General features: G+C 36.0%; 1 protein-coding gene and 1 pseudogene across 1 annotated transcript; one reads left to right on the top strand and one right to left on the bottom strand.

The window, feature by feature from the left end:
- Positions 1 to 16,317: 16,317 nt before the first annotated feature.
- On the bottom strand, positions 16,318 to 16,734 carry LOC111147860 (annotated as a pseudogene).
- Positions 16,735 to 22,158: 5,424 nt separating this feature from the next.
- LOC111147847 (neuromedin B receptor) lies at positions 22,159 to 40,309 on the top strand. Its single transcript, XM_022504097.1, has 3 exons — positions 22,159 to 22,580; positions 36,716 to 37,064; positions 39,908 to 40,309. Exons 1-3 carry the CDS (start codon positions 22,159 to 22,161, stop codon positions 40,307 to 40,309), a joined length of 1,173 nt encoding a protein of 390 aa, XP_022359805.1.
- The last annotated feature ends 31,780 nt before the right edge of the window (positions 40,310 to 72,089 follow it).

Here is a 72,089-nt window from a genome sequence, read left to right as displayed (position 1 = left end):
TGATTAATGGATTGATTTTATTTATTTGAGAAAGAGTGAGAGAGAGCACAAACAGGGGGAGGGGAAGAGGGAAAAGCAGACCCCACTGAGCAGAGTCTGGGCTGGGGCTCCATCTCAGGACCCCAACATCATGACATGAGTAGAAAGCAGCTGCTTAACTGATTCAGCCACCCAGGCACCCCTTACCCCCCACCCTTTTTAAGATTTGGGTCTTTTTTTAATCTTCCATTTCTCAAATAATCATGTTAATATTTTTCTGTACCATTTTAAAGGTAGATGGGATATATTTTAATAGCTGTTTTGTGTCCTTGTTTGTCTATTCTAATGATCAGTTTTTTTCCTCATTACGGTTTATAAGTTCCTGTTTTTTGTATGCCTCTCAATTTTTAACTGAATTGCTGACATTTTGTTGGTTGCTGTATTTTGTTGATTTCCTTTCAATGGTGTTAGAATTTGTCCTGGCATGCAGGTAGGTTACTCAAATCAGCTGGATACCTTTCAGGCTTGATTTTAGCATGTTAAGATGGGTTGGGGTTAGCTTGCAGTCAGGCATATCTAGACTCACAACTAAAGAAGTATGTATGTATCCTACATACATGTGTATTCTACAAGATACACATTGCATTAAAAGTCTTTCCATGCTGGGTGTGGAAACACAAACTATTCTCAACTCAGTTTGCACTTCAGCTGTTTATGGGTGGTTTTCTCTGACCTTGGGAAGTTTCATCTATGCATGAGCACATTTGTACTCAGTCAAAGCCTCAAATGGAACCCCCTCTAGAGTTCTCTGTTTAGCTCCTGGCTCTACAGTACTCTGCCCTCCAAATTGTCTCTTCAAACACTGATTTTTGATTCCTCCATCAGTGAGGCCACTGAGCAATGTTAGGGTTTCCATTTTCTGAATGTGGGGGAGAGGGGTCACTGAGTGACCTCTAGAGTATAAGCTGGGCTTGCAAGTTTTATCTCTCTCCTCTCGGTACTTCAATCTGTGCTGATTGTTTTCCAATGGCTGCCCTAAATTTTAACAATGATTGGTACTTTTTTTGGGTCCAGTTTTCTTGTTGTTTAAAGCAGAAAACAGAAAAAAAGTCCAATTTGTATCACTTTATTTCTACCATAAAACAAAAGCACTTAAACCTAGTTTCATCGTTCTCAATAATGTTCTAAAGAGTAAAGATCATGGGATCTCTGAGTAAATATAATTTCAATTTTGCAGTATTTGTAATATAGTAGATCTTATTTACACTTAAAATTAAGAAGTCAACAGAATTCTATCCAAGTGTCAAGTAGTATAGGGTCAGCAATAAGTCAGGCTGTGTTGATAGTTTAGTACAGTTGCTTAGAATGAAGGAGTCTGAAATGCCTCATTTCAAGTTCTGTGACTGACCAGTTCTGTCCTATTAGATACGTTTCTGTTTTTTATCCTGGGTTTCAAATTCCCATCTATAACAAAAAATAATAATACACACCACATAGGGTTGCTGTTAGGACTGAATGTGATAGATTATTTATTTAACATGATATCTAGCACTGTAAGTTCCAAATTAACATAAACATTATTGTGTCGTTGTTGATATGATTGTTTTTGAGAAGTTGTTCTTTTGTTGTACTGAAGATGAGTCTGTAAGACTTTAAGTGCCCACCATGCTAGAGTCCTTGGAAATTCTTTGCGCTTTACCATTTGGATGAAAGTAGACCAATGAATTTGGTGGCTGCAACTGACCGCTCTTAGGGCACCAGCCAAAGCCTTCCATGAATCGGCTTGATTTAGAAGGCTAAGCCTGATAAGGTCTTCTTATTTAGATGGGGTTAGCCTGATTGAGTCACATCTCCCTTTGTGGTGTGATAAAGGCTATGGTGCTTTTCCTACATACCAACCCCTAGCTGCTAGGAATATTGGCTGCTGGCAATGCACAACTATATTCTTCGCTGAGCATAGCTGTCTGCTGCAGGGAAATGTCTCACCTGAGCCTGTGTTCCTTCCCAGAGGGTGACATGCAGCCAGAGACTGGCCGATGCAGAACTAAATGGTCTGCTCCCATTCTGTTTTAGAACAACTCTGAACGGCATCCAGCTTTTGGGACGATGGAAACTTCAGGTGCAACCACTTTGCAGGAATTTCTTCATCTGCTCAGTCCTGCCTTCCTTATTTCCTTCTGGGGTCAATTCCTAAAAGCATTCTTCAATAAACCTCCTGCATACACACCGTCATCTCAGAATTTCTTTCTTTCTTTCTTTTTTTTTTTTTTTTAAAGATTTTATTTATTTATTTGACAGACAGAAATCACAAGTAGACAGAGAGGCAGATGCGGGCGGGGGAAGCAGCCTCCCTGCTGAGCAGAGAGCCTGATGCGGGCCTGGATCCCAGGACCCTGAGATGATGACCTGAGCTGAAGGCGGAGGCTTTATCCCACTGAGCCACCCAGGCGCCCTCAGAATTTATTTCTATGGATCCCAGCCTAAGACGCTTGGGTAACATGAGTATGAAATACACACAAATGAGAAATGTTGTATTCTCAATGCAGAAAACCCATTGCTCTGGCCCTTTCTGAGACCTGACATAGGCATCTGAATTGGGAGTATTGAGAGCAAGGGTTATAGCTCAGATAGTTCCTATGCTTCCCTGCCCTGTGATTCTTAACTACAATATTCTGCCTCTCAAATGAATGTGGAAATGTTTCACCTTTTAAAATTGAACATGTTTTCCTGAATACATCTTAAGCCTGATGTACCTGACCTTAAAGAGGAATAAAGTATATGGAGAAAATGTAGAAGGGGATGCAGTAGTTAGAACAACTCGTTCCCTGACATTAAAATAATAATAATAATAATAATAATAATAATAATAATGCTGTAGGCACCCTATGTGTTTCTCCCTCAGCTGTGCCGGAAGATGGAATATTTTTTGGCCATCAGATCCACATTAACCTCCCAAAAGCTTCTAGGCCCCATGACACTTTTTAAATAGTAATTATATCCCAAAAGATCTTTAGTCATAGGCATTTCTCCTAAGAATGATTCTTAGATAAACCTGAAGGGATATTATGATAATTTGTCAATGAATAAATTCTTCATTATGAAATAACCTGCATCTTACAAACATGATTTTGGAGGGCTCTTATCTGAAGTTACCACAAATTGCCATCAGCAAATGAAAAACTTTAGCATCAGGATTGGCTATGTGCCCATGATTAATATTCTTGGTAATAATTTAGTGATGACTACAAATATAGATATATTAGCATAACCTTTCAACATGTTCAGGTTTTCATGTGATTTCAAATTATTTTAATGCTAAAAGAGTTAGTGAACATTATGACCGTGTAACTCGATGCTTTAGATTTATTACTTGAAGGGTTATTTTCATCTTTCTGAAAAATACTGAATTATTAAATTTGTGCAAGCCAAGTTTCATTTTTTTATTTTTTGTGAACCAGGTATCTGTGGGGAGGTCCATACCTGACAGCAAATGGTTTTTATAAAATTATTTGCTATGGAGTCAAACTCAGAAAGCTCATGCTTAATATTACCCTTTGTTGGTGCTTATCCCTGATTTCACTCAATTTTCATCAACATAAGTTCCATAAGTCATCAATTTGTTGTAACTTTGCACTGTTGGACATACTGAGAAATTGTAAATACTTCTATTGTAAGCTTCAAAGTGGGAAAAATTAATGACTGTATATTTGGTATGGTAGGGTCCTCTAACTGCTGCTTAATTTTAGTTTATGTTGTATCATATTTTGTATTTTTGAAACACATTGCATTCCTTTAATTTATGAAATGCTTATAGGATCAAACTTCCATGCATATATTCAGTCTTATGTGCACAAACTCCAGATTACTGAATTAAAACCTTGTGCTAAATTGTTGGGCTATCATTAGAATTTCCATTCCTTATTCCTTTTGTGACATGTTACCAGGGAAAATTCATTGCTTTGAATAATAATGAGCTTGAGACAAATTTAGCTTTTGAAAGCTGATTAATGCCTTTTTCTGTTTTGAACACCTAATATATAAACCACCTCTGCTTCTTTTTATAAGGAAAATTTAATGGCCATTTTTCTATGAATTCCTACTTATTAAGTATTGGAATGTGCTAATTTATCTTTAAAATGTTAATATAGATGCTGGGATGGAAATGTACTGGAGCTAGTAAAATATGAAACCATATGTGAGATGACATTATTAATATGCTACTAACTATAATTATTTGAGTTTTATGAGTCATATGAACTAAAACCATTGCATATTCTCTGATAGTTTCAGAAGGAGAGATTTTTCCAACTTTGTATGTTAGGGGTATAAACTTCTCAAGAAGTATTAAAAGATCCTATGAATATCTAATGATCTTGTCATCACTAGCATTCTTGGACACTCCAGTGAATGGAAACCAATACCATTTTTTATTGTTACTGGGATACAAATAGTCTAAGATGAGTTTGTGTGGCTCTAAGTTTCTAATAGCACTTTTTATCTGTAAAGTTAAAAAGGGATTTCTTATTTTGGGTGAGGTAACAGGTTTCTAGTAATATTAATCATGATAATGTTAGAAGTTAATTTATTAAAAGCAATTATATTAAGGACAAGGATAATGATTATGGGGTTATTTGGCTAACAGTGATTAAAATTTACAGTAACAATAAGCTGAAAGATGATTTTCTGCCAACAGAGCTGTTAAAAATATGTAACACTGAATTATGAATAGAAACATAAATGGATAAGAAAATAAAAGAATAGCTCATAATACTGAGTGGAAAATTGCTCATCAGTTATCAAATAACACATAAAGGTCTAGTGAAAAAGCAAGACCTTGCTGGGGTAAATTCCCTGGAGTCAGTAGACAGAGCAATTTGCAATTGAATGGTATCACAGATAACGCTATAGAGACCTTTCATGGATTGCTGATTTTTCGGAACTGAAAAGCATCAACAACCTATTAGGGTTTCAAGACTTTAAGTAGATGTATGGTTCCAGTAATTTATCCTTGAGTCCTTTATAAAAGGCTCTATGGATAGAAATCCTTGAAGTTCTCCGTTTTCAAATAAGATTTTTAATAACTCTTCACACCCCCTTGGAGCCAAATATGCTATGTACAGCTTCTTATAATAATTGTAGGCTGAAGATGTATTTTTGTGTAGATGTGTATATGTGTTTGGGTAAATGTAGTTTTTTGTGAGATTAAGGAACTGCGGAGAGCAACGGGTATTGAAGTTCTTTCTTTGATTTAACATTTCTGTGAAAATCCAATTCAAGATCTTTGGATAATTTTTCGCAATCATTGCCCCTATGTCAAATTCCAAAAGAGCTCAGAGTTTTAACTTGATGCTTACAAGAAAAAATGCTAGAAGTAAGAAATTTTAAAAAAGGAGGTCATAGGAGGAAAGAACAATAATGCTTTTCTAGTGATTGATTATCTCTCCTCTCCTGTTCCTCTGCTTCTACAAGTGTAGTTCAGGTCTGGTATTCATAGTTTGATACTGTCTTCTTATTGTCATATTACCGGCTCAAGTGCTTCTACACCCAATGCTGGAGTAATTGTTCTATATATGGTTTTGTTGATTCCCTCCAAAACCGTCTTTGCTTTCCCAATTTTAGTGACCATAGTCTACACACCTTAATTTAGGGTTTTGAGTATTTCACAAGTCGGCCTTTTCAGTCTGTTCTCCCATTCTTTTAGAAAAATCCATGCTTCAGCCACTTCAGACCATCTCCAATACCTTGTGCCTCAAGGTGTGCCTTATTTCCTTTCCATATGTAGATCCTTTCCAAAAGTGCTCTATTTATCTTCCCACCATACTGTTTATTTTCCCCACTAAGGTCCTATCCATTTGGGGGGCTACATTTAAATTTCTTACGTCTATGATTCCATCCCTGACCAACCGAACCAACAGAGAAATTTCTCTCTGAACTTTCAAAACATTTTGCAATGCACAGGGCTAATACTAGGCCCCTTGACATCTTTGAACAAATTAGAAAAACCCATTCCCTTTGGAAAGACAGTCCCATAAGTGCACAGCATGTTGAGCAGATTATGACTCTAAGTGAAGCAGGAAAAAGCAGATGGAGCTCTTTCCCAGAATGTGGGGCTTAATGAAGAGATTCACCAGGCTTCAGCTCTCTTTTCTGTCACTGTGTAGCTGGCTGACCTTGGGTATATTATTTTACTTCTCTAGATTTTGTTTTCTTCCCTGAAAAAGGGATAATAGTATGAAATTCATACTATTGCTAAGAATAATAATAGAGATAATGAACATAGATTTTCTAGCTGGATATTTGGCATATAAACCTTAATTGGTAAATTGTAATGACCTTTATAATTATTATGTTTTACACTACCGTCCTTAATTTCAGGGCTAGTCTGTTTTTCTCCTTGAATTAAAGTTTCAGGTATGGAAATTAAATATCTTTGTAGACACAAATGCATTTTTAGTTTTTTTGACTGAAATGTTTACTGATGATCATTATCAGATCAGTACCTCCTAAATAAATATTAACAAGACTACATTTCTTGAACCAAGATGTTATTTTCTCTTGCTGTTGACATTACTCGATACATATGGAAATATAAGACCAGAGACAGAAAATAAATGTGAGGAAGTAACAGTCTTATTAATACACTGATCTTGATTTAAAGTTATGATACATTTTTGAGAAAGACATTTGTTAGTTTGATCAAACATTCCCACTCGACTAATGAGAATACTTTCCATTTTCTGAAAGACAATTTGTGAAAAAATATCAGATTACTGACCACAAAAATGTCAAAACCACCTAGTTATCTGGAAAAAACAGTGATAGAGATGATTCTCCATGCAACACCAAAGAGAAAGACCTTAGCCTTGACCCATGGAGATTGCCTTTAAGGCGACAAAGTAATTTATTTTTCCAACCTAGACTCATTCAAATTCTTGTCTTCTCTGGTAATATTGCTGCAGGTTATATGCAGTGGGCCAAATTCATATCAGTCTTTTAACCTCTCCAGAGCTCTTTGTAACTGCGTGGTGTATTGGTTTTGATGGAACTTTTCCTACTTCGTAATTGGGCTCTTCAGGCTGAGAAACCTCTGGGGGATCTGGAGGGACAGCAGGGAAGATGTGCATGTAGGAGGGAATTGGGCCAAAGGAATGTATCTGTTAAACATTCATATATGTCCATTTGGAGAGTGTATGTGGCTTTAATATTTGGGCTATGTTTATATATATAAAATATGAAAACCTCCATGTGAAAGGGAAACATTCAAATAAAAATGAACAATTCAGGAAAAAATGACAAACCTTTGAATGTTTAGAGATTTTTGGATGCTTCCAAATTCAGTTGGCTGCTTGTTATGTAACTGGAGGCTGTGGAGAAGAAAATTGGCAACATTAGCATTGTTTGATACCTCAGTCCTGGGTTCTACCTGTACTATGTATATAGTTGAAAAAAAATGAATGTAATGAATTCATTTAATCAGACATATGGAATTATTTCATTTTTATTTTGATAATTATGATTTTATATTGTTTTGGTTTTTATTATGATTTTATTACTTCAGACATGATCCACAGGTAGATGGTAATAGATGGTAAAAGAACTAAAGTTTGTGAGAGGAACTTCTCTTGTAGGAAGTCATTCTATTTCATGAAACTCACCAACTGTCAAAAGTCAATGAACTTGATACATAACAAACAGTAAGTCCTTCATGTGCTTCATGACTCAGCAGTTGTAGCAAAATCAGAAGTTTGAATCACCAACTCCATTCTCGATAATGAAGTCTTCTTATGCGTATTTAGTGTATGAGCTTCAATGCATTTTCAGAATTGAAAATTAAATATGACTTTAGACTATAAGATTCACTCTTTTACTTTTGTTTTTTAAAAGTGACAAGATAGAAGAAAGGAATTCCAAACCATCAAATGTAGGAAATCTCTTTCCAGCAAAACAAAGTATTTCAGTTTTTCCAAATGCTTAAATCAAGTGAACCTAAAGTAGTAGCCTAGCTTGTATCATAAATTCAGCTATGGCATTTTTAAAATTTTGGAAAAAAATTAAAAATAAAACTGGAGGGGCACCTGGGTGGCTCAGTGGGTTAAGGCCTCTGCCTTCAGCTCAGGTCATGATCCCAGGGTTCTGGGATCAAGCCCTGCATCGGGCTCTCTGCTCAGCAAGGAGCCTGCTTCCTCCTCTCTGTCTGCCTGCCTCTCTGCCTACTTGTGATCTCTGTCTGTCAAATAAATAAATAAAATCTTAAAAAAAAAAAAACTGGAAATGCCATTCCATTATGAGTTAAAATAATATAGAATATTTTACATTGTTAATGTTTTGTGGTTTGCAAATATTTTTTGCATGCATTATTTTGATATAATTTACATTATAAATTCATGACATGGGTAAGGCAGCTTTGGCCAAGGTGAAGCCTCTATTAGTCAAATTAAGTATTATACTCATATAAATAAAATTTAAAGCTGATTCTTTTTCTGACCTGACATTCACTGCTCTGGCTATTGAACCTACACTCAAGTAGCTCAGATGAAAAGAAAATGCTGGAAATATAATAATTCTATTGTCATTCTTTTGTTATTTTGATTTTGTTCTTTTTGTGTTTACAACACCTGATTTGTAACTGAGATTTACAAAATGTGAGCAGCACTCAGCAGGTGGCGCTAGTGAGACACAAAATATTGAATCCTCGCCTCCTACAGACGGAGATTAAGTAGTTTAGTAATTAAGAATGTTGGGGTTTAAGAACAGCCTGGTCGCATTGTTTCTCATCTGAGCAGTGCTGACGCCACATCAAATCATTTTAGAGATTTATGCAATCCCTTCTTTATACTGAGTTTGAAGGTAATATTTGTGCTTTCTTGTCTACTTCATAATATTTACATAAAAATAGAGAAACTTCTTTCACCTAGTCATTTGCCCCTATGAACATTCTGCCATTCATATGCTGGAGGAATGGGAAAAAAATGAATTTATTGTGGTTATTTTTCTAAGCACAGAATATGGACTTCAAAGGAGATTTTTAGGAGCTACTAACTCCCAAGAAATTATAATCCTATTTATTTCTGAGGGACACTTGGCAGATTATTTACCAGATCAACGTTTAGGCCCAGTGTTCCAAGGTGGAAAGTTCCTTTTGTTTTGTGGCTCTACTAAACATTCAGTATGAAAACTGGACATAATGTGGCATTAAATGAAAAATGAATTTTTCAGAATAAGGAAATTTAACTAGAGAGGATGAAATTATTTGCTTATTTTGTCAATTTAGCAATTAAGCTACACAAATAACATCTGCTCATGTATTAGGAAGTGCCTTGCTGGCTTCTGACCAAGTTATTTGAGAGGTATCTCACCAGGAAAGACAGAGTTGAATTTTAAATGGAGAATTCAGCAGAGTTTACTAGGAACATACTAGTGTGTGTTCTCTGAAGTCACATTTCTACACAGGTTATATGGTCATTGACATTTCCGGTATCTTAAGTTTTTCAAAGCTCAATTTTCTTCCAATAAAAACCAATCTCATCCCAAGTCTATGTTCTAATTTGAATAAGGTGATCAATTTCACATTTTTGTGAATCATATTTGAAACTAGCCATGCATAAAACTACTTCAAAAAACTTCCGTCTAAATGTCTAAGGTTTAAGAGACTTCTATGTAAAGGAAAATTGAGTTATTCTTTTTGTAAGTAACATTAATGATTGGAAACTCATAGAAATCACATTATTATATATTGTGGTGATGGTTACACAATTGTGACTATATTAATAATTGCACAATTAATTTAGGGGGTCCGTAGATTTTTTATATATGCTTAAACATTAAACGTGATAAGCCACTGAAAAACCTCCTCTACATTCTCCTCTTCTTTCTTCAAATCAGAGATTATGACTGTTGTATTCATTGCCCTTTCTCAACAAAAATGACCTCTTCCCAGGTACCAGATTTTGTTGTGCGTAATAATGTAAACTAAAGGCCACGCAGCAGTGAATTCAAGTATTTTGTGGGCATAGCCAGGATCTTTGATCATGTTACAGGATCAAGTTTCCCAATGGGAGGAGTCTGCTAAGATAGCCAATTAACTTCTTAGTAGGATTATTTGAGAATAATTTAATCTATTTCCTGCCTCCACAAGTTCCCTAACTGAGCATGATTTATTTTAATCTATCCATAGGAGCAAAGTTGTTAAGAAGACGGATGTGAATTATGATGTGGGAAAAAAGGCAGAAGAAAAATTTCCTTACTACCTGTAGCCCATTGACAAGTCCTTGAAACAGGCAGAGTGACATTCCTCTAGGGACTCAACTGCCTCAATGATAATACTTTGGTACAGGCAAAAGGCAATCCTAGCCTGACTCCCTGCCCTATCCCCGCCGCTGCCTCCGCCCCCCCCCAGCCCCCCGCCACCGCCGCAGGATCCTGTAAGTCTCATTTAGTGTATAAAAATTCCTTTGGAAACTTCGTTTATCTCTAAACCCCCCAAGATATGTGTTGGTAATCATCCCCCAAGCATATGGCCGACTGATTTCCATCTGAAGGGTCTCATGACTAAGGTTTTATTAGATGGTAATAAATGACCTTTTACCAATGAAAACTAGCCCCCTCAAGGTCCTGGAAACCTTGCTTCCAAAAAAAGAGACTTACACTATCCTTAACCCTCTCCCAACTTGAGAGTATATAATGGGTTACTCATGACCCCCCGTGCTGCTCTTTCTGCCCATGGGTCCTGTCCCTATGCTTTAATAAAACCACCTTTTCTGCACCAAAGACATCTCCAAGAGTTCTTTCTTCACTGTTGGTTTTGAACCCTAATGTCTTTCCTACATCAAATTACTTGCCCTATTTAGAAATGTTCATAACCTATGGGGTCCATAGATTTTCTATACATGCTTAAGCATTAAACGTGATAAGCTACTGAGGAACCTTCTTTACTTTTTCCTCTTCTTTCTTCATCGTCTTCTTAACACCTTTATTGGTATCTAATTCTCTGCATATCGTTCATCCATTTACAGTGTACAATTAAATTATTAATATATTCATGGTGTGTGACCATCGCCACAATCAATTTGAAAATATCTCGTCACCCTCAAAACAAACCCCATATCCATTAACCTTTTCCCACATCTTCTCCCAGCCCCTTCCCTCTAACTCCTGAGTCCTAGGTAACCACTAAACTGTTTTCTATCCCTATAGATTTTTCCATTCTGGACACTGCATATAAATTTTATACATTTCATTTCATTTATAAATGGAATCATACATATAGTACATGCTCTTCTGTGATTAGCTTTACTTAGCATAATATTTTCAAGGTTCATCCACACTGTGGCATGTATCAGTACTTGATTTCTTTTTAATGCCAAACAATATTCCATTGTATGGATATATTATATTGTATTTATCCATTTATCAGTTGAGGAACATTTAGGTTGCTTCCACATTTTGGCTATTATGAGTAATGCTGTGATCACAAAGGGTTTGTGTAATATATAATTTTTTGGAGTAAATACTTAGGAGTGGATTGCTTAGTAATATGTACTTTTGGTACCCTTTTGAGGAACAGCCTGACTGTTTTCCACAGTGACTGTACCATTTTTCATTTCTACAAGCAATGTATAAGCATTTGAATTTCTCCACATTTTTGCCAAACTTGTTTTTGTTGTCTTTTTGATTATGACTATTCCAGCAGGTACAAAGTGGTATCTCCTTGTATTTTGATTTGCATTTCCCCACTGGCTGATAATATTGAGCTTCTCTTCATGTGCTGATTGACCATTTTTATATCTTCTTTGGAGAACTCTTTGGATTCATATATCTTCTTTGGGTTTATTTAGATCTTTTGTGCATTTCTGTATATTGAGGTATCTTTTGTTGTAAGAGCTTTTTATATAGTCTAGATATATGATTTATAAATTCTATTCTGTGTATCCTCTTTCCACCTTTTTGATGGTGTTCTGGAAAGCCCAAAAATGAAGACCTTCTTTCATACTTGATTTTAGCAGTTTGAGTTTTCTCTTGTTCTTGGTCAGTCTAACTAAAGTTTTATCAAGCTTTGATCTCGTCAAATAATGAAGTTTTAATGTTACTGATTTTCGCTTTCATTTTTCTGTTCTCCATTTGGTTAGTGTCTGCTCTAATTTTTATTATTTCCTTCCATCGGCTTGATTAGTTTAAGTTGTTCTTTTCATTGCTTTAAGATGAAAGATTAGGATATTAAATTGAGATTTTTCTTCTTTTTTAATATAGGTGTTTAGAGCCATACATTTCTTTCTAAACACTGATTTGGTTGCATTTTGGTAATTGTGGTTTGTTGTATCTTTGTTTTCATCTTAAAATATTTTCTAATTTCCATTGTGATTTCTTTTTTTTTTTTAAGATTTTATTTATTTATTTGACAGAGAGAGAGATCACAAGTAGCCAGAGAGGCAGGCAGAGGGGGAGGGGGAAGCAGGCTTCGCCCCCGCAAGCAAAGATCCCAGGACCCTGAGATCATGACCTGAGGCGAAGGCAGAGGCATAACCCACTAAGCCAGCCAGGCGCCCCTCCATTGTGATTTCTTATTTGACACACTGGATACTAAGAGATATGTTGTTTAATTTCCACATATTTGTGAATTTCCTAAATTTTTTGTTACTGATTTAGAATTTTATTCCATGGTGGTCAGAAAACATTTATGTTTTTAATGATTTTAATAATCGTACATTCATTGACGGTTATTTTATGGCTAACCTATGATCTATCCTGGAGAATGTTTCATATGTACTTGAGAAGAATATGTATTTTCCAGTTGCTGAGTAGATTGTTCTAATGATGTCTGTTAGGTCTAGCTGGTTTACAGTTCCTTGTTGCCACTCTGTCCAGTTGTTCTAGCCATTACTGAAAGTGAGATATTAATATCTCCAACTATTACTATTGAATCTTCAGTTTTTCCCTTAACTTCTGTCAATATTCGCTTCACATATTTTGAGACTTCGTTGTTACATACAAATGTGTTTAGAATTCTTGATAAATTGACCCCCTTATTGTTATAAAATGTCCCTCTTTATCCCTAGTAACCCCTTTGGTTTAAAGGCTATTTTGTCTGATACTAGTGTAGAACTCTAGCTCTCTCATGGCTGCTGCTTGCATATTTCTTTTTCCATTCTTTCCCTTTCAACCTATGTATACCTTTGAATCTAAAGTGTGCTGTCTTATGCAGAGTTAGATTTTTAAAAAATTTTTATTTATTTATTTGAGAGAGGGAGAGAGAGCACAAGCAGGGAGAGGGGCAGAGGAGAGAGAAAAGCAGACTCCTTGCTGTACAGGAAGCCTGATATGGGTGGGGCTCCATCCCAGGATCCTGAGATCATGACCTGAGCCAAAGACAGATGCTTAACCACATGAGCCACCCAGATGCCCCGATCTTGTATTTTAATACACTCAGCCAATCTCTGCCTTTTATTTGGATTGTTTAATCCACTTACCTTTTATGTTATTACTGATGTAGTTGAATTTTGTGTGACGGTTTTCTTTTTGTTTTTTGCATCTCATACTTTTTTGTTCTTCTGTTCTTTTATTGCTCTCTTCTGAATGAAGTAAAATTTTCTAGTTTAACATTTTAATTCTTTAAATAATGATGCAGGAGAGCTGGGTTTTTGTCTCACAGACTGGAAGAATTAATCTCAAGGACAAAGGAGAGTAAAGGGATAGAAGTTTATTAAGTGAAAATACAGGAAAAGCTTTCAAGAGTGAGAGGGGTTCTGACTGGGTTGACACTGAGAGCCTTTAGGGTTGGTCTTTTATAGAAAGCTGACCTGGGGACTTGAATCCTTTTAACATTGCTGTTGATATCACCATTGAGCAAGGACTAGTGATAACACCTTTAATGGCTTTCTCACTTTTTAGGTCTGGTTATTCTTTGTTGGTCTCAGGTGATTATCACAAAAAAGACACACACCCTACATGCCTAGGGCAGGGTGGACTGGTTTGTTCCCTCATCTCTGGTTTCCCCACACCTTCACATTTTTGGGATTTCTGTGAGCCTGATCACAGAGCCCCCTATCTGTCTTTATCGACCTAACCCAGTCTGTCCCTTACTCAATAATTTTTTTACTATTGTTTTGTGTTATTTTCTTAGTGGTTGCTCTAGGCCTTACCATATATATCTTATCAGAATCTACTTCACATTTACACTAAATTAATACCAGTTTATGTGTAGTAAAAGCCCAATAATACATTGTTCTAATTATTACTTTATATAATTATTCCTTTTAAAGATGCTGGGAGAAGAAAAAAGGGCAAATATGTATTTATTGTTTGTTAGAGTAACTTTCCTATTTACCATTCTTGGTTCTTTTCATTTGTTCTTGTGGATTCTCTTTATTTGTTCTTATGGATTCCTCTAGTGTCTTTTTCTTACTCCTGTGTAGTTCTGTTTCCACCGACCTACTTTGTGCATTAATTGTCAAATATTATTATATTCATATATATTATAGGCTCAATGATACAATTTTATGCATATAGTTTTATACAATTGCTTATCAAAATAAGTTAAAAGAAGAAAAAGGAAGAAATATGCACATACTCTTTTCTAATTAAATTTGCCCACATTCTTTGATTTTTCATGAGGATTTGAACTACTGTCAGGGTCACTTTCTTTGTTTCATTGTCTTTCCCAGTGTCTTTCAGCTTGAACTTCCTCATACTCTGTTCCTGATACAGTAATTTCCCTTAGCGAGAGCATTCGAGCTCCACTTTCATAGTTTATCTCTTCCTTGTGCAAAATCTTTTTCTTATTGAATGCTGTTTTGATTATGATGTACCTTGGTACAATTTTTTTAAGCCATAGGTGGAATTTATTTAAAAAACCAAAAACAATTCCAAACAAGACTTCTTTTGACATCAAAATATAGAACAGATAATTCTATCCAGGAGTTCTTATGGATATAAATATCTAGGTTAAATGGAACACCTTGTAAAAAATATGATTTTATTCTATTTATCTTTTTTAAACTATATTTAGAGTATTTTTTAAAGATTTATTTTATTTTAGAGAGAGAGAGAGGGAAGATGGGCAGAGAGAGAGAGAGAATCTCAAGAAGACTCCCGCTGAGCATGGATCCCCACACAGGGCTCTATCTCATGACCCTAGAGATCACGATGTATGAGATCACAACCCATGAGATCACAACCTGAGCTGAAATCCACAGTGGGAAACTCAACCAAATGAGCCACCCAGGAGCCTCCTTTATAGAGATTTTTAAGTGGTTTTAGGTTCACACACAAAAAATGAAAGTTATAGAGATTTTCTCTATATCCCCTCCTCTCATCTGTGCACAGCCTCACTATCAACATCATGCAAGGGTTGGTACATTTGTTGTAATTAATAAACATATGTTTACAGATTATTATCACCCAGAGTCCATAATTTACATTATAGTTCACCCTTGGTGTTGCATTTACTATGTCTTTTGACAACTGTATAGTGGCATGCATCTGCCATTTTGATACCATGCAAAGTAGTTTCACTGTCCTAAAAAGTCTCTGTGCAGTGCTTCTTTTCTTCTGCATCCTCCCTAAGGTAACCTTTGGTGACTACTGATCCTTTTACTGTCTCCATACTTTTGTGTTTCCCAGAATATCATATAGTTGGAATCAGGAAATGTTTAGCCTTTTCAGATTTGTTTCTTTCACTTGGTTACATCCATTTACGTTTCCTCCAGGTCTTTTCCTGGCTTGATAGCTACCTTTTTGGTGCTAAATAATATCACATTGTCTGCATATACCATAGTTTATATGTCCACTTACTGAAGGACAACTGGGTTACTTCCAAGTTTTTGCAATTATGAACTAAGTTGCTATAAACTTCCTACACAGGAATTTGTGTGGATGTTATGTTTTCAATTCATTTGAGTGACTACTAAGAAGCACAACTGATACATTTTATAAGAACATATTTAATTTTGTAAGAAAGTCCAAACTGTATTCCAAAGTAGCTTATCATTTCACATTTCCAGAAGCAATAAGTGAGAGTTCCTGTTGTTCTGTATCCTCATTAGTATTTGTCATTATCAGTATTTTGGATTTTGGCCATTCCAGTAGGTGTGTGGTGATATCTTATTGTTGTTGCTGCTGTTTTGAATTTAAGTGCTTTTTATTTTTTGACCCCTACATGACATGATTTTTTGTTTTTGTTTTTGTTTTTTTTTTTCCTTAAAAACAATGCCCCCACACCAAATAAATCTAGGTCAAAATAAATGAAGAGCTCAAGATGACTTTGTCTAAGTCCTGATGTTGTGTGGATAAAAAGCGGCAGCCAGTTATGACAACAGGCGATAACCAAAATCATAGCCAAATGTGTTAACATATTTTTACATTTAAACCAGCCTTAAAGTAAATCATATATGGGGTCACACCATCCTCATTGTAGTTCAGGATAACAACCATGTTATCTGGATTCATGTATTCACCAATAAAGAACTGGTACTTGGTGAAATTAGCAAGGATGTGCTTGATTTGTCCTATAGCCCCTGTCATAAAAGGTTTTACTCTTTCTGGCCTCTGTTCTTTAAATTTGCCTTTGATTGATTTCATATAATCTTTGATGTATTTCTCGTGGGTTTCTTTTGTGAATCTGATTTCTTGCAGGTGATGGTTCATGGCAATATCAACATCACTGATTACTGTGTTTTGAGTCCCTTTGTCCTTGGGACCTTCTGTGAAGGCATTTTCACCAATGAGCACCTTATCAATGTTACCCTATGTCTTATTGGCCATATTCCCCTCCACCTCAGGCACAACCCAGCTCATCATGGCTGATGAGATCCCAGTAGATGATCATGACAATGGCTGGAGAGAGTCTACGGTAGTGCTAGCCTTGTAGGAGTCCAGAGCTGGAAGTAAATGGGATGCAGCCAGAAAGACATGCTGGGGGAAGGGATAGTGGGTAGAAAAGTTCTCTGTTCAGATTTTTTTTGCTTATTTTTTAGTAGGGTTTTTTGTTTTTTTTTATTGTTGAGTATTGTGTTTGTATTTTTGGACAACAGTCATTTACCAGCTATTGTCTTAGAAATATTTTTTCCCAGTTTGTGGTTTGTCTACTCATTTTCTTCACTGTATTTTTGCAGAGCAGAAGTATATGATTTTGACTCATTAATTTAGTCAAGCTTATCAATTATTTCTTTATACATTGGGCTTTTCATATTATATGTAAAAAAATATTGCCATCCAAGGTCATCTAGGTTTTCTCCTGTTATCTTCTAGGAGTTTTATTGTTTTATGTTCTACACTTAGGTTGATGGTTAATTTTGGGTAAGATATAAGGTCTGAGTCACAATTCTCTTTTTTTTCTTTTCTCTTTCTTTTTTTTTTTTGCATGTGAATTTTTTTTTCTAGCACAGTTTGCTAAAAGACAATCTTTGCTCCATAGTATTACCTTTGCTTTGTCAGAAATTAGTTGGCTATGTTTATGTGAATCTATTTCTGTACTCTTTATTCTGTCCCATTGATGTATTTGTTTATTCTTTTGCTAATACCATACTGTCTTGATTACTGTAGCTCTATAGTGAATCTTGAAGTCAGGTAGTGTACATTCTCTATGTTCTTTTTCAATATTGTGTTGGATATTTTGGGTCTTTGGCTTTACCATATAAACTTTAGATTCACTTTGTCAATATCCACAAATTAACTTAAGATTTTAATTGATATATCATTATAGATCAAGCGGGGGAAAAAGTGAGATCTTACAAATATTGAGTCTTCCTATCCGTGAGTATGGATTATCTCTCCATTTATTTCATTCCCTTATTTATGTGATTTCTTTTATCAGCGGTTTATAGCTTTCCTCATATAGCTCTTGTATATATTTTTCCAGATTTGTACACGTATTTTATTTTGGGAGTGCTCATGTAAATGGTATCATGTTTTTAATTTCAAATTCCACTTATTCATTGCTGCTATATAAAAAAGCAATTGGCTTTTATATATTAACCTCGTATCCTACAATCTTGCCATAATCACTTTTTAGTTGCAAGTTTTTTTGTTGAATTTTTTGGATTGTCTCCATAATCATGCCATTTTTGAACAGTGACGATTTTACTCCTCCTTCTTAATCAGTATGCCTTTCATTTCCTTTTCTTGTCCTATTGCATTGCTAAGACTTCCAGTACAATGTGAAATAAAAGTGGTGAAAGAGAACATCCTTTCTTTGTTCCCAATCTTATTTTTTAAAGATTTTATTTATTTATTTGACAGATAGAGATCACAAGTAGGCAGAGAGGCAGACAGAGAGAAAGGAGGAAGCAGGCTCCCTGCTGAGCAGATAGCCCGATGCGGGGCTTGATCCCAGGACCCTGGGATCATGACCTGAGCCGAAGGCAGAGGTTTTAACCCACTGAGCTACTCAGGCGCCCCTGTTCCCAATCTTAGAGGGAGTTTTCAGTTTTTTTCTTCGTAGAATTTCCTTCATGTTTCTTCTGCTTGGGATTTGCTTTCATCAAATTTGAAAAAATCCTGGGCCACTATTTTAATTTTTCTTTCTCTCCTGTCCTTCAGGGACCTAATTACAGAAAGATTAGGCCACTGAATTCTTTCCACAGTGTATTGATACACTGTTCTTTTTTTTTTTTTTTCTTTCAGTTTTTTTTCTCTCAGTATTTTATTTTGGATAATTCCTGTTATTATATTTCAAGTTCACTGATCTCTTTTGCAGTGTTTGATCTACTCTTAATCTTATAAAATTTATTTCCCATCACATTGTTTTTTCCTTTGTAGAAATTGAATATGTTTTTTTATATTCACCATTTCTCTATGTTAATGCTAATGTTTTCTTCTTCCTTCTCAAACACAAGGTTTAAGGTTTTAGTACATTTTTGACATCTTTATCTATTTATTGTATCATCTGATACAATTGTTTGTATCATCTGACAAATTGTTTCTTTTCTTTTCTTTTTTCTTCTGTTTTCTTTTTTTGGTTGAGATTTCCAGCTTATTTGCATGAATTTTAAAAGACAAAGAATGTTTACATATACTTCTGAATAGATTTTGTTCAGTTTAGGGCAATGAAATGTATTATATATATTTTATAAACATTGAAAACTTCAGTATTAAAAATGTGTGCTTCAATTACATAGAAATTACATTTTTTCATGCAATTTTATTCTCTTGGAACAATGAGATACAGTGGACTTTGAAGTCAAATATATTAGACTTCAAAATACAGTTTTACTAAAGTCTTTAGGAAATTAAGCAAGTTATCTTGCCTTTATGAGTTTTGATCATCTCATATGTAAAATTAAGACTCACATATGTACCTCATAGAACACTTAAAACATTAAATTAGATGTTACTTTAAGGCACCTAATGTGATGTATAGAACATTGATGTATAGAACTTTTTTAATAAAAAAATTTGTCCCTTTGATAGATGTTTATTCTGATGTGTACTGATTCTATACATATGAGATAATACCCATGCACCTATATGCAATTTGGTAATATATCTAAATACATACATAATTATAATAATTTTATAATATTTTAATAAAATACCAGTAAGACTATTATTATTAAAGCATTCATTATCTCTCCAATTTCATGAACCTAAGACCTTAGGTAATTACATATGGATTCACTCAAAATGCAAAAATTCAATTCTAGATGCCTCATTTCTGTAATGTCAGGCAATTGGATATTTATCAATCCAGCTTTTAGACTAAACATTTTTCTCATCTAAATGCTTAACATCATCAGACACAGTCAGAAAAGAGTGCATATATTCATACAGTGATTTAGACTACAATTTGTTTTCACATAAAAAAGGATAGAATGGAATAGTTGCAGTTTAAAAGTGAGAGATTTCTTAATGTAGAAGATTGCTTTGGTAGTTAATTTATTTTGCATAATAAGACTGGATGATAAAAGATAAAGTTTAAATAACTTTGAAGATAAAATTCCTAGAGACATTCTCAACTTATATGTAATATTAATTGCCTTGATATATATGACATATAAAAGTGATTTATATACATACACATTTATATACATTATATACATTCAAACTGATTTTATTTAGCCAACCTTAACCTAATAACAAATTAAGTAATGAAATCCAAGAAGAATATGATAAGGACTTGTAATCAAGTTAGAAAACATGAAATTGAGTACAGTGCAAATGTTTATCTTGGCTAATGAAACTAAGATAATTAAATGCTGTTACTGATCAGAAATATTTGAACAATTGCTTACATTTTAGAAATGGGTTGGCACATTTCATCAGCTTATGGCTAGATCATTGTAGATAGTTCTTGACTAATTTTCTTTTTATCACACAATTTTATTCTTTAGTAACCAAGAACCAGCCTAATGTCATTTCTAATAAAGAGTGTTATTTAGCTAACTTCAGAACTGTGCCACTTCTGAGAAATTTACATTAAACTCAGATGGTGTTGATTTGGAAAGTCATTTTGGTTTTGGGAATACACTATTTAAAATAGTGTTATTGGGGGCCTGGGTGGCTCAGTAGGTTAAGCCTCTGTCTTTGGCTCAGGTCATGATCTCAGGGGTCCTGGCCCCCACATCTGGCTTTCTGCTCAGCAGGGAGCCTGCTTCCTCTCTCTCTCTGCCTGCTGCTCTGCCTACTTGTGAGCTCTCTCTGTCAAATAAGTAAATAAAATCTTTAAAAAATAAAATAAAATAAAATAGCGTTTTCAAGGTAATGGGGATTAAAGAGTACACTTATCATCATGAGCACTGAGTTATGTATGGAACTGCTGAATCACTCTCTTATATAACTGAGACTGAAAAATAGTATATTATATGTGTACTGAGTGTATATTTAGGGGTAGCATTGCTCAGTCATAGGCATTCATATGTTCAACCTTAGTAGATATTGTCCAGCAAGTTTCCAAAAGAAAAAAAAAGTTAGAATTCACTTTGAAAAGTGTTCATTTCTGCTAAAGTTGAACATATTCAACCATTGTGATCTAAAAAAAAAATCTACACCTGACATTCAAATGTGCATCAGAAGACAGGCAAAGAATATTAATGGAAACATTGTCCAAATTAGCTAAAATCATAAAGAATCCAAATGTCAACATTAGAAGGGGTAAATACAGTGGCATGTTTATATTGGAATACTCTGTGGCAATGAAAAATGCTACACACAAAATCACGAGGGGGTCTCACTGATATAATCTTGAGAGAAAGAAACTGGACACAAGATTAAATACTTTATGGTTCAGTTTATAACATGCTCAAAAGCAGCAAACTAATCTTAGATGCTAAAAGTTAGAATAAATAGCAGTCACTGCGAGGGATAATGGTTAGATTGTAGGTTCTGAGCGGTGGTTAGATTAAGCTGTACATTTAGGAATCGTGGACTTATGCATACCATATTTCAATAAAATATGTTGAAAACTAATACGCCAGCTGTTGGAAAGAGCTTCCTTATTTGGGGTGAAAAAAATGGGTCAAGAAAGAAGAGTGGGGAAGGAATTCCATTCTTTGCTCCATCCTTTGTCACTCATTCTCTTTCCTAAATTGAGTGTTGCAATGCCAGGACCTTGCCAGCTCAGCTCCTGAATTCGCAGGTTGGTAACAGTCTGGGGCTCCTCCCGCTCGGAGGCGGGTAAGGATGGAACTATGTAGGGGCGCGAGTGAAAGAGAGGACTCAGATCCCTTCCAATTCCACACATTTCAGTAGGAACTGCAGAACAAGAGCAAAGCTGTGGAAAGAGCAAAGTGCCCGCCGCCCGTCTGCTATTCCCACGGTCTCAGTCAGCTGCGGTTCGCTGGGCAGCGGCAGGAAGACTTCCTCCCGTCCCCGCGAACTGTCGGGCAGGTACTTTTATTAATTCCCGAGGGATAAATCTTTGTTCACAGCAGGACTGTTCTCCGCTAGCTATAAAGGAAAATAAACCACTGAGGATTAGAACAAAGACGCAACTGCTTTGCCTTTTTCTCTTTTTTTTAAATTTGGAGCCAGCAGGCTCCGGTGTGCCCCTTCCAGAAGTGAAGCACCTGAGCGTGGACAGACTTCTCACCAAGGCCCGGTCCTCTTTGGGACGTGGCAGTGTGACTCGCTCTCCCCAGGCAGTAAACTTGCCCCTGTGAGAGGGAAATTGATTAAGCCCAAGTGTGTGGTGCACTTGTCAGGGCACCAGGGCGCATGGAAACTCCAGTGGACTCTCCCGGAAAGGAGAACATGCCCCCCAAGTCTCTTTGCAACCTCTCCGGGACCGCGGAGGAGAATCCGGGAGACTTGGTCCCCGGAGTGTCGGAGAGAGACTTCCTGCCACCCTCCGACGGGACCAGCGCCAAGTTCGCGATCCGCTGCGTGATCCCGTCCCTCTACCTGCTCATCATCACAGTGGGCTTGCTGGGCAACATCATGCTGGTGAAGATCTTTATCACCAACAGCGCCATGAGGAGCGTCCCCAACATCTTCATCTCCAATCTGGCCGCCGGGGACTTGCTGCTGCTGCTCACCTGCGTCCCAGTGGATGCCTCGCGCTACTTCTTCGACGAGTGGATGTTCGGGAAGGTGGGCTGCAAACTGATCCCGGTGATCCAGCTCACCTCGGTGGGGGTTTCCGTGTTCACTCTCACTGCCCTCAGCGCGGACAGGTGAGGACGCAGGTGGTGGTGGTGGTGTGGCCTGGAAAAGAGGTGGAGAGGGGGAGGAGTGCCCCTTGGCGGGGGGTGGGGGGGTGGTTGTTGGAATGGCTGGGGACTGGCAAGGAGAGGAGAATGTATTTGGGAATTAGAGTAAAAGGAGTTAACGCGAACTGAGCTGTGAAGCTTGAAAAAATGTATATAACAAAATTATTATTTTTAAAATAATTAACATTGCATTAGTTTGAAAGTAGTTTTAAAAGTGCATATCCTGGTCTTCCTCCTCCCCTGCACACACTTTGGAAATCTTTATTATCTATTTCGTAGAAAAGCTATAGAATAATTGGGCAACAGTGAAACTACCATGTAGAAGCTTTTCTTGTGTGCCCAAATTAATAACCTGGTAGGTAAGAATGTCTGACTTAATATTAGGGAAATGTGTGATTTTGAGGTTTTTTCAAATATGGGGAAATATCGTTTACACTTATTAATTAAATCCTGTTATTTATTTGAAGTCAAACAACTACAATAGTAAATGCTCTTCAGACAGATGACTACACATTTTTTATTTAATACCTCAAGTCAAGTGATTTACCCCCTCACTCCCAACAGGTAGGTACCAAATTTTAGTGTCTTAAAATGGTGCTGTAAAAATAGATTTTTGATATCAAATCTGCTTTTCACATATTTTAATTGTGGGGAAGTGACCATTATTCTACCTTGCAGATCAGCTAAGTTCAACTGTGTCATTCTCTAGGTGAAGATACTGAGGCCCAGGGAATGTAAATTTCACTGGCAGAACAGAGAGAAGAATCCAGGTCAGCTGACTCCTGGTTCAGTGCCCCTACCTCAGTCTCTCTATGATCATGCTTTCAGGCATTTAAGCAGGAAGGATGTCTGGATGAGGATGGTGATGAAATGTCCAATTAGGCAACTGTGCGTGGAACCCTGGTCTAATTCCCTTGAGGATAGGATATGGACTTATGCTATTTAGACAAACAATTGGACTTGGATGATTAAGGTGTTTACTCTCCTCTTCTTTAATTTACATCTTGTTATTAATGGAAAATGAGTCCATCTAAATGTCCTGGTATTTGCAATAATACCCCTCCATCCCTCTGGCATTGAAGAGCTCTTCTTCACTGAAGGAAAGACAATAATCACTGGAGAGTTGAGAGCTCCTGTCTTTTTAAACCAAATATTATGGACTTTTTGGGTTGTGTCATATTCTTTTTAAAACCACATTCCTATAAAAATAGGTGCCTTCGGGTAAATTATGCACCTCATCTTGCTAATAGGACACCATTTCTATTAACTTTTATGAAGTTTTCTTTGACTCCTATAATTAAAATGTGACTTTTTCATTTAGGTGCCCTTCCTTATCAGACCTATTTTAATTAGAAAGTTAAAAAAGTTCTACTTAATGATTAGAATAAAACTTAATGAATAGTTATCATTACAATAGTTAAAATTACTATCATTGTGCTTTTATTTCCATAAGTAGCAAGATCCAAGGCTTGAGTATATTTCATGCCATTTTTCTCAACCTATTATCATGGAGACCCACAGGTAAATTGGCTCTGACTGAGCTGAGCTATTCCTCACGTACTTACTGACTTTTCCAGTTTGTTATGTGTGGCAGGTACTCTGTAAATGAAGCACAACGACTTATACTAAGGATAATTAAAAGTGGGTCACCTTTTCTACTTGGTCCAGGTTCTACTTTGCCTTTTAGTGCTTGTTTGGGAAATATAAACTAAATAACTGAAATCACTAGTGGTGAAATGACCCATACATTCCAATATTCAATTAAAGTGATTTGGAAATGTTTTGCTGGATATTGTCTACATGTGTACTTTTCTTCCAGAACATAGTAATCACGTGTTGATAAGTACTTCATCTCCTCATATTTTATTTAAGCAAATGTTTTGATTTCCTGTACAATTTGATTACAAATAGAATACTAATCTCCCTTAGCACTGTACTTTTTGTGTGTGAGTTTATTACCCTCACAACGCTATGAAGTAGGTATTAATATTATTACCATTTTAAACTAAAGAAAACTAAGTCTTGAAATTAAGCAACACTTTCATGATCTGATAATAAGATGGATCTAGCATTTGAGCTCAGTTCAAAGCCCATACTCTTCACATTAAGCCATGTTATTGCTTTTCTTTTTTTTTTTTTTAAAGATTTTATTTATTTATTTGACAGAGATCACAAGTAGGCAGAGAAGCAGGCAGAGAGAGAGGAGGAAGCAGACTCCCTGCTTGAGCAGAGAGCCTGATGCGGGCTCGATCCCAGGACCCTGAGATCATGACCTGAGCCAAAAGGCAAAGGCTTTAACCCTCTGAGCCACCCAGGAGCCCCTGTTATTGCTTTTCTAATCGTAAGAAATTATTAATGATCTTTCCTACTAATAGTAGGAAAAATTCAGTTTGAAACAAAGCACCCAAGAGTAAAAAAGGAAATATGATTGCAAAAGCTGATTCATTAGATTCAACAAAAGCAACAGAACATCATAAATGTGATTGTAAAATAAATGTCTCAAAGTCAAAATTAAAGAGTAGTTGTAGCAACAGGAACATTAAAACAAAGAAAAAACAAAACACACACATACACACAAAACTCAAAACCCTGTTAGTAGGGTTTTTAAACAACAAGTTTTAAATTCAATTGTTTGTTAAACCAAATATCCTATTTTCATGAGATGGCTTGAATGTCTTTGCTTAGAAAAGAGAGTTTAGAAGTAGAGATCACAGTGATGTAGAAAAAGGAAGAGAAGGATAATTCTATTTCAGAAAGCATACTGGAATGTGATGTGGACTTCAGTGTTCTAGAGCAGAGACTGACATAAGAAATATAATTCTTATGAATCTACCTTGGGGCCTAAATCACCTTGATTACTAGGGCCAAAGGGTTGTGTGGGTGACACTTTTGGTACTCAGGATTATTATCCTTGGCTTTCCAAAATTTTATGAGAAGTTTCAACTGATTCATCCTTTGGAAAGTTCCTTTCTGTCCACTGTAGATGTGCCTCAGAGCCATATCACAGCCAGAGTGGGTCAAGGAGATAACAGTGTGATCCAGGAGGGTGAGAGTGGTGACTTTTGTTTGGTTTCTACTTTTATCTTGATGAATTTTTTTGTATTTTGGAAATGTACTTGTTTGCTTGCTCATATTAAATAGTTAATTACAGACACTTGCATAGTCTCTCTGTGGTATTATATTTTTAACACTTTTACACACACACACACACACACTCTCTCTCTCTCTCTCTCTCTCTCACACTTACATGTGTGCTGTGACACTGAGTACTTTGAGTTCCATAAATGTACTTTGTTTATGGCTGGCATTGTAGATCTCTCCTTCACTATCTAATACAGTAGTTCATTTCCAAGCTTAGAATATAATTTCTGTGATTCTTGAGGACCTTTCGGCCTCTAAAAGGCCCTAATTAAAATGCAAATAGCTTTTAAGAATGAGTTCTTTTTCTTTTACAGGAAAAATTTCTCAGATTCCTAGTGCTGAACTGCAAACTTTATAATTTTATGTATTTACAAATGTAAAACTAGACAATTCTTATTCCTTTTTTATGTGTTAACTAAAATGCATTTATAAATTAAATATTAAAAAATCTATAAAATAATAAAGGTGAGATTAATATTAATTTAATGTATTGGATTATGTTGTTTTTCTAATATTAAATAGCCAATATTGGATTGAAAGCAAAAGTAATTTTGCACCAAATCTGACTAAAGTGTTAAAATATTCATGATTTCAGGGGCACCTGGGTGGCTCAGTGGGTTAAGCCGCTGCCTTTGGCTCAGGTCATGATCTCAGGGTCCTGGGATCGAGTCCCGCATCCGGCTCTCTGCTCAGCAGGGAGCCTGCTTCCCTCTCTCTCTCTCTCTTTGCCTGCCTCTCCATCTACTTGTGATCTCTCTCTGTCAAATAAATAAATAAAATCTTTAAAAAAAATATTCATGATTTCAAACTTCTCTTTGCTTGTTGAAATAATCAGATTTAATTCCATAACTGAGCTGGTCTGTTAGGTATGAACCTTGAATCATTAACATTATTTGGATATTTTACCAATGCAAACAGATATTCTCTTCAGTATAATTATTTGTTAAAATAGTGGAACAGATCAAATGTAGGCTCTGGATCTATACTCCCTAGGCTGTAAGAAACATTTTTAGTGGTCTCAATCCAGTGATGGGGCAGGGGAGGGGGTTGAGGAGTGGGGGGAGGAATGCCATGATCTGTTCGCTGGGACCAAAGCTCAGATACTCATTAACCAGTTGGCTGGCCTGCAGATGCTTTCTCCTTTGGTCTGGAGCCCTGGGTAGCATGTGATCCTTTGGTATGGAGTTCTGGGTAGCATGTGAGAAGCCCTTTCTTCTCTGCACTGACATTATATATTTCTTAGTGTATTTCTAAACTCTTCTGGAGAGTTCAGATTCCCCACTTGCCCTGATAACCCATTTTATCAGAGTGAGGGCTTTCTTATTGTCAAGTTATTCCAAAAGAATTTAAGGGAGCTTAAAAATAAAGATACAAACAACATACGACAGAAATAAAAATGGGAGGAAAACCAGGTAGAGGAAAAATAAAAAGTTGAAGACTATATGGTGACTTATACTACCACAAAATGTGAGTCACATGTTTGTCTGCAAGCTTTCTGGCTGCCAATGTAAAAAGGACATTTTTTTTCCATTACAAGTGCTCAATGTTATTTTTATATAGTCATAAAACAGGATAAATTATAACCTGCACTTAATTTATTGGTTTTTAATTTGAATATTTTTTTTTGTTAAACAAAAGTTGCTATATTGGACTCCAATAATTCAAATATTTGACTCCAATAAGTCAAATGCTTCTATCTTATGTCCTTTTTCCCTTCTCTTTAGAAAGACTCTAAATACCACATTGGAGGTACTGGATAATTTTTACAATATTCACATTATTGCCATAATTTATACATGACTTTATAGTTTTTGAAGATTATTTTGAAGCTATTCATCCACCTTGATCTGAAATGTTTGGGACACGCTATAAATAAGAAGGAACGCACCAGGCATGTGGGTGCTAGTCCTACATCTGTTAGGTTCAAATGTACTAGTTGGAGAAGATGATAAAATAGTGCAAAACACATGCTCATAATGCAGTTATTTTCTTCATTTGCAAATTAAGAAGAATGTCTTCAACGGTAGGGCTGAGGGACTATAGCTAGGATCCTATTATTTCCCTACCTGGGTTTTGAGCAGAGAAAGACCAAAAGAGGAGAAGGGACACTTGTATTGGTGAGGCAGCTGGATGATGAGTTCTGTCTCTGGGGGTCTACCCATTCTGCTACTCCATGTTGCAACATCTCAGACAAGTCTTCAGTTAAAAATTTATACTGATTCTGTTTGGCCCACTTCTCAGTGGAAATAAAGATGCTCTAAGATGTACCTGTCAGTCTTTTGCCTGTGATGTTACGTTTAAATAGGGGCCCATTTGCTCTGGCTGAGCCAAGAGGTCAGACAATGAAGTTCAACAACACTTTCCTTATTATTATTTGTCCTAGCCTTACAGTTCCTGTTTGTGTATTCCAGGAATGAAAATAACAATATACTTTGGTTCTTCCAGTTGCTGATTCCTCAGGAGGGTTGACCAGTCTCCAAGGTCTTTAAAATTTTTAATTGCATTTTTATTTTCTCATTTTCGAGTTCTTTTTTTTTTTTTTAATTAAAATGAGTATAGTTGACATACAATGTTATATTAGTTTTAGGTGTATAACATAGTGAGTCAACTTCTCTATTATTCTATGCTCATCACAAGTGTAGCTACCATCAGTCACAATGTAACACTATTACGATAACATTGATTATATTTCCTATGCTGTTCCTTTTATTCTTATGACATTCACCATGTAACTGGAAGCCTGTTATCCGCCACCCTCCTTCACCCATTTTCTCATCCCCTCACCTCCCTTCCCTTTGACAACCATTAGCTCATTTTCTGTATTTGTAGATCTGCTTCTACTTTTTTATTGTTTTATTCATTTGTTTTGCTTTTCAGGATCCACACATGAAAGAAATCATATGGTATTTATCTTTCTCAATCTGAATTATTTCTCATAGCATAATACCTTCTATGTCCATCCATGTTGTCACAAATGGCATGATATCATCCTTTATTGTGGTTGTATAATATTCCATTCAATAAGTTCTTACTTAAAGTTTTTTAGTTAATCCTGACTTGTTTATTTATTGCATTTCTAGAAAAGTTGATGTTGGTGTGAGGTATAGACAGATGATTCTCTTCTGGAAAGAGTTGATTCAATATTCAGTACAAGATATATGCTATATTTGTGTATTTACTTTCCATTATTATGTTTACTTTTGAATCAATATATAGATTTTAGATAACATTTATGTAGCCAGTATATTATTTTTAGTTCTATGGAGAACTCTACCCACATCCCAAATATACTGACAACTGGTATTTGGAAAGTTCATTTGTTTATTTTCTATACAAAATAATACATATCTTCATTACATTTCCTTTTTTATTGTTGTTTTTGTTCCTGTATTATTATTTGTTTTTGTATGATCAATGTTACTTTCAGTTTTAATCCAGGCTCCGAAGTGATGAACCAGCTTAATATTGCTAGGTTCAAACTTAATGAGCTGTCTCTTAACTTATTGTTTTAATTACTGTTACAAAATACTCATTGTTATTAGGTTCATAGTCTATCTTTGTGAATGCCACTGATTTATTGAGGTTCTGAGCAGTATTTTCTATTTCCAGTAACTCATGGATCTTCAATGGGAACAAGAATAAATGCTAACCATTTATTTATCTCTAGCCTTTCCCTTGATTTATCTATTTGCCATTAGGTTTTGATTTTTGTCTTCTGCAGATTTTCATTAAGAATATTTTTTCAACTTTCAGTGTAGACCTTCCTTACTTTTATTGTTTGTGGAAATTTTGGGGGGAATATTTTGAAAATGAAAATTTTAATAATTGTGATTTACTTTAAATTAATTTTTGGAAGAGAATCACATTTTAAGGGACAACCAAGCATTAAACATCTCACAAGAAACCAGTTTTAGATTTTTAGACCGTGATCTAGAGATGACTGTATTTACATTGATTTGATGAAAATGCAGTTTTTAGAGATGACTCAAGAAATATGAAATGGGGGCACCTGTGTGGCTCAGATAATTAAGTGTCTGCCTTCAGCTCAGGTCATGATCCCAAGGTCCTGGGATCAAGCCCCATGTCATTTGGATCCCTGCTCAGTAGAGAGCCTCCTTCTCCCTCTTCCTCTGCCAGCTGCCCTGTCTGCTTGTGCTCTCTTTCTCTGTCAAATAAATAAATAAGTAAATAATATCTTTAAAAAGGTATGAAATGTTACTTGCTAGTACTATTGAGGCTTAGTTTCTCCCATAAAAAATGATCATTAAATTGAGAAAACGTTATTACAGACATAAGTCATCTTTCCACTTAAAAATACCACTGACTTTCAAAGAACAAAGTAATCAAATGTCTAAAAATTAGTAGAATAGACAAAGCATTTAATTTTTCAGTTGTATCTGCAGTGTGCAATAAACTGAAAAAAATATAGACTCTGAAGTCACAAGATAGTCTCGTGTGAATCCTGAGTCATCTGCCTACTGGCTATCATTTCAACCTCATTTGATCCCTTAATCTCAATGATCTTTTCTGTAAAATGGGTACTTCAATTAATTTTACTGCACAGGATTATTTTGTGAAATGACATAATTAATATGAAAGCATTTTTAAATAGTATGTAGCTGTATAACTACTTATGTCAACTATGTGTCAGGATGACAAATAACCCGTTCATTCAAACCAATATGTATTCACATATGCAGGTAATTATTAGATAATAGGCACTGAAGTGGAGAACAAAATGAGCCTATTGAAAAATCAATGGGAATGAGCTCTCTACCTTCTATAGGCTTTCTCCAATTCCTTTAATCATAGACTGGCTAGCTCCAACCTGTTGCCTTCACTAACGTGATCTGTCATTGTCATTCTTCTTATGACACTTTCATATGTCATTTAAATCATACACTTTTTAAAAAAAAAGATTTTATTTATTTATTTGACCCAGAGAAAGAGGTCACAAGTAGGCAGAGAGGCAGGCAGAAGGAGAGGGGGAAGCAGGCTCCCCACTGAGCAGAGAGCCCAATGTGGGGCTCGATCCCAGGACCCTGAGATCATGACCTGAGCCGAAGGCAGAGGCTAAACCCACTGAGCCACCCAGGCGCCCCTTAAATCATGGGTTAAAAATGGGTTAAAAACAAAATAATTGATGGGGGGGGGAACATAAAGGACAAAAGGAATTGCTGAGCCTCTGTAATTGAATCTGATATTTCTCATCCTTTCCAAAGTTACATCCCACTTCCTTACACTATTTTTAAAAAGATTATTGTTTTAGACATTCTGTTCTATGATCTTGAAAAGATAATTTTAAACAAGCTATAAATATGTTTAAAACATGTGGACTGGGTGTCATATGCAACAAATGAATCACTGAACATTATATCAAAAACTAATGATATACTATATGTTGGCTAATTGAATTTAAATAAAAAAATAATGAAACATGATGTGAGGCACTTGGATGGTTTGGTTGGGTAAGTGGCTGACTCTTGATTTTGGCTGAGGTCATGATCTCAGGGTCCTTGGCTGGAGCCCTGTGGTCAGGCTCCATGCTCAGCAGGGAGTCTGCTTGAGTATTCCCTCTTCCTCTCCCTCTGCCCTTCCCCTGCTTACATGTGCACGCGCTCTCTCTCTCTCTCTTTCTCTCAAACAAATAGATCTTAAAAAAAAAAAAAGAAAAGAAAAGAAGAAAGAAAGCAAGCATGATGTGACATATTCTAAAGGGCATGCCTCTAATTCCTAACACTGAACTTTCACTGGATTCCTGATACTCTCCACTGATGAATGCATGTCCTTTGCTTCAGGCAAGTTCATGGGGGTCTTGTGGAAAGATGCTCATGGCCACAGTCAATCTTCTTAAAAGGTGGTTTCTTAAACCTGGTTTATATATAGATCATTTGAAAATCTTAGTAAAATGCAGAAACTCACATTTTTACATCCTAGAGACTCTGTGCCAGTAAGTCTGGGGAGAAACCCAATACTGTTTTCAGCTCTAGGTGATTCTGAATATATTGACCTAGCTTGGGCATCACTGGACTAGAATGTATAACCATCTCTAACATCCATTCTCCCCTTAAAGTGATAACCAAAGACCACACTCTACCAAAACTACTTTAAAAAAGTGGTCTCCTTGCTGCTCAGACCACATTTCCTTATTAGTTCAACAAATGTTCACTGAGAAATTACTATGGGTCAGGCATTGTGTTTTGCACTTTAGATACAACAGTAAGCAAAAGGAGGTTTCTGTTTTTGTTTTTAGAGGTATTTGACACAGAAGGTCTATATTTTTTGAAATTTTCTTTCTCCTGCTTCCACAGTATCTTTCTCTCCATTGTCAGATTGTTCACATTTAAACTCTTTGCTGGCCTCTAATGAAAGAAGGATAAGGAAAAAAAGAAACTATGGATAATGCAACTAGTAGGTTTACAGAAATGTATAGATGGAGACTTTGAGATATTGAGATGACTTTATACAAGCTAAAGTGATCTAATTTTTGTTACATATGTTGTAATATGATTATAGTCTATTACCCTTTACATTAAATTTAGACTATACACAGATATGATAAGTGTAAGATTCAAAACAAAAATTAATGAAGAAACCTATCTGTTTATTAATATTTAATACATGAGGGGCACCTGGGTAGCTCAGATGGTTAAACATCTGTCTTTGGCTCAGGTCATGGGATAGAGCTCCACATCAGGCTCCCAACTCAGCACAGAGTCTGCTTCTTCTTCTCCCTCTGCCTCTCCTTCTGTGCTGTCTCTGTTTCTGTCTCTCTCTTTCTCTCTCAAATGAATAAATAAAATGTTAAAAAATATTTAATACATGAATGGTAATTATGTTTTCTTTAATCCCTTTTTTTCTCTTTAATCCCTTTTGATTGATTATTTTCTAGTTTTCCATTAAAGATACCTTTCTGAGACTATCTGAAAGAAAAAAAAATATTGCTTTTCACACATGTGTTATGCTACTAAATTTAATGAGATAGTTTGCATACTGAGGGACAGTTTCATTCCTACATTTTTATAAATATTTAAAGGGAGGATGATTAAACATGTTGTTACTAATTTGTGCTGTATTGCTTGACTTTTTATCCTTTCAAAGATGTATGTACATGAAACATTAATGTAAAACTTACTCTCTGACAATTATGTGATATTTAAGTACTAATAATGACACTTCAGTAATCTGTTGTAAACTGTGATTTCTGGCTTTATAGAACTGTCAGTACTCCCCCTTTCCATTGCACGTATGTCATTTAGGGAAAGATCCAAAGTCTATTTCCCTTCCTTGCAGGACATGACCAGTAATCGACCCTGTTGGAAAGGCCTTCTCTACCCATGTCTTATATTCCCACTAGGTTTCTTACTTCTAAACCAAGAATTCTAGATCTGTTGCTGGTTCTACTATGGCAATCTTGTCAGAATGAAAGAGTTATAACTTTCATTCCTCTTCACAGTTTCCCTAACGTGCTTTATGTTTATGTGGTTAGATGTGGGGTGGGAATAAAGGCAGGGGAGTGATGTTTGTTTTCCTCCCACTCATTTTTTTTTTTTTTTAATTTTACTTATTTATTTGAGAGAGAGAGAGATAGAGAGACAGGGGCAGAGGCAGAGGGGAAAGGGAGAAGCAGACTCCCTGCTGAGCAGGGAGCCTGATGCTGGGCTGTATTGTAGGACCCTGACATCATGACCTGAGTCAAAGGCAGACGCTTAACTGACTGAGCCACCCAAGCACCCCTGACTTTCCTCTTTTTTAAATCCACAAAGGAAAATTCGGAATATTCTTTGAGTTTTCTGACAATCTAACAAGGAAAGCTAGCTAATTGATCAATTTTTAGTAATCATCACTGCCCCCCAAAACTTCTCTGGTCTTTTCTCATCTCCTCCATGTATAAAAGAATTTACCATCAGCTTTTTGTACTTTGATCTTAAATATTAATTGGTAGGTAGTAGATATCTAACTTTTGGGGATAAATTCTAGCATAAAGAAACCAAACAAATAAAAGTCTTTGAATGTATTAGTTTGTTTGTTTTGTTTTACTATCTATTTTAATTATATTTCCATGAATTTCAAGAACAGCTTGCAATTAATATAAAAAAAGGGGCGCCTGGGTGGCTCAGTGGTTTGGGCCTCTGCCTTTGGCTCGGGACATGATCTCAGGGTCCTGGGATGGAGCCCCGTTTTGGGCTCTCTGCTCAGCAGGGAGTGAGCCTGCTCCTCCCCACCCCCGCCTGCCTCTATGCCTGCTTGTGATCTCTGCCTGTCAAATAAATAAATAAAATCTTAAAAAAATAAAAAATAAAAAAAAGCAAAGAGGGACAACTGAACATACAAAAAGAAAAAAATGGATTCACGGTGAAAATGATATTTATTTGTACTAAAATATAGTTACTGGACTCTGTGAAGGGAACAGTACTCCCCTTTCCATTATATGTATATCATTTAGGGAAAGATCCAAAGTCTATTTCCCTTCCTTGCACGATACATGACCAGTAATCGACCCTGTTGGAAGGGCCTTCTCTACCCAGGTCTTATACTCCCACTAGGTTTCTTACTTCTAAATAGTTATTCACTTGGATTTTATTATGACAAAAAAATTTTTTTTGCTTGAAACTTTGGAGAAATTGTGCTGTTATTATTGTTAGCTATTATTGAAACTATATGAGAAAGAGAAGTGAAAAAAAATTTTTCTGAATTAGTTCCATAGACATATAATAAGAACTTATATTCATAAGAAAAGTATACTATGCAAAAGAGTGACTTGAAAACAAGGAAGAACTTCTAGAAATTAAAAATATGATAGCAGAAATTTAAGAAGTCAGAAGAAAGAATGAAAGCTAAAGCTAATAAAGTATCTTAGAAAGTAAAACCAAAAGGAAGGTGTAGATGAGCTGATTAAAGTAAAAGACTAAGAGAGAGTTATTGAGATTCAAGCACTGGGACTCCAATTATCCAACAAGGTAGTGGAAGAACTTTTTTTAAAAAAGTAAATTCAGGAACATGGAAAATTATGCAAACAAAACTGATCAAGTAGCAACTTTAGATAAGTCAGAGACATGTTTAAGAAAGAAAATGTAATATATTACTTAATCTTGCAGTGTGAGATACTTGTTTAGCCATAATAACAGTATAGTGACTACTTTATAAACATTTAATATAGCATACTAAATCAGGAAGTTGGCAATGTGAGGAATAAAGGTGAAATAAGAGAGAAAAGTCTTCAAATTCCATAACAGGTTGCTGAGAGCAAATGTCTATAATATTTATTTCAAGAGACAGTGGCAGAAGGACATTTTTTAGACATATGGAGGTAATGATGTGAAATTGGTTCAACCCAGGAGCAGGACCTGAAATGAAATCAGGAGCTTCTATTTTTCTTTATAGGCTTGTAGTGCTTTCTGACTAAAAACAAAAACAAAACAAAACAAAAACCTCTTTGAATATATTAATCTAATAATAATAAAAAAAAACAGAAAAAATAAAACAGCTCATTCTAGTTACTGATTGTAATTCTTCTTTTAGTTTCTTAAGAACATCCAGTTAAGCCGAATGGGGAGGGAACACATGCCTACTGTGTTCTGCCATGTGCAAAGTCTGGGTAAAATAAATGCATTACGTATGCTACTTTATTTAATTTGCTGTCAAGGCCCTTTGCTGTTGTTCTACTTTAAAATTTATATGTTTCTTGTTATACATGGGAAGACTCTAGATAAAAATATGGATCTTCTCTTATTGAGGGCCTGGGAATGACATTTGATACAAATTAGGAAGGAGAAAGAGAGGCTCCCTTCAGGCTAGGAGCTGTTCCTCTGCAGGAAATGGGAAACAGCTGGAGAGGACCTCAGAAGATCTTACCTGCTTATTATGGTTCTTGAAATATTCTGAATTTTTTAGAACACCAGACTAACTCAAATATAAATAAGGAGAATGTACAGAGTCATGGAATGGTTAATATCTGCTAATTGGCAGTCACGGTAATAGCTGCTCTCTCCTTTTTTTATAATCAAAAACTTTGAGAGAAATGTTTTTATCTCCACCTTATAGATGAAGAAGATCTTAAGTGATTTTCCAAAGGATATCAGAGATAAGACAATGGCTCAGATTTGTTTGACTAAAATCACTTTTTACCATTATCATGTTACCTTCTAGGTTTACTGGAGCTGAAATACTTTCAGAAAAAAATATAAATAATTTGATGTTCACATATAATTTTGGTTTGTTTGCATTATTATTACCCTAAAGTGTGTGACTGAGTTAGCCATTTGGATTGTTTAAGCCCTGTGTCCTGGAGTGTGGTTCCTTTTACCATTATGATGATTTTAAATAGGAAGAGAGGATTTCATGAGGTCTCCACATAAAATAAATTTGAGCTGCAAAGACAGACTGTTATTTCATCTTCAGTTCTTACAGTTCTTATGATTGAATTATGGCAGAAATCCCTGTTTAGGTTAGTCTGTAAGATTTACTGATGTCTTCAGGAAAAATTGGGAGACTCAGGCTCAAAAGCTGAAGAAGAGTATCGAGATAGAAGTCAGTAATATTATTTTGTAGTCATTTTGTAATTTAGGTTTGTTGTATATTATAGCCATTTCGGTAATGATAACTTTTTTTAAAATGTAATAATTTAAATACAAAAATTCAATAAATGATGGTACTTTGTAGTAGTATTGATTTAGAATAAGACTTGTGAAAGGGGTAAGCAAATTAATGCAATTTGGTGAATGATTGTTTAAAATCTTTCCCTTTCTCTTTCCTGAAGCAGTGGAATGACTTGCAGACAGACTGACAGTGAGATATGAAGTCTTCCATATGCTACAAAACAGCTAACGAGTATGGAATATTAGCAAGTAGCATCTTCTTCCTCCTCTCCTCACCTACCTCCTTTCCTTCCTCTCTCGTTCTCCTTCCTTTTACATTTTTCTTCTAAGAGAGTGATGTGAGGCATGTTGTCTTTCCAGGTACAGAGCCATTGTCAACCCCATGGACATCCAGACATCCGGGGCGGTGCTGTGGACCTGCATGAAGGCGGTGGGGATCTGGGTGATCTCCCTGCTGCTGGCGGTTCCAGAAGCCGTGTTTTCAGAAGTGACGCACATTGATAGCTTGGAAAATGGCAACTTCACTGCGTGTATACCTTACCCTCAGACGGATGAATTACACCCAAAGATTCATTCAGTGCTCATCTTCTTGGTCTATTTCCTCATTCCACTGGCTATTATTAGCGTTTATTATTATCATATTGCAAAGACCTTAATTAAAAGTGCACATAATCTTCCTGGAGAATACAATGAACATACTAAAAAACAGGTAAGTTTGGTAGGGGTGTGTGTGTGTGTGTGTTCTGGGTGTGTGGGTCAGATGCCTTAACTGCTATTTTCTGTTCTGTTTCATGGGTTCTCAGTACTGTGAAAGATTAGAACAGGGTCACAGTGCACTGGATTTGCATTAGCCTGGACTAGAAGGGATGTTGTGCCCGGAGGAGGAGGAGAGGCACCTCCGATATGTGGCCATGTTCCAGCTCTGTAGAGGTCCAGTGAAGCCCAGCTTATCTGCCATCTGGGCCTGGAGCTGTTAAAACTTAATGTCTTTGAAGGCTTTTCCTTACCTGTAAATGTTAATGCAAAAAAACAACATAAACCAGAAAATTAAAATTTCAAGTATAAATTTATTTAATTATTGTCTCTCCTCCCATTAGCCCATTAAGGATGACAGAAAATCTGGGAGAAGGATTCATCAGGAAAGGACTGTAGGACACGGTCTGGGAACTGGGGATGCTGTTTGGATAGGATGCCAGAATGGGGCTGTGGGAACAGAAGGCAGAGAACAAGGGTGAGAGTGATCCAGAGGTGGCTGGCGCTGAAGTCATACTTTCTTTAACTCAACTTTATAGCTTGTCCTATAAAAATCATATGCTAATTTAAAAATTACAGATGCACCTTACGCAGTCTTTCTTCCTTAAGGAATATACAGAGATACTAACTTAAGGTAAAATAAATTATGTTAATCCACAAATAGCTGGAAATACTGTCTAGTGGGACAGAGTTTCAAATTGTGCTTTTGTGGACTCTCAGAGAGGAAATTTTTCCAAAGGATTTTGTAGGTACAGGGAGGTTTGGTTAGGTCTTCACCAAATTAAAGGCATGTTGAATGGCAGATCATTAAAATTTGCTAGGTTGTAAATGGAGCCACGGACTGGGGCGTTGCGCAGTTCAACAACAACAGAATCTCGAAAGAGTTCTTGCGTGGAAAGTGGCCTCTATATATTGATGGTCATCAACATCAGAGATCCAACTTCTTTAAAAGCCAAAAAATCAACCATCACTAAAGTAATTATAGATAAGTTAATAGGTTTATTATCTAAATATCTAGCATCATTGAAACAAAAAAAATTTGAGGTCATGGGCTCAATGCACTTTTTCCTTTGCTCTCTGATCCAATTTGTATCTCAATTTGAGTATTTGAGTTTTTGCTTTGGTTTCTAAAATTGAGTTCCTCTTACCCTCCCACCTCCACTTTTGTTTTTTAAAATGGCCTTAGTTTTGCCTTGTTTTTGTGAATTTCTCTATTGGGAATTATAAACTCTGGCTGGGTAGCTAGGCGTGTTATCAGCTATGAAGTAATCTCAATGCCAATAGCCAACCTGTGCATTTGAGTCTTTGAGTATAGGCTGCCGTAAGATTGTTCCACCCATGTTCCACCTGCTAGGGTGGACACTGCTTCATAACCTAAATTTCACAGTTGAGTTTCTTAATATTCCCAGGTTGCTTAACTCATACCACCAGGACACATCTGGGGTACCACATTTCTTTCCTCCTCTTTACTGCATCTTTATTTGCTTCCCTGGTTCACCACTCACTATGGTTTTCTTTGGCATATTCTAATTCACTATCAATAGTTTTAGCTTAGGAAATATCATTTTTCCTACTATCAATATCCTTTGATAAATTAAGTTTTCACATTCATGTTGCCTCATTTAAATATTTAAGGAAGCAGGACAAATATGAGCTAAACCTTGAACTCTAGATGTTAGAATATGATTTTTTTTTAAAGATTTTATTTATTTATTTGACAGACAGAGATCATAAGCAGGCAGAGAGGCAGGCAGAGAGAGAGGAGGAAGCAGGCTCCCCGCTGAGCAGAGAGCCCGATGTGGGGCTCGATCCCAGGACCCTGGGATCATGACCCGAACCGAAGGCAGAGACTTTAACCCACTGAGCCATCCAGGTGCCCCTAGAATATGATTTTTATATTAAAAAAATTTATTTCCAATACTTGAATTTTGTCTGTCACGTTCCTGAAGGCTTTCTTATAAAACAGTAAATGCATTATGTGAAGTTTAAGAAAAGAAAAAAAATATATTTTTATTTTTAAATGTAATCTAACATAGTAATATTTATAGGATTGATAGTTATATCAGAAGATTTTGATTTATGTGAGTGAGAAGTTTAAATCTCAAGGTTGGGTTTTTGTTTTTTTATTTTTTTGGGTTTTTTTGTGGAATAGGGATTTAAAAAGTCATGCTGTATTTCAATTACCCTGATTAAAACAAATCTAATCTTAAGTATATTGTGTGGTTCATTAATTTAGTAGATTTAACACAAACTAATGATTTATATTTAAAGTGAACACAGAAGACTAAGCAACAGGAAAGTAGTTAAAAATAAGAGAGAGGGGCGCCTGGGTGGCTCAGTGGGTTAAGCCTCTGCCTTGGGCTCAGGTTATGATCCCAGGGTCCTGGGATGGAGCCCCACATCCAGCTCTCTGCTCAGCAGGGAGCCTGCTTCCTTCTCTCTCTGCCTGCTGCTCTGCCTACTTGTGATCTCTATCTGTCAAATAAATAAATAAAATATTAAAAAAAATAAGAGAGAATTTTTATAGGTCACAGTTTTAACATGAAGACATAGCTATTTATTAATAATTTATCATCTAGTCTTGTAGAGGCTGTCAAATATTTTTAGATGAAAGGGTATAGTGACCAAAATAGGCTTTGTCAAACTGTTGAAATCATCACTTTGTTGAGGAAAATAATTTTTGTGTTTTTAGATGCATTTGCATGCCATGGTAAATTTTACTTTTTGCACCATGATGTTTTGCGTGTGGGTGGTTCCATTTTCATTTTAACCAGTGGAACTGTTTCCTTGTATTTGCAGATGGAGACACGGAAGCGCCTGGCTAAAATTGTGCTAGTGTTCGTGGGCTGCTTTGTCTTCTGTTGGTTTCCAAATCACATTCTCTACATGTATAGGTCTTTCAATTATAATGAGATTGACCCATCTCTAGGCCACATGATTGTCACCTTAGTTGCCCGTGTTCTGAGCTTTTGCAATTCTTGTGTCAATCCATTTGCTCTTTATCTACTCAGTGAAAGCTTCAGGAGGCATTTCAACAGCCAGCTCCGCTGTGGGAGGAAGTCCTATCAAGAGGGATCAACCAGCTACCTTCCCAGCTCTTCTGCAGTGCGTATGACATCTCTGAAAAGCAAGGCTAAAAACATGATAACCAATTCAGTTTTACTAAATGGGCACAGCATGAAGCAAGAAATGGCATTGTGATTTGAGCCATTCAACTCACTATGTGAATTAAACTTACTTACCTTTCTATCTCCACTGAGCAGAGCAGAAAGAAACAACTTCCTCATTCTTAGTATTGCTCAGCTAATTCATGAGGTGATTTCATGATTGACTCAGAAAAGGCAAGACAAACACAGCTAGCATTCTTTTCTGAACAGGACTTTAAATTACATAGAAAAATATATACATCTCACATTAAAAGTCATCAAGGTGCAGTTCTACATGTGTATAAATTAGTATTGCTTCAGAATTTAAGCTGTTGTTAGAGCCAACTCTAATGTATTTATCTTAAACTTGTTTTATCTTGAAGCATGAAATGAATTCCTATATTGACTTGATGATTCAGTGAGGGTAATAGTCAAACTCCTATTATTTGAAATACAATATTATAATATAAACAAATTTCCTGGTGAATTTTATTCATAAGCAGTGCATGTATATATCTCCTTTGTTTAAGTAAAATAGAAAATTCAAAAGGTAGAGCTTAATCACAAGTCCATATACTTATTTATTATGATTCTTTGTGTAATTAATCATAATTTATAGAGATAGCTTATGTCTGTAACTTTTAGGTGTGTGATTAAAGGTATGAGGACATTTGATTTTGAATAGTAAAATAGGTATCATATGAATATGATTGATTTTACATTATGAGTGTGAAATAGTTATCATATGTTCCGAAACTGTGTCTTAGAAAATGGCATGGCCATTTTTTTATACATTGCTAAGTCCCTGAATATGTAGATGTTTCTGTATGGATACAATAAGATTAGTATAATTCTGGGGAGTTCAATTTGACAAGTGTATGAAATCTCATTTAAGCACGTTTACTCTGCATAGTACCAGTTTTTTCTGAATAAATATTTTAGATATTTCACCAAAATGCAAACATGGCCTTGATTAAATTCTAAAAGCTACCCCTTCTTAGATTTGTATCTGTAAGTCTAACATTTGAATTAATGTATTTCATACCATTTCTTTTTCCGAATTTGGTAAATAGAAAACTCTGTTAATATATTAAGCTCTTTCCTAAACACCCCTAAGCCATACTATTTAAGATATGAAATATTCAATCATATGCAGCAATGGGAAAAATAAACACAAGCAAATTGTCTATGGTGGTTGATAATAATAATGGTAATGAACATTAATCAAGGGTTTTCCCTGTTCTAGGCATAATCCTAAAGCTTTATCATTTTTATTTATCTAATTTAATATTCAGTATAAACCCTAACATACAAAAGAGAAAGATCAAATTTTTGCAAAGCTTTTTGCAAAATTTTTGCAAGTTTTGAACTATTATACCCAATCACATATTGTCAGGGCACTGAACTTAGACTTTATTCACTTCATGATAAATTCATCTCTGAAATATGTCCTCTCATTATTATATATATTATTATATTATTTTATAGATTAGAAAATTGAGATCAGAACTATTAAGGAAGTTATTAAAGAGGACTTTCACAGTCTTGTGGGCAAGGTGAGATCTAAATCCAGATGCTTCACCACAGTGCATGCACCATTATTCCAACACAATTCAGAGTTGTAATTCTCTTCTATCTCAATTAGGTGTCTTTAACCTTTGCAAAACTTGTTGATCTACTCACCACAAAGGTGAAGAATATTACACACAAATTATTCATGGACTCTGAGTGTCTTTAAATGTTTTAAGCCTCATCCATTAAAATCTAAAGAACCAAGGGTAATCCTTGGTCCACGTACAATCTTTCTCTTTTCTAGCATTAAGGTGATGGTAGAAGTATGTATTAGAAGTATATGTAAGAATATTGCAAGGTATATGCAAATATATATATATATATATGTATACACACATATATGTTTCTCATATATACACACAAATATATGAGATATATGCTATATATGTATGAAACTATATATATATGTATATATGAAGCTAAAGGGATATACATAACATCTTTATAAAGTTCCGAGAATTTAAAGTTTACAAAAATAACATTTTTATATAATCTGTTATCTGATTTGTTTTTCGGGAATGGAAAACATTTTTTCAGGAGATATTTTAGAAAAATTTTTAAATTTATACTTTTTCATTAAAAATATTTTTCTCTAATTACACTAATGGAATAATGATAGCACCAGACTTCAGTTTTCCTTCTTTAAACAAAGAATTTTAACAGTAGCCACATGTCTAATCATACAATATTATCAATATTATCAAACTTTTGTCTGTCTTTTATTTTATTTATTAAGTTTTTGTTTTATTGGCTACATTTAAAAAATTCCTTTCTGGTTGCTGTTAATACTGAGAGTCAGAATTTCTTTCCTTTTTTTTTTTTTTAAGATTTTATTTATTTATTTGACAGATAGAGATCACAAATAGGCAGAGAGGCAGACAGAGAGAGAGAGAGAGAGAGAGAGAGGAGGAAGCAGGCTCCCTGCTGAGCAGAGAGCTGGATGTGGGGCTCCATCCCAGGACCCTGGGATCATGACCTGAGCCGAAGGCAGAGGCTTTAACCCACTGAGCCACCCAGGCGCCCTGAGAGTCAGAATTTCTTAATATTGAGCCCTGAAGTTTGGAGCCTCTGTCAATACTTAGAACTCTGTTCATAAATTAAGCAGGTTGAAGATTATCTATGCAAGCTTTGTTTTGAACCTGGTTGTTGTGCTCCACTGCTGGGTTATAATCCTAATTATAATAATAATGATTCTCATTTTCAAGAAGTCCTGTGAACTGCAACATTTTCTCAGACATTTTCTTTGGAATAGATACCTGAGAATTGGTATATTAGCATATGTTCTATATACACCATGATGAGGGCAAATGTTTAATATTTACTTTTATCATATACTTTGCAAGTCAAACAAAACTTCATGCCTAATACAGACAAACATACTCTCACACACATATGAGATTGAATTTGTATTAAAATAGACCCTGAGATCATGACCCGAGCTGAAAGCAGAGGCTTTAACCCACTGAGCCACTCAGGTGCCCCTATGTTTATCATTTTCATTCTAGAATAAGAGTAATAGCTTAAATTCTGTGTCACCCATATGAATTTTTTTTTTTTTTTTTTTTTTTTTTTTTAAAGAGAGAGAGCCCTTGGGGAGGAGGCTGGACAGAGGGAGAGAGAGAGCAAATCTTAAGCAAGTTCCACACCTAGCACACCTAGCACTGAGCCTGATTCACAACCCAGAGATCATGACCTGAGCCGAAATCAAGAGTCAGGTGCTTAATTGATTGAGACACCCAGGCATCTCCATCTGAATATTTTTATAAAAATAATCTCATATATAAAAATATAGGTCCATAATTTCTGCCCCCAATTTCTTTCTCTATTTTGTGCATGATATATTAAAAAAAAGAAGAAAAATAACAAAAATTAATGGAACTTTTTTTGATACTGAAACACATTTTATTTGACTATTTGCTTGTTAGAACATGTCTTAAATGTTTATGTGACTGTATAGAGCTGTAAAACAGTTAATGGATTTTGAACAAATATAATTTTTCCATTTATTAATATTTTATTACTGGCTTCATTGCACACACAGGAAATATTTCCACTAAATTTCTGAGAAATGAAATGTTTCAGCCATTAAGCTTCTCTTAAAATAGAATAAGCATGTGTATTTCAATTTTAAATAAATTAATATTTGAGCATGTTTTTCTTAGACTTTTTTCAAAGCAAGGGGCAAGGTGTAAGTAAATATGGTCAGCTTTAGTGCAGAAAATTATTTCTTTTGTAAAGTTATAAAAGAATAAGAAGAGTGCTAAAGAAAGTCTGGTTATAAGTGGATCTTTAATGGTTATTGAAATAAACATTACTTACATGCTGTGGTTACAGCATTTTACACCATTTCGTTTTTTAAATTATTTTACCAAGCTATTCCAAGAGTTCTATTTTTTCCATACCTTGTGTCTTACTGAAATTTCAAATAGGAAATTTTCTTATTTACAGAGCCGAGTCTTAATCTGTGATGGGTAATTTGTATTTGAAGTAGTATACAGCAAAATTTAACCAAGATTTTATTTCTAGGAACTAATTCTCCTTTTGGGCAACAAACAGATAAGAGTTACATTTTATTCCTCAGAGTAGAATAATAATATAAATTGAACCCAACTAGGGACCTAAAAAGTATTTTACAAAATATTTAATGGTACTTAAAACTATTTGAAATGAGAAACCTGTAATCATTTGAGGTATTTTGGCAATTATACATAATCAAAAGTGAAAATCAAGTAGTAGAATGTTCCAATTGTTGTTTTCATATGCTATAAAAATTTAATTGGGAGCATGAGGATGCTTACAGCTTTTAACTTTCTGCTGAATATTAAAAATGTATCTATTCACTTTGTATAGTATTTTGCTGCATTCTTCAAACCAAAAAGTGTAAACCCTCACCAATATGACCCATCTTTCATCATTTTGCACATTTATGTATGTGCCTGTATAAAAGAGCATATGTCAACATGGTCTTATGAGAATACAGAAGTAAGAAGAAGAAACTCCACAAACCATTTTAAGATAATCCTGTTGTCTCCATTAGACTTATTCATTCACCTAAGTTTGTGATTTTCAGTGGGTAGAGTTAAACTGTGTGTTTAACTACGCAGTTAAACAACTGTGTAGTACCTTGCAGACACCTAATAAAGTTCAATAGGAAATTAAATTTAGTGTACACTTCTAACGTTAAAAACATAAATTTATTCAAATAGCAAATTACCAAGAGCCATGTTATTTCTCCTTAAGTGTTTAATCAAATAAATCTTTTGGACTCCACAAGGCCATGTAACAGTGCATACTGGATTTCAGGTGTACTTGATCTGCATTAGTTTTGTATTTCAGCCTAAGCTATAATAAGCTGTCTAGAGTATTTATACATTAGAACCTATTTCCCTGCTCCAGGTAGTTCACCAAGAAGCAATATTAATGAAAGCTATCACTGTTTAAATAAAATGATTTGGCATATCTCACCACAGAGCAGGAGGATACATTTTCTTTAGGAGAATTTATTAGTAAATGAAATCAAGAAATAGGAAATAAAGATAAATGTTTGAACACTGTTAATGTTTTTTCGTTCTTCATTTTATATTGAGTTCAGTTTTAGAAGACCATATTGGCTTCTTTTTAGCTGATAAAATAGTACTTAATATTAGGCTGGAATTTACAAGTATGAGGACAAAAAAATCGCAAAGTTCTAGGGTCAAGTTCTATAGTTTTCATAGAACACTATTTTGGTGTTAAGCCTGACACGAAGCTCGATTCCCATGACTTTGAAATCACAATCTGAGCCAAAACCAAGTCAGACGCTTAATAGACTGACACCCCATAAACTGCCTTCTTATATATAACTTCTTGTGAAAAGGCAGAAACTAGACTTTTTTGTTTATATTCATTTTTATTTTAGCTAAAAATATTCATAGTGTAAGACAAAAATCAGAAATGTAATTAATAGTGCTTACTCTACTGGGTATTTTTCTTTATCAGGGAAACATAGAATGTTTTACATGATAGCTTTTATGCATTCGAAGAGCATTCTTTCTTATTAATATGGATTATAAGCCATCTTTAATGCATTCTTCATGAAGGTTCCAGAAAATTTTAAAAATTGTCCTTTATAGTTGTGGTCAATCAATATTTCACAAAGTGTCCACACTTGTGAAACAAATCAAGAGGGCATAAACCCACTGAGCCACCCAGGTGCCCCTGAAGTTGGTGTATTAAGAGCAGCCTGATGGAAGGAGACTCATCATCAGTCATTACTAAAACAGAAGTAAGAATAAACTCTTTTTTGATAAAGTGGGTATATTTAAGATCAAATATGGAGTCATTAAAAATCATAAAGCTGGGGTGCCTGGGTGGCTCAGTGGGTTAAGCTGCTGCCTTCGGCTTAGGTCATGATCTCAGGGTCCTGGGATTGAATCCCGCATCGGGCTCTCAGCTCAGTAGGGAGCCTGCTTCCTCGCCCTCTCTCTCTGCCTGCCTCTCTGCCTACTTGTGATCTCTGTCAAATAAATAAATAAAACCTTAAAAAATAATAAAAATAAATAAAAAAATAAAAAAATCACAAAGCTATGCTCAGTTATGTTATAGTATTCTAGGATGAACAGTTTTAACTTTTTGGAGTAAGGAAAGGAAGATTTCCACTAAGGGTGAGAAATAAAAGAGAAGAAAAGGGGAGGGATTATTGAGTCACTGTGAGGCTGATTTTCCCAAAAGCAAGGGACATGGGGGCTAGACAAGCCTTGAAGAGGGCAGCGGCTGTGGGCCATATCTGCAAATTTCACTATTTAGTGGACATCTTCTCTGGACATTTCAAAGTCACCCCAGAGTTGCTATGTCTGAAGCTACTTCAGTACTCCTAAACTTCATTCTTCCATTTCAAACTTGATCCTTCTTTCTTCTATATTTTGGTAAATGCCATGCCTTCTACCCTTCACAGAACGAAGATAAACCCAGGACTGTCACTCGTAATTCTTCTTTCCCCACCTCTCCACGTGCAATCCATCAACAGCTCCTGCTGATTCTACTTCCAAAGTGTATCTGGAGTCTTTCACTTTCTCTCCTCTTCAACTGTTAGCACATATTCTAAACAATCATTCTTTTTTTGCCTGGATTAATTCAGTAAGTTCTTAAACGACTTCCCTATTTACCCTAGTCCCCAATTAAATCTGTTCTCCACACTGCAAATAAAAATCATGATACACTTAGATCATGTCACACCTTGGCTTTCTAATACATTTAGAATAAGATCAAAATTACTTGCTTGGGCTACATAATCTGGCTCCTGACTACCTTTTTAAATTCATTTCCTACTTAGCTTAGTGAACTATAGGCTCACTAGCCCTCATTTGTGTTCCTGCAGTACACAGACATCTTCCCACTTCAATGCCTTTGCACTTGTCCCTAACGTCTAGAACTCTCTTTTCTGAGATATTCGCAAGGCTGACTCTTGTCAGAGAGGCTATCTGTGGCCAAAAGTTATAGTAGCCACTCTCAAATCATTCTATTACATTTTCTTGTCCTTATTTATTTTCCTACAGCACTTATCTTCTTTTCTTTACTCGCTTGTATGGTCTTTCTCCTTCATCTCTAATACAAGTCCTGTAAAAGCAGCCACTTATCTGTGTTCATGTATACTATATCCCCAAGGTTTAAAACAGTTCTTGGACTGTAGTTTAAAATGTAGTTGATGCTCATCAACTAACTGCAGACTGAATAAATGAAGGGTTGAATGGTGCTGGGTTACAAGATAAAGAAGGTACTTGGAAATAAAGAATGGAAGCATTTTGTTCAATGTCTCAAGGAATCATCCTGCACCACTTCTTCTTATGGAACTAAATGGAAACACTTCCTTTGAACAGGAGTTAGAAGATAATTGATCCAACTCTATGAAGTATTAAGTTCATCATTATCTTTTACTCTGCCGATATCCTCTTTGCTATTCTATAATAAACATGGATTTCCCCATGTCAGATACTGATAGAACTTTATAGCTTTGTATATCTAGTGTCACAGTGCTTGAAATTTCTTACAAAGTATCATTTGGATTATATTTTTCAGGGAAAATGCCAAGGGGATAAAGTAAAACTGGAATATTTTTCTTGAAGGTAACATAGGATGCTCATGCCTTTAGAATTTGCCTTAATCTTAAATGCTCTGTGGTTTGAGGTGAGAAGCAAGCTCACAGTTGGTCATTAGGAAACACCTTTTTGTGTACTGCAAGAGTCCTTCTTGCAGGTAAAAGCAGCCACTTTGTGATGTGGGACCATAACTCTACTATAGATGGATAGTAATAAACTGACTCCCATTATATCTCATGAAAATTTCTTCCCTTTTTAGGAACTTACAACTAAAAACTGGCTGCATTCTATTTTGCTTGATTGTTCCACTAATTGAGAAATATTTTGAAAAGAGTCACTATGTAATATAATATTACAATATTAATATAATATAATATTAGATTGTATTCTTAATGCTATACATAGTATGGATAAATTAGTTTTTGAAGATAATTTATAAAAGTTATGAATGCCTGTCAAATATTTTCCAATTTAAATGCTTATGGTTGGTTATATTCGACTGATTAGAATACAGAGGCCAGAGACTTTGGGCCAGGTGTGGACATTTGCTATTTTGAGTATCTGCTTTTCTGACATAGTTCTTGAATTGAAAATTCTGAACTTCTGAATGCTGTAAATTCCATAGTTCATATTATTTACGTATTACATAGTTCGTATTATTACGAACAATTTCCCACCTTTCCACATTCACTTTTTTTATTCATTGGGATGCATGTTGCCTAAAAATGCAGGGTATAACTAAGTAATAGCACTGAGAAAGGCTAGAAATGCAATTCTTTCTTTTTTTTTTTCTCCATCTGGGTGCCAGATGTTTTGTTGATAGAGAGAGATTATTTCATTGGCTTACAGAAAATATAGGTGACGATGAACCTGGTTGGTCCTTTTCCTTTTTTGTCATCTTGTTATGCTTAGTAACAAAAACAAAAATAAAGTTGCCCAGAATCAGACTTTGGTAAAACACTACTGAGTGGGGAAATAATTAACTGTGGGATAAATGTGAAGTCTAACACCTCAGGATAACTCAGGACAGTCCTTTGCTGGCCTAATGTAGATTCTAATCCTATTCCTATCTCTAAATTTTGCATGGTAAAATGGCATTTAAACTGTAGCGTTGATGAGCAAGTTTGCATATGGTGGTTTCTTATAGATTAATTGTATTAGCTTCATAAACAACCACTGATCACTACAATCATAATCTGTGTAAGAGCTCTATCTGGGGGTAAGATGACATCTAAACTACTGGTAAGATAATTGTGGTATCCCATCTTTAACATCTCCATGAGAAATAGCAGTATAGCTTTCTTGGTAATATATGGCAGGGTACAGCTTCAACATCAGAATATTTTTCTCGATAGTTTTCCCTTTTTGTTGTTATTGTTATTATTTAATTTACAGATGAAAAAACTTTTTTTGGTAACCTCAAGTTTAAGCTTCCCAAGATGTTTTTGCACTTTATTGTGACAACTGGTTAACAGACCCAAATAGTAAGAAAGACATGTACAAACAATACGTTTCAAGCCTATGAAACTCCTGTAAACAAATCGTTACTCTGCACAGTGGTCTATTATGACCACTTATGTTTGAGGATGTTGATTTTAATCTCACAGTCCCCAAATGATTGGAGCCCCGGCCAGATAGAAAGTCATTGGTTTCCTGGATTTTGAAATCTCTCTGTGACTGAGATCGAGGTCTTATAGTAAGCCTCTTTGCCTTAACTTGTCTAGAGAAAGCCTTCAACTATATTGATTTGATTACTTTTCTTTTTTCTTTTTGGTGGGGGATTATAGCAACAGTCCTTAGATTTGTGTTTTCTAGATGAAATAGCATAAAATTTCATTTCGATAGTATTTATGTAGCAACAAGTATGTACTCTCTGCTCTATTAGGTCCTGGGTATACAGTGTAAATAAAACAGACATGAACAGAGACATCTTAATTGTCAGCAACAGATAGTGGTTAACTCCAGTGGAAGGGAAATCTTGGAGAGGAATATTAATTCCCCCAAATTAATGGAAAGTGGAAAACTAGGTGAGAACAAATAATTTATACTGACGTCAGTGTCAGTCCTCATGGGCCTTATAGAGAAGTGTGGGAGAACTATAATAACCAAGAAAACAAAAAATATCAATATATCATTATAAAGTGATGCTGGTGCCCTTAAAGAAATAGAGGACCAAGATAGAGAATAAAAATGTCTTGGCGAGATTAGGAAAAACAAACAAACAAACAAACAAACAAAGCTCTGATGTTTCAGTTGAGAAGCCTCCCAAGATGATTTTTTAAAAAATTATTTAATTTTTAATATTATTTTATTGCATCATTCTACCTGAAGGAGATCTGACTGATACATAGAGGGTAGGAGTGGGTCTGGTGGGCAGTGGTGATTAGGAAAAGATTCTGGGTAGAGGAAATAATGGTTATAAAGTTGTCATGGCAGAAAGAAAACCAGGATTGGGGAGCCTGTGTGGCTCAGTCAGTTGAGTGTCTGACTTTTGGCTTTGGCTCATGTCATGATTTTGGGGTTCTGAGATTGAGCCATGTGTGGGGTTCTGTGCTCAGTAGGGAGTCTGCTTAAGAGTCACTCCATCTCCCTCTGCTCTTCCCCCCACTTGAACGCTCTCTCTCTCTCTAAAATAAATAAAATTTTAAGGAAGAAAGAGAGAAAGAAAGTTATCTAGGATTTATTTGATGGGCCTAAAGGAGACCAGTGTGGCTGAAGCTGAGTTGTGGAGGGAGAGGGTAAATTAAGATGAGGTTTGGGGTTAGTGATCCTGACTCCAGACTTTGGAATCTATTTGAGGGAGAATTGGAAGTCTTAAAGTTTTAACCAAGCCAGTGTATATTTATTATTTTTATTTATTAAAGATGATTTTGTTTGCTGTACAAAAGACAGATCACAGAGAAGCTGGAAGATGAACAATGTTATACATGACAGTGACTGATGTTGTCCCTGATGTCTTGCATCAACATGGTGGCAATGTATATTAGAGAGAAGTGGTCAAATTCAAGATATAGATGAGAATATACATGCAAGGAACTGTTGACAGATTATACACTAATTTTATTAGAGTGACCTTCAGTTCTTGAATGGTGAACTTTCACTTATGTGCAGGATATAGCTGCGTTATTCCAGGGTCTTCTGACTGAAAATGACCAAAATCTAATTAAAATTAAATTAAGGAAAAAATAATTTATTGGCTGATATGATTGGGAAATCTAAGGGTGGAGCAGGGCTTTAGGCAAAACTGTGCCCAAGCCCAAAGATTATTTTTGAAAGTTGTATCAACCTCTTTGTTTCTGTGTTTTAAAAAAATATGCTATTCACCCTTCGTCAAGCTTCAGGGTCCATGTTCTCAGGTAGCACCAAGTTGAAAACATCAAAGGAATCAGAAATTTCCTCATTCACTGTCTGCATATTGTGTCTCTGAGAAGGATTCTGATCAATCCTTTTTGGGTGTCCTATGCAGCAGCGACCAAGCATTAGGTCTAGGGTCTGATGCATATGCTCCCTTCTTAGGGAGCAGCCACTATTACTGTGGGAGGCCGCAATAAGGCTTGAGACGAGGACCAAACCAGGCCGTGACTTGTGCCTCCTTTAAAGTCCGAATAACCTGGGTGCCTGGGTGGCTCAGTGGGTTAAGCCGCTGCCTTCGGCTCAGGTCATGATCTCAGGTTCCTGGGATCGAGTCCCGCATCGGGCTCTCTGCTCAGCAGGGAGCCTGCTTCCCTCTCTCTCTCTCTCTCTCTCTCTCTCTGCCTGCCTCTCTGCCTACTTGTGAACTCTGTCTGTCAAATAAACAAATAAAATCTTAAAAAAAAAAAAAATTCTTTAAAAAAAAAAAAAAAAAAGTCCGAATAACCTAACAAAAGGTTTAGGACGGGAGAAGTTGAGTAGCACTGAGAAAAAGTCTGTGCTATGTGTTGCACGCTCGCCTACGTGACTTCCCACACGCTTGCTAAACAAATGAGAACAATTCGGTTGGGGTCAAAAGTTTGTTGCTGGTCCTTGCTGCTCTAGTACAGCCCATAAATTACTTTCAGGTTTGCTGTATTTATACTGGCATCAGCCATTTGGCGTCCCAAGGAACTCGTGGTTGTTTAACTAGACACAGATGTAATATCACTATATATATGGCTTTAATGCTTTGAATAAGCTTAGCACTGTTGGACATCCTCCTCAGTGCTCCTCCTGCCCCCAACTCTTTGCTTCTCGAGTTCTTTTCTTCATCCTCTTACCCTCACGTTCCTGGTCGATTTGTCGCACCGGCCGCGACATATTACCCTATGGAGGTGTGAGGGAAAGCTTACTCTGTGTACCAAAACAAACAAACAAACAAAGCCATGGTGATTCACGGCAACTATACAGACAAGAAGCACTACTTGACATTCAGGAGCTGTCCTGAACTCAAGCAAGACGCTTAGTGTTCTTCTGTCAAATATAAACCACTTTCCAGAGCCTAAACATCCAATAAGGCAATGCTGTGACCGTGATGGATCAAGAAAAAATAATACCACCATGTCGTCATATCTGAACACAGATAAAATATGTGCATTGTCCAAGCCACACAAATTGCCCCAAAGGTATTTTGGCTAACTATGAGTATATATAGCTTCTTTACCAATTGCAGTGTTAGCCTGAGTTTTTTTTATTACAACACCAAATCACAGAATTACCCTTGATTCCTGAGAGCATCCAATCCGGAGCCTAGTCCTGATTTCTTAGATCCTTTCCCCACATCACCTAACACAAATCCAAATCCTATAGCAAGTCATTCCTAATACTTCCCTATTGAGATACCCCATGGGTCCTTATGATATGCTTTTATCTTCACAGCAACAAGCAAAACTCAACTCATTCAACTATAGCTTTATTCTTGGTGGTCTTTAGCTGGAGGGCATTGGCATCAGTCTTTTTATCATTAATAAATGCAAAACAAAAAACAGTAACTATAACCACCAAAATTTTATTTAAGTTTAAGAGAAATAACCGAGTAGCAACCAGTAAACTCCAGCCCTGCCTGGAGTTCTTTCTCTCCTCAATCTTTTCATTTTGGGGAATATTGCCAAAGCCAGCAATAATGAGGACCCTAGAAACAAGTAATCACCATGTCACTATTATTGTGGTGATGCACTTGATCTTGTATGAAATACCAGGTCACTCCTCATGTTCTACATACATTAACTGGCTCTACTGTGATATAAAGCCTGTCCCCAATTCTTTGATGAATGAGGAAGGCATGGTGCTTCACTTTAGCTACCAATCTGATGACATAATACCATCAGGCTTCCTGTGGCTTTCTCTAATTTTAATCATTCATGTTTTTTTTCCCCAGATTTTTCTCTAGGACTGTACCAGCCAAAAATTGGCCATAGCCATGAAAAAGAAATCACCTTTGTTTATGTCTATTTCATGGCCACTAATGCAGGCTGAATTTTCAGGCAAGGTAAGTATTTTTTGCCACTTAGGGGATGGATGTTGTTGAAATTGTTTCTTCTGTGTTCTTTTAGCAACCAGCTCTGCCTGAATTGTACATAGGTTACATGATTTGTCTGAATGCTTATCTCTTTCTTAGAGGGAATATTCATTTATTCAACTGTAAGTTCTTAATAACTAGCCAGGAGCCAGCAGTATTCCCTTTTTTTTTTTTTTTAGGATTTTATTTATTTATTAGACAGAGATCACAAGTAGGCAGAGAGGCAGGCAGAGAGAGAGAGGAAGGGAAGCAAGCTCTCTGCTGAGCAGAGAGCCCGATAAGGGGCTAGATCCCAGGACTCTGAGATTGTGACCTGAGCCAAAGGCAGAGGCTTAACCTGCTGAGCCACCCAGGCGCCCAACCAGCAATATTCCTGATATAAAGTGGGTACTTAATAAATGTTGAATTAATGAAAGGATTCCATTATGAATAAATGTCACTGTTTTTCCATTGCTCCTAAAACAAAACCCAAACTCTATCCATGAACTGCACAGCCTGATAGAACAAAATCTCTAAGTTAACCTCGTATCCTATTAAACACTTCCCCTGGACTTTTGAAAGTGTACCAACCATTAATATCCAGGACTTTGCTCTCGTAGTTTCTTCAGCTGAAATGATCATCTTGAGCACTTCATAAGCCAGTTTTTGCTTACTCTGGAAGTGTCAGCTTAATTGTCTTTCTTTCAGGACAGTCTTTTCTGTTACCCTAGATAAAATGACCTCTCACACTTGTACCACCATATTTATTTCCTTTATAGAATTTGTACCAATTTATAGGCTTCTTATTTATTTATTACCTTGTGTATAGTCTGTTTGCCTACCCGACTGTGAGTTTCATGAAGGCAGGTATCTTGTTGGCATAACTCCTTCCCTAAGGCCTGTTATGGGGCTTGGTGTTTAGTATGTCCTTCACAAGTGTTTATTGACTTTATGAATAAAAGAGTGAATGAGAGTTAATTTTGTAGCTGACTGGAGGGATTCATCTTCTTCCAGGTGGAGCTAACAATAAGCACTAATAATTATACTATTTTGAAAGCATCCAAGCAAGGTCTTGAAGACAGTTACAAGATAGTAAGTAAGATCTGAGATGAAGTAATGTCAGGTGGAAGAAATAACATACAGTAGGCAAGTTTTGGAAATGGTAAGTGATCTATTTTGGCTACAGCATAAACTCCCCAGATGGAATTGTAGAGCGGAGAGTTAGGAAGGTAAGCTGCTGGCAGACTAGGAACATTTCTAAAACATGCCAGGACTGGATTCTGTGTTACAAGTTAAAGGCAATTGTTAACTTTGAGCAAAGGGATGACTTAATCAGAGTTGTTCTTTCAGGTGACTAATATGAAAGTAGCATGGAGGACCGTTTGTAGAGGGGAGAAGTTGTTAGGGAAAGGTGAAGATTATTGCCTGGAACAGTGTAGAAAAACATCTGTGAAGACCTGAATTTAGGGTACTAGAAGTGGAAATACAAAGAAGATGGTGAGTGCGAAAGGTAACTTCAAGATAAATAGAGGACACAGAATATTCAATAGGATAAATAGAGTTGTACTAGGCACTTACTCTTTACTTTTATAATTGCCTGTATATGTGACTTCTGACTGGTACAATTAGTTCTTTTATTGAAGCCAACTGTGAAATGGAAAATAACTTGATCTGGAAAGAGTGCAAGGGCACTCTGAAAGTGAAATTTCAGAGAAAGAAAGTCATTGTTTATACAGTGAAGAGAAATTCAGTATCATTAACAATTACAGGGAAATGTCCATAGTCATACAAGGTAAAATGACCAGATGCAATTAACCATGGTTCAGAGGTGGGGATTCATCCTGGGACAGAATGTCACATTGATCGTGGAGCCAAAACCAGTGGCTAATTATAGTGCTTTGACTCTTCTCATGGAGGCATGATCTCGGGGGAATGCTTTAAAGTCTCATTTTGGTCTTTTAGAGCCAGTTTTGCTTGAGGCAAGTGGTAGTAATATTGTTCAAATGGAATCAATAATATTTTACTACTACTACTGCATATTATAATGTTCCATAGTTATCTCAATTAATCTATTATTGACGAGCAGCTTCTAACTCCTATTTGGGACAGACTACATAGAGTCTTTAATTCATAAATTAAAGGTTTCATGGAATCATTTTTACTTTGTAAGTCTGAAACTCCCAACTGCATTGGACTTAATCTGGAAGGATATTCTCTTTTAGGAATGTTAATATCTTATCAATATTAGAGTAAGCGAATCATTTATTCAAGTAATTATTTATTGTGCCTAATATTGTAAAGAACAGATATTGCAACCATAAACTATTCTGATAGAATAATATCTGCCGTATTCATTTAAAGTTTAATTTACTATTAAGTCTATAATAATAAAAAGGCAGTATGGAAATATAGGCATGTTCTAATTAGATTATTCTTTACCCCCTCTTTAATCTTTGATTTGGCTGGCATCTTTTAACATTTTGGACCTATTATTATTTGCTACCCACAACCAGTATTTAGTTTAAATGGTTTTATCAACTATGCATACATTTTAATCAGCTCTTGTTCCATGTTAGAGTATAGTTCAATTCTATTAAATAATTCACTCTGCCATTAATGGTGCTACCTGTTAAATATGGTGTTTTGGAGAAAATCCATATTACTGAACATTCGCTGGTGACATGAATTATCTCCCGAAGATGGTGTTGTGATTCAATGCCATAAGTTATTTGGACAGCTCTTACGGTAACTCTGTTTCACTCAGTAACACCTCATAACTCACTGCTGTCAGCTGAAGAGGGCGGGAGGAAGTCCCCTGGTCCTATATGCCCTCTTCCATTAGTCCTCCTTCCATTCCTTCCTGGAGAGAAAAGCTCCGCCAGAGTAATCACTGGTTAGAATTTCCTCCTGAACCTTGTGGCTTGTGCTGTGAATTGTTTTAAATCTACAACAATTAAATAACCTCTTGAAAGAAATGGAAGGATTTTGATTCTTTCAGTTCCCAGTGTATTTATCTTCCAACTTTCTGGGACAAATATTTGCATTAAGATATCCTCACTTCTTCATGTTCCCTTTGGGACAAAAAGGCTTATTTGCAACTTAATGAGGTCACACAAGAACTATCTGAACTGTGCCACATCATTATGCTGTGTTAAAAATAACAGAAGGAAATATGAGGGGGGAAATCTTAAGGTTAGGAGGCAGAATTGATACAATTATCTGTCATTTCAGATGAATGCCAGAAGATGGCAGTCCTATTTGTTCAGAACTTTATGAATTTTGCAAGACCCATGAGTCCTCTTTGGTTTCAGCATGATCATAGCTCATGAAGAAAGCCAGAAATTAGTTTTTGTTACTATAGAAACCAAATGGAATGACTTAACTTTTTTTCTTTTTTAAAGAAACAGTCTACAAGTCAGGTAAAAACGAGTACTATGGAAAAATATCTAGGGAAAACAAAACACTTACTTTTTTCCCTTTACAGTGGCATTGTGAAAATTCTGGACCCTTAAAAGTTCTTTTGGATAATTTCTTTTCTCTTTCTTTCTTTCTTTCTTTCTCTCTCTCTCTCTCTTTCTTTCTTTCCTTTCTTCTTTCCTCTTTCTTCCTTCTTTTTTTAACAGAAATATATCCAAGTTGACTTTGAAATTGTGTATTGCTTTAAAATAAAGTAACTTATATTGTTGTAAGTGCAATAAATACACAAGTAGAAACCTGAAATTATTTGTTTCAGTACAAGAAATAGAGCAGACTTTTCATGCTTTTTAATTGAGTATAAGGGAATTCACTACAGAAATAGTCCAAAACAGTGCTAGACTATGAAAATAAAATGCTTCTGTTCCCGTCTCCTCCTCAAGGTATTATTAATTCAGATACTTTGAAGTTGCTTTTTGTCAAATTTGTTTGTTATAAGATCTACAAGGTACAATGATTAGTTTTGACTACTCCAATGGCATATTTAACATTAGGACACTCAATGTCTCTCCTTGTGTTTAGGACTTGATGAAACCTATGTTTTATTACATTTTATTTTTTTTTAAAGATTTTATTTATTTATTTGACAGAGAGAGAGAGCACAAGTAGACAGAGAGGCAGGCAGAAAGAGAGGGGGAAGCAGGCTCCCTGCTGAGTAGAGAACCCAATGCAGGGCTGGATCTCAGGAACCTGAGATCATGACCTGAGCCAAAGGCAGAGACTTAACCCACTGAGTCACCCCGGCACCCCTACATTTTAATTTTACATGGAATCTGCTAACCAATGAGAATAAGCAATACATATAAAAACTGCATTTTAGAAATGAAACAAGATGGGATCCGGAGGGAGACAAACTGTAAGACTCTTAATCTTACAAAACAGAGGGTTGCTGGGGGGTGGGGGGTAGGGATAGGGTGGTTGGATTATGGACATTGGGGAGAGTATGTGCTATGGTGAGTGCTGTGAGATGTGTAAGCCTGATGATTCACAGACCTGTACCCTTGGGGCAATAATACATTATATGTTAATAAAAATAATTTAAAAAATACTTTAGGAGTGTTTATACTTAAATGGGGAGATTATCTAGTTCAGAAAAAGGAAACCTTACAATTTGTGAGTCTAAGAATATGCAGATACCAGCTATGTAAAAAAAAAAAAATCATCTACTTTGAGTCTATGGAATGCTGTACTTGACTATTATGACTCTCAAGGGCTAATTTTTTTAATTTTCAGAAATTCTGTGAGCCAGGTGTTAAACATCAATTATTAAGTTATGTAAGCTTTCAGTTAGATAAATTATTTTTTAAAAAAACCTGCATCTTAAGCACTTTCTTCTCTATGCTGGGAGTAAACAACCACATGGCCATGGATAGGGATAATTCACAGGGAAGGAGTACTCTGTAGTATAATTAAAAGGGGCTAGTACAAACAAACTGAAAAACTATTACTCCCTCCTTGATTCTCAGCCTCTAAAACCCTCCTCCAGCCTCTCCTGGGATGTCTAACTCTCTGCTGAATCTCTTAGACTCTACAGTCTATCAGGATCCAAGGCCTGGATTTAGCCCAGCTTTGTATGGTCCAGCATTTTCACACCGTACTGGTGGTATGCCTCTGATCTTGGACACCAGTCTGGATAACTGGGTTTTTCACTTTCCTTGAAATCTACCCCCATCAAATGTCCCTCTTCTATTACCTGGACTCTCACCTCATACCATAACCCTTGTTTAGTTGAGCTACTATCCCTATTCCTTAACATTAAGTCACTGCTTTATTGTGGCTACTGTTCTGGGGAGAAAACAACCCTGGACTCAAAACAGCTGGGTAACTGCTAAGGGCATGCTATCTGATGTTTGATTCCCACTGTACCCACTGAGACTCTCCAAAGTTTCCAGGACTACCCCCTCTACCCCTCTCTACCCACATATCTTGAGATCCTTTCCCCTAATGCCTTGGTCACACATGGCCTCACCTAAACTGTGATGTGGTGTCACAGACAGACTCTTGCCTGTGTTTTGCTTGTCTGATAAAAACTTAACAGCTGTATTTGCAACTTAATATGCTTTTAAATGGTGCCTACAACTCCTAAGCAGCACTCTTGGTTCTAGTTTGGCTTTGTATTTATACAGTAAAAATGTTACATGTTAGGTTCGCTCCTCACCTCTTCCCTATTCTGTGACATCACTTTGGGAGCTTGAAATCAGCCATGGTGGGAATATTTACCCTACATAAATTTGTAAATTTGCAAGCCCTAAAAATCAGGCTTCCCCTTCCTCATCCCCACCCTAGACAATAAGTGTTAAACAATTACCAGAACATCATCATCCTTCAACCTTTAATGTTCAACACTCTTCTCTCCTTAAAGGTGCTTCCTCAGCCAGTGTTATTACAGGAAATGTGGCAACCATTCACCTGTGTTCAAGCCAGAGCTTTGAGAACAATGACCTCTACCTGCAAGGCGTTCTTAACTCTTGACTGGTGATGTTCAGGTAATTAGAGGTGCTCTGTACTGTAGCAAAGCTTTTAAACAATGTTCACACTGCTTCCTCTCTGTTCCCTTTTCTACTGTTACAATAAGGGTGAACTTTCTAAAGCTCAAAGTTGCCTCTTTGAAATCCTTCAGAGATTTCTTTCAAAAAAGAAGCTCTCAAAGTGTGGTCTGAGGGTAATGGAATCAGCAATTCCTGGAAATTTGCAAAAAATGCAAATTCACATGCCTTTCCCTTATGCCTACTGTATCAGAAAACTGAGGGTGGGGCTCAGCTGGTGTCTGTTTTAACATGCGCTCTAGGTGATTCCCAGGCATACCTAAGTTTGACAACCACGGACTTAGGGTGACCTTCAAACTCTTGTAATGTTTATAGGGTTTCTAAAAATCCTTTCTGGTTTACCTCTCCCTTACTCTTCCTTTTCTTGCTCTCCAACTTGAATTCTTTGCTTCTGCAATATAAAAATGCATTCAGTTCCTTTATTCAGGATTGTTGGCTTTCACCAAGTCCTGTTTGATAATGGGGCCCTTTGCATATGGCAATGGTTAGGTTTCTTTCCATCTTTCTCCTCTGTCTTCTCTTGCCTGGACATTGCTTCTTCCATCTTCAGTGTTCCCCATTTCTTTATCAGAGGAATACTTAACATTTTTTTTTTTTTTTTTAAAGAGAGATTACACAGGAGAAACCACCTGGAAAGAGGGGGGTGGTGAGGAAGAAAAGAGGATGGAGGGAGGGGCAGAGGGAGAGGAAGAGGGAGAGAGAATCTCAAGCAGATTCCTACTAAGCACTGAGCCCCCAGACCCTGGGCTGGATCTTATGACCTGGAGATTATGACCTGATGGAAATCAAGAGTAAGTTGCTAAACTGACTGAGGCACCCAGGCATCCCTTCTTAACCATTTTTATAATCCAGAATTTTAAAGGCAGTTGCATGTCCAAATAGAGCGATGTGGAATATGACCATTTTATCTTAAAGCATGATCCTCAAATTCTTAATTGCATATTTCAGATAAGTTGTAGCTATAGCCTTATATATCATATTGATACAGAGTAATTTAAACAATTGAAATCCACTTTATTCTTAACATTAAAATAATATTTCATTAAAAATTTATTTAAAGCTTTATGACTGCCTAATATCTTTATTAATAATAAACTTGGAGAAGCAAGAACACAGTTTCCCTTTCAAAAATTTAATTATATAATGAAAGAGAATCCAATTTATGTGGAAATGCAGGCATTGGTAACATAGCAACATAATTCCTGGATTTGTACTAAGGCATTATACTGCAAAAGAGAACATTAAATTAAAAGTGAGTTTTCAGCATGGAGCTTCCTCAAAAAGTTGAAAATAGAGCTATCCTATGACCCAGCAATTGCACTACTGGGTATTTACCCTAAAGATAAAAATGTAGTGATCCAAAGGGGCACATGCACCCAAATATTTATAGCAGCAATGTCCACAATAACCAAATTATGGAAAGAACCTAGATGTCCATCAACAGATGAATGAGTAAAGAAGATGTGGCATAAATATACAATGGAATACTATGCAGCCATCAAAAGAAATGAAATCTTGCCATTTGCACCGACGTGGGTGGAACTAGTGGGTATTATGCTGAGCGAAATAAGTTAATCAGAGAAAGACAATTATCATATGATCTCCCTGATATGAGGAAGTGGAGATGCAACGTGGGGGGTTTGGGGGGTAGGAAAAGAATAAATGAAAGAAGATGGGATCGGGAGGGAGATAAACCATAAGAGACTCGTAATCTCACAAAACAAACTGAGGGTTGCTGGGTGGAGGGGGGTAGGGAGATGGTGGTGGAGTTATGGATATTGCGGAAGGTATGTGCTATAGTGAGTACTGTGAAGTGTGTAAGCCTGACGATTCACAGACCTGTTCTCCTGGAGCTAATAATACATTATATGTTAATAAAAATTAAAAAAAAATACAAGGGAATATTGTCAAACTGGAACAAAAAAAAAAGGAGCAACCAGAGGAAAAAAAGATGCACTACCTCTGGGAGAGCAACAGCAAGATTAACAGCTTAAAAAAAAAAAAGTGAGTTTTATACTTTTGAAAATAGAGTAATCACATACTGAAGAATTTGTTGTGTGGTAGGGAGTAATGGATGATAGTGGTCAAAAGGTACAAACTTTCAGTTAAAGATAAGTAAGTTCTAGAGAAATAAGTTACAGCACAGTAGCTATAGTTAATAATAGATTATTGTAAAAAAAAAGGAAAAAAAGAATTTGCTATGAAGAAACAAGAATTATTATAACAGAGAAAGAAGCATTGTCTCCTCATCATACTGGAAAATTTAATGTAAACAAGGCTGTCAAAATTTGTTAGTTTTCAAAATCATTGTATATTCCAGTAATGTCTTTGAGTGTTTTAGGTCCATTTTGAATAATAAATGCTGCGTATTGCTGATAGATGGTTCAGTAATGTTTTTAAATTTTATATTTTAAAGCAAAATGTTTGAATCCCAGGGAACATTTATATAACAGGTAAGTTTAGTGGAAAAAGAAAAATAAGAACCACAATTATTTCAAAAGTGAAAGTGTCACCAAATGGCATAGATGCTCTCAACATGAACCTGTCTGTCTTTAGTCTGTCTTTTTCTTTGACATGTTAAACAGAGATTGTTTTAATACTCCCAGCCATCTGATAGGATCTGAGAAGAGACTATATCAGCCATCGACGGTTAAAAAAAAAAAAAGGTTCTTCATTTGGAGTATACACAAAATCAAGAAAGACTAAGAAGTGAAGGGAAGAAAATTTCCCTTTATCCTTTATATTTCCCAGTGATTTATGGAAAAGTTGTTTTGATTAATGGTATTGGGATAAAATTTGGTTAGCAAAAGCCTATAGCTGTAGCTGTTATGTACCTTTGTCTTAAACAGCCAGCCACGTGAACCATTTCTGTGGAATCCTGCATCCTGGATTTGGAGTGATTCCCTGCATTCTCAAAACAAATGAGCTTAGGGGATGCAGAGAAGAATAGCTGCACAAAATCAGGCTCCTCGTTATTTAGAAGCATTTCTAAGACACAAGGGATTCTATTCTCTTTGTTGTCTGTGCTTTTAGGCACACACACAAATAAATTAATTGTTTTTTTTCTTTTGTTAGCTTATTGTGTGGGTTAAATAAATTAATACAGGTAATGCACTTGGAATAGTGCCTGGCACATAATGTTTGCTATTAGTTGTATTCAAGTCAGTAAGATTTATTAAACACTTCTGCCAGTAAGTGGATTGCACATGAAATATATGGCAGAGCTCTGCACACCCCTTATATATAACAGACAGGATAATTACTAAAATTGTGTATGCATTGGAGAAGAAGTGTCCGTATGCATGTGTGTAAAATGTGTAAAAAACACATTTTATTAAGGGAAATTTTAAGCATACACAAATTAGAGAAAATAGTACAATAAAACCCAACTGCCCATCCTCCAACTTCATCAATTAGGAATATTTTGCCAATCTTGTATTTTACCTATTCTCCCATCCATTTTGAGGGTATTTAAAGACAACATATTTCCTTTTTAAGTATATCAATACTTATCAATAACATATAAAAAATGTCCCTTATGTTAACATGGACATAAACTCTTAGGTTTGAGTGAGAGTAGGTATTAAATGAGGGATTCTAGAATCTTCTCCACATATAGATTTAGGTTCACCCCAATTCCAAGTATTTGCTATATGTCAAGTGCTGGACAAGACAATTTCACATTTAGATATAGCCATGACTGTTTCAGGAGAGGAAACAGAGGCTTGAGGGTGGTGTGATTTGCTCAAGATGGCACGTATAAAACATAGAAGAATCTGAACTTGAACCGGGACTTCTGACCCTGGGTCTCACTATGCCTTAGCCAGCTAAAAGTTGACCTTGTAGGAAGCGGTACTTCTGGGCTAACTGCTTTATGTTTCAGCTCTTAAATTCCCCTACCATTCTAGGAGAGTGACCATACAGTCTTGTGTTATCCACCTGCATTAAACCAGTCTGTGAGATGAGTTGGGTTGAGGAAAGCCAGAGTCACTGAGACTAAATGATTGTTGCATATATGATTGACTAGGCTACGGTGAGTTTCAAAGAGAAGATTCCTGCTTATAAAGAGTTTTCAGGCTATTAAGAATGTCCTATCATGCTTCCTAAATTGTAATCCAGTAATCTTAAAATGTTGTCAGTTGTTGGTTCCTAATTGTTTCCTTTACATGGTGGAAATTATTCTTGGATATAGTTAATATCATAAAAGTGTATTAAAAATGGCGTAAGGGGAAAAAAAGAGTCTGTTTCTGTTTTATTCTTATTAGAAGCTAATTATTTTCACACTTCAGACTTTAAATGTTCACTAAATTCCATTTTTTTCCTTAGATATTGGTTCATTGTTCTTTCATGTCATTCTTTTTGCCCATTCTGTATGTCTATGAAGTATTGCTCCATAGGCTTTATGTTACCACTGAAGTTGGTCCCTAAATGAAGTAAATTGGTCAGTGAAATGAGCAACGCATTCACTAAAGCCACCTGCCTTCAGTGAGTTGAGGATGACAGATGTTATGATCTAAGACCATTTTTATCACTGCCCAGATAACTGAGTGTCTTTAAAACTACAATTCTTAAGGATCTTTTAAAGATGAGTATTTCTAACAGAACTCAATGAATGGTCTATAAAACTCTAAGCAAATATTAAGCCATCAAGATAAACTCAGTGAATGATAACCAATTTGGGGGGGGAAACTGGCATAATTTCTGTCTATAAAAATTTGTCAGACACTAGAATCATGTTAGACCATAGGAATATTAACTTGTTGCAAGTTAAACATGATTAATACTTCTCTGGGGACCCATTTCTCTCATAATTCTTTATCAAATTTTGTACTTTTTCTGAACTTTCTGAAACATTAATCCTTAGGATAGTTTTCAAAATACCATGGATCTCACTGTCTTGCAGAATTCGTTACAATTAATTGCTATTAGTAGGAGAAGTGAGCAGAGAGAGGGAGGTAATATATACAAGAGAAGATATCTATGACGGCCATCTAGAAAAGTGGACAGATTAATTCATATTATATAGCATATTGGTGATGATATTTCTAGTGTTAAAATCTCAGTTTGTGTGGAAATCATTGCATGTAGGATTCCGAATATGCACTGAAAGCATTTTGAAAGAGAATGCCTACGTATTTATGTTTCAGCATAGAAAGATCTAGGGTTACCCCTTCTTCTTCTGGCCGTCCTTGCATAAGGTGATGGTGAAGACACAAAAGAAGATGGTGAAGACACAAAAGAAGATGGTAAAGACACAAAAGACACAAGATGGTGAAGACACAAAAGCTACACGGAGGCTTTTGGGGTCATTATGAAGAGTCGAAATTCAAACAGGGGATTGTGTTGAGATACTCTCTGAATGTGGAGGTTGTACTTTTCCTAACAGGCCACGTTTGTGGTTTTGTTTTGTTTTTGTTTTGTTGTTGTTGAGGAAGTGGAAATCAGAAGTGGCACTGAGGACGGAAGGTCCCTGCAGCAGGGGCTTCCCCATCTTGGAGAGATGATGGAGAGAAATGATTGGAGAGAAATGATCTCCAGACTCTGCCTGACATTGCAGCTGCTGACTTTAAGTAGCTCTTATTGCCTCACCAGCAGCACGTCTCTGTTCCTTTCTCTTTCCATTGTGTTTCACACTGTAAATGGATAACATTCCCTTAATCTGAGACTTTTGTCTTCTTTCTTTTTTTTAAGGAAGCAGTGACAACTAGAGACAATGCTACATTGCCAGTGCTTCTCTCTATGTCCCTTCTTAGGGCAGTATTTCTCAACTCTGCTCCTTAAGACCATCTGTATTCTGTCACCTGGGAGGCAAGGACTTACTCAATGTGCAAAGTTATTAAGTTGGAATTTCTGGAATCTTCATTTTTAACCCGCTCTTCTGGTAAACCTCCTCTCTGTCTCTGTCAATGTTTGTGTCTCTCCTTTAGCAACGAGAGCCCAAACTATTGGGCCTGCCCTGTAACAGGCCAATAAAGGTAATACCATGTGTATGTAATGGCACAAACTATAGGCTGCAAAGAATTATACTTGAAATTCTATTTTGGAGATTGCAAAAATCATAACAGAATACTGATGATAATGCAGTGCTTCAACAGAAATGAATTGGGAATGATTTTAAACATAAACACTCAGACTTTTGTGAGCCTTTGTGTTTTTTCTTCCCATCCTGTGGGTTGGAAAGTCAAGAGAATCAGTAATCTCAGGTGAGACAATACCTATGAAATAATTTCAGTAGAAATAGGAAAAAAAGTCTCAGATTTTCTGTTTTTCTCCTTTGAGATTATTCTTATGACCAAACACGAAATTACTTTAACTTGGTTGTTTTTACAAGATCAGTAAGTCAGAAGATGGGAGTCCTGAGAAGTGGTCCCAAGCAGGGATTCAGTGATGGATGCATGTACAGCTTATTGGAGTAGAGGCCACTAAACAATAATAGGAAACACTTCTATGTAATATTCTATGTTATGTTTCCAGATACTATTCCAAGTGCTTTATATATATTTAATCATTTGCTCTATTATTATAACAGCTCTATGAGGTAGGTTCTGTTATTATACCCATGTTAGAAATGTAAAATTGAGGTGTACAGAGTTTATATAATTTGCCCACAGTTATAGAGCTACTATGGGGTAGAGCTGGGATTTTGAACCCATGCAGACCAGATTTAGAGTCAATGCTCTTAATCACTATACAATATGGCAACGAAAATGGGGTCTTCAATCCTTTCTTAAAGGACGAGAAGATGTGGAACATTACAAAACTTTTGGAAAGGAAGAATAATATGTAGGGACCAGTCCTATAAGATAAAACTTTTTCTAAGACTAGGATAATTAAGGGTGTAATTTAAATGATTAAACTATAGTAATTAATGGGTGAAAAATAGACTGGCAGATCGATGGAATAGAATAGCTATCATGGAGCCAGATCCTGTAGTGTAATTCATGATAAATGAGACCTGATGGATCCGGTGAACGAGATGGATCATTCAAAATGCATTGCTGGGAGTGCTGAGGAGTTAGTTAAAAAATCCATTTTGATTTTACTTCACTCTTTTTCACCAAATAAATTTAAAAGGGGGGAAAGAGCTAAACATAGAAATTGAAACTGAAAAAAAAAATAATAACAGAAAATATAGGTGAATATCAATCTAATTTGTAAATGGAGACAAGCTTTATGAATCTGAATAAAATCCAAAACCTATAATGACCAATGTTTCCCACTGTATGTAAACTCCTTCAAATCAATACGGTAAAACAAAACAAGCCTGAATTAAATGAAAAAATATGGAAATGTATTTGAAATAAAATATGACAGATTGTTAGTGTGTGTTTTTTTTTTTTTAACTTTATTTACTTATTTGTCAGAGAGAGAGAGACAGAGAACAGGCAGGGGGAGCTGCCGACAGAGGGAGAAGTGGGCTCCCTGCTGAGTAAGGAGCCTGAGGCAGGACTCAATCCCTGGACTCTGGGATCTGACCTGAGCCAAAGGCAGACACTTAACCAACTGAGCCATCCAGGCATCCTGACAGATTGTTAGTATTCTTAATTTACAAAGACATTAAATCACTTCACAGAGGGAAAAATGCCCCAAAGTAAGCCACAGAGAATTGGACCAGGAACATACTTTTTGAGAAAATAGAAAGGCATATGGTTAATTAACACTGGGAAGAGATTACTCTTACTAATAATGAGTAGGTAAATCATAGCACTTCCAGCAAATTATGAAAGATTTAACACATTAACAGTTTTCCTCAGCTTTGGTGCTAGTGGAGGTCTAAGTTGGAAAATAAGATTTTGGGAAACTGTTACTATGACCTAGAGCCTAACCTGAAAATAAGATGCAGGGAAGCAATTGTGATAGTGTGTAGAGAAAGGGTTCATGAATTCTTTTAGCATTGGGGATTTCTTAGGTCGTCAGTTTTTTTTTCTCTCCATTGTATCAGTTCCATCAGCTTTCAAATGTACTATAATTCCTTGCCTAAAAAAAAAATTCTTCTTTTCTTTTTCGGCAGTTGACATCTCCATTTCTTAGTTCCCTTTTACACCAAAGTTCGAGATAGAATTGTTCATACAGTTGATTTTTGAACAACACAGGTTTGAACAGCATGGATCCACTTTATACACAGACTTTTTTTTTTTAATAAATACAGTATAGTACTGTAAATGTATTTTCTCTATTGTTTCCTTTTAAAAGATTTTTATTTTATTAAACTTTTTTTTATTTATTTAAATATTTTACTTATTTATTTGGTGGGGGGAGAGCAGGAGCAGGGGGAGAGGGATAAGCAGACTCTGCGCTGAGCGTGGAGCCCAATGCAGGGCTTGATCGGACAACCCTGAGATCATGACTTGAGATTAAATCAAGAGTTAGATGCTTAACTGACTGAGGCACCCAGGCACCTTCAAGATTCTTAAGTAATCTGTACACCCAATGTGGGGCTCTAACTCACAAGAGATCAAGAGTTGCATGCCCTATCCCCTGAGCCAGCCAGGAGCCCCTCTTCTTTTTATTTTCTTAATAACTTTTTTCCCCTTAAGCTTACTTTATTGTAAGAATACAGTATATAATATATATATAATTATTAAAGTTAATTAAAACTGTAAGATATAACCACACATCCACTTCAGTGGCTAAAATTAAGAAGACTGATAATTCGAATGTTGGTCAGGATGTGGAGTAACCAAAACCTTCCTATGTTACTGATGGGAATATAAAATGCAGCAGCCATCTTGACAAAAGTGTTGGCAGTTTCTCATAAAATAGAACTTTCACTTATCCTGTGACCCAGAAATTTCTCTCTTTGAGATTACCTATCTTTCTATCTATATATCATACAAAATATGTGTTACTCAGCATGACTTCCAGTCAACAGTAGGCTAGTAGTAAAGTTTTTTGGAGAGTTAAAAGTTATATGTAGATTTTTTGACTGCAAGGGGGTCAGTGCTTCTAACCCCTGAATTATTCAAGGGTCAATAATTTCTCAGTCCTCATCTTACTTAACCTATCAGCAACATTTGACATAGTTGATTTCTCTCTCCCTCCTTCCTGATAAAATTCTTCATCTGCTTGGTGGGAGGCCACATTTGTCAGGTTTACCTACAGTCTTTCTGGCTCTACTTCTTAGTTTCTTAGCTAATTCTTTCTCTGTCTTCTTCAACATTTTATTGTCTAACCACACCTACTTAGGAAGTGATTTCATCCACTTTTGATGTGGCCTGTCAAATTTATATCTCCAATTCAGTCTTTTCCCTTGAAGTCTTGACCTTCTTATCCAACCTCCTATTGCTCATTCCCATTGTTACCCCTCCTGGTCCAAGGCAAAGTCATCTTTCAACTGGATTGTGTAGTCCCTTAACTAACTCCATTCTTATCCTTTTTGTTCTTTTCTATGGAGCAGACAGAGTAAATTATAAAACAATCATATTGTGTGAGTCCTCTGCTCAAAGGCATCTAATGGCTGCCCTTGTCAGGGAAAAAAAAAAAGAGTCTACAGTATTCTGAGGACACCATCTGACTTAGCCTTGCTACACCTCTGTAACATTATTCTGCTCCAACTCCACTGGATTCATGGAGGATGCATGCATAATCCTATCCCAAGGCTTTTGCTTTTTTTTTTTTTTTTTTTTTCCCTTTCCTTAGACTGCTTTTCCTCAAGTAAGCTAAATGACTTGGCCTTCTCACATCCCTTCGGTATTTCCTCATCATTTATTTTCCTCTTGATCCCTTGCATCTGTAGACATGCCATTTAGTTATTAATTCTTTCCTGTCATTATAAAATGACCTCTAGCTGAATAGGGAATTTTTAGTTTGCTAACTGTTCTATTTTTGGAGATTTCAAAATGCCTGGCATGTAGTTGGTCTACTAAATATTTGTGGAATGAATGAATGGACACTGATTCTAATCTACCATTTCAGGGTAGAAACAAAGTCTTAAATGACCCAATCTAGCCTTAATAAAATACTACTATTTAGAAGTTTATCTTCCTCATCTAATCATTTCATAATTAGACTATGTATTTTCATGATTTTAAATGTAAAGCAGAAAATTATTGAGTTTTTACTACTTTGCCTGAGATTCAGATTGCCCTTCTGTTCTTAAGATCTTTTTGTTTCTTTTCTAAAAGGCATGGGACTTTGAAAAATGAAATAATTTTTCTACAGAATTTTGTTTATTATGTTAACATCTTTGTATTAAAATATAAGTGAGTCAAACACAGCTTTATAGTTTGTAATTGTGTTCTCAGGAGGAAAAAATCACCATCTTCATTGACATTAGTTAATACCCTCAGTAAGAGTCTATCATATCATTAAGTATTATTGCCTGGTGTGAATGAGAAAAGGCACTCTTACAATCTTTTTAATTTATTGTTTTACATTATAACAGGACAACCATAATTATATAACTCGAGTTTCAATTTTTTTTTTTTGTGGTTCACATAATTTTAGCCAACTGATTTTTCACAATGAAGGGTGCTGTTGGCTCTGTCAAGCAAATTATCAAGAGCTGGCTCTTAAAAAAAGTACTAATCAAGAGTAAAATGTGGAGTTCCATTCTTGTGAGGTTTTAAGAGTTTCTGTGTCAGCTCTTGCATAATGCATGAAGGATTTGAATTTTTTACAATTCATGCATGGATGGGGGAATATATCAAAAAGTCATAATTCATATTTATACATGGTAAAAATGTTCAGGTTTCTACTTGTCCAGTACTTGTTAGGTGTGCATGAGTCATAGTTCAGGGCTCTTCATATTAAACCATCTTTTTTACTTTTAGCCTATGGACATAGGATAGTATTGTTACTATTACTGAGTACCAAGCTACCCCCAAAATTTAAAATGATTTTTTACTTTTCATTGCTTTCTTACTTTGCTGTAGTTTGAACTGATAAGCTAGACTTCTTTAAAATTGAATACTTCTGTTCTTCGAAAGACATTATTAATAAGAGAAATGAATAGGCAAGCCACAGCCTCAGTGACCGTATCTACAAAACATATAACTGGAAAAAACAAAAACAAAAACAAAAACTGGCACCCAGAATAGAATGAACTCCCACAGCTGAATAATGCAAAGACAAACAATCTAATTAAAAAATTGGCAAATTCCTTTGGTAGACATCTCACAAGAGAACATGTGCAAATATCCATTAAACATATGTAAAATTGCTCAATAACAGTAGTCTTGAGGAAATATAAATTAAAACTATAAGATACCACCACACATCCACTTGAGTGGCTAAAATTAAGAAGACTGATAACTCAACTGGTGGCCAGGATGTGGAGTAATTTAAACACCCCTGTGTTACTGACGGGAATGTAAAATGCAGCAGCCACCTTGGGAAACTGTTGGCAATTCCTTATAAAATAAAACATACACTTATCCTGTGACCCAGAAGTTTATCCCTTTGATATTTATTCAAAAGTAAAGAAAACAGAATGATTTTTTTTTTTTTTAACAAATATACTCATCTCTATTCCAATGGCTTCAAACTGGAAAACAAAGCAAAACAAAACAAAAAACCTTGGTGTATATCAATAAAAGAATGGATGAACAATCTGTGATATATTCACACAATGGAATATTAATTCAGCAATAAAAAGAAATAATGCACTTATACAAACATGAAGAATGAATCTCAAAAAGCATGCTAAGGAAAAAAGTCAAACACAAACGCGTTTACTCTATGGCTTCATGTATATGAAGTTCTGCAATAGGTTAATCTAACCTGTATGGCGGTGCGGGGGGGAGACCAACAAACAGAACAGCGGGTGTCTCTGGAGGTGAGCAGCAGCTTGACTAAGAAAGGGTATGAAGGGGGGCACCTGGGTGGCTCAGTGGGTTAAAGCCTCTGCCTTCGGCTCAGGTCATGGTCCCAGTGTCCTGGGATCGAGCCCCACATTGGGCTCCCTGCTCAGCAGGGAGCCTGCTTCCTCCTCTCTCTCTCTGCCTGCCTCTCTGCCTACTTGTGATCTCTGTCTGTCAAATAAATAAATAAAATCTTTAAAAAAAAAAAAAAGAAAGGGTATGAAGGAACATTCTGGGGTCAAGAATAATATTCTGTCTTTATAGGAGTTTGTAAAAAATTAGTAAATATCGCTTAAACTCTATGCATTTTGTTGTATGCAACAATTTCACAGGATTAGATAAATGAAAAGATTGACAATACTTCACAGAGCATACTCACATAAAGTTTTAATCAAGGCAAGGAGAATGACAAAGCAAAATGTAGGTGATCATGGGACTGGAAATTCCCAGGGGCAGCTTCATCAGGGGTCTGTTTGACTCTCATAGAATGCACTTAGTCTGTGGATTATGAGCCACTGATAAATGAGTGGAGAATCTTAGTTTCATGAAACCATGAGGAAAAATTTCCAGCAGAACCCTTTTTTTTTTTTTTTAAAGATTTTATGTATTCATTTGACAGAGATCACAAGTAGGCAGAGAGGCAGAAAGAGAGAGAGAGAGAGGAGGAAGCAGGTGCCCTGCTGAGCAGAAAGCCCTACTCAGGACTCAGGGCTCGGTGTCCAGGACCCTGAGATCATGACCTGAGCTGAAGGCAGAGGCTTTAACCTACTGAGCAACCCAGGTGCCCCTCCAGCAAAATCTTTTATGCTCCACTAGTCACATAAGCAAGTCAGGGTGTTTGGCCAATTATACCAGGTGTAAGCGATCAATAAACAAGTTGGTCCTGGGTGTAAAGATTAACATTTGAAATTAAACA

The sequence above is a fragment of the Enhydra lutris genome, unplaced genomic scaffold, assembly GCF_002288905.1.
Source record: "Enhydra lutris kenyoni isolate GAN:26980312 unplaced genomic scaffold, ASM228890v2 scaffoldscaffold17, whole genome shotgun sequence".
In the NCBI taxonomy this organism is placed as follows: domain Eukaryota; kingdom Metazoa; phylum Chordata; class Mammalia; order Carnivora; family Mustelidae; genus Enhydra; species Enhydra lutris.
Note: the sequence above shows the minus strand (reverse complement) of the source record. Positions and strands in the feature narration are given on the sequence as shown.

What these genes read in the sequence shown, in the direction of transcription:
- LOC111147847 (XM_022504097.1), top strand. Translation starts at nt 22,159, where the DNA reads ATGCCCCCCAAGTCTCTTTGCAACCTCTCCGGGACCGCGGAGGAGAAT. An exon ending in ACTGCCCTCAGCGCGGACAG is followed by an intron (nt 22,581 to 36,715) that starts GTGAGGACGCAG and finishes TTGTCTTTCCAG; the next exon opens with GTACAGAGCCATTGTCAACC. An exon ending in ATGAACATACTAAAAAACAG is followed by an intron (nt 37,065 to 39,907) that starts GTAAGTTTGGTA and finishes TTGTATTTGCAG; the next exon opens with ATGGAGACACGGAAGCGCCT.